This window comes from Rhinoderma darwinii, chromosome 4 (genome assembly GCF_050947455.1).
Source record: "Rhinoderma darwinii isolate aRhiDar2 chromosome 4, aRhiDar2.hap1, whole genome shotgun sequence".
Lineage (NCBI taxonomy): Eukaryota > Metazoa > Chordata > Amphibia > Anura > Rhinodermatidae > Rhinoderma > Rhinoderma darwinii.
The window spans coordinates 397,461,507-397,522,841 of record NC_134690.1 but is presented as its reverse complement, the minus strand read 5'-3'; the positions used below and the strand labels follow the sequence as shown (position 1 = coordinate 397,522,841).

The following is a 61,335-nucleotide window of genomic DNA, read 5'->3' as shown; positions in this document are numbered from 1 at the left end:
ACTGGTTTAGTTAAAGGTATAGTTTTTTTATTTTTTTTTTAACAATGAGAGCCTATTAATGACTTGTACGTGGGGAGACCCTCTTGATGTGGCTGGTCCTGAGCCTTACACAGCTTTGACTGTATTTCTCTTACATCCCCCATTTAGGCCCTGTTCACACTGAGATTTTTGCAGGCATTTTGAGGCAGATTTTGATCTGCCTGTACGCCGTTTGCCACGATTTTCTGTGTTTTTCGCTCGCGGCCATTAACGCAGCGAAATACGGTTTCTTTGCCTCCCATTGATGTTAATGGGAGGTCAGAGACGTAAACACCCGAAAATAGAGAATGTCGCTTCTTTTTCTCCGCTCGTGGGAAAAAAATGCCTCCACCTCCCATTGAAATCAATGGGAGGTATTTTCGGCCGTTTTTTTTTGCATGTTTTCTGACACTTCCAGTGTAAAAAAACTCTATGAACAGGGCCTTCGTCTGGTCTTCAGGTTGTAATACTTCATGTCACCTAGAAATGATCTGACTTTCTCTCTTGGTGACCTCCCTTATAGTCTATAGAGCTAAAAAAAATAAAATAATCAAGTACATATAAATTATTTTATTCACTAGTAGGCTATGCTCACACAGGGCGGATACGCTGCGTAAAATTACACAGCGTATCCGCCCTGGTTGCCGCCGGGAATTCCGGCCAAAAAAACGCACCAAATTGTGGTGCAGTTTTTTGGCCGGAATGCCCGCTGCGGAAAACTGCACGTAAAAAAAAAAGAAAAAAAAAAAGTCTATACTTACCCGCAGCCGTGGCGACTCGTCCCTCTGGCCTCCTGGGATGACGCTTCATCCCATGTGACTGCAGCAATCACATAGGATGATCCCAGGACGCCAGGCTGGATGAAGCAGCACAGAACTCTGGGTAAGTATAACATTTTTTTTTTTTGAGTGGCGATTTCCTCCGCAAAAATCGCAACATCTGCTGTTTGTTTTGGGTTTTACCTCCCCTTGAATTCAATGGGGAAAACCAACAAAAGAAAGCAGCGATTAACCTGCAGCATGTCAATTGCAAAGGTAAATTTCTGAGCGTTTTTTTCCGCTTATCCTTTACACAGCATGAATGAGATTTATCCAAACCTCATCCACTCTGCTGCTACTGTATTATGCTACCGATTTTCTACAACAAAACCCGTTGGAGAATCCGCCGTATTTACGCTACGTGCGACTTCGGCCATAAAGTCCTACATAAAACAATAACACGGAGCTAGAAGTACTGACGTTCTATCTGCTGTACTATAGGCGGTCCATGCGCACAAGCTTCATGAGGTAAATGTGCACTTTTAAAAATATATCCTAAATAATTTCTTAATATATATTTCTAATAGTTAGCACTCCATTTTTCTGATACAAAGCTCCAAATCATGTCTGCCTGCAGCCACCACTAGGGGGAGCTCACTGTTAGAGTTTAATGTACAGGGTGGGCCATTTATATGGATACACCTAAATAAAATGGGAATGGTTGGTGATATTAACTTCCTGTTTGTGGCACATTAGTATATGGGAGGGGGGAAACTTTTCAAGCTGGGTGTTGACCATGGCGGCCGTTTTGAAGTCGGCCATTTTGTATCCAACTTTAGTTTTTTCAATGGGAAGAGGGTCATGTGACACATCAAACTTATCGAGAATTTCACAAGAAAAACAATGGTGTGCTTGGTTTTAACGTTACTTTATTCTTTCATGAGTTATTTACAAGTTTCTGACCACTTATAAAATGTGTTCAAAGTGCTGCCCATTGTGTTGGATTGTCAATGCAACCCTCTTCTCCCACTCTTCACACACTGATAGCAACACCGCAGAAGAAATGCTAGCACAGGCTTCCAGTATCCGTAGTTTCAGTTGCTGCACAATTCGTATCTTCACAGCATAGACAATTGCCTTCAGATGACCCCAAAGATAAAAGTCTAAGGGGGTCAGATCGGGAGACCTAGGGGGCCATTCAACTGGCCCACGACGACCAATCCACTTTCCAGGAAACTGTTCATCTAGGAATGCTCGGACCTGACACCCATAATGACATAAATAACTCATGAAAGAATAAAGTAACGTTAAAACCAAGCACACCATTGTTTTTCTTGTGAAATTCTCGATAAGTTTGATGTGTCACATGACCCTCTTCCCATTGAAAAAACTAAAGTTGGATACAAAATGGCCGACTTCAAAATGGCCACCATGGTCAACACCCAGCTTGAAAAGTTTCCCCCCTCCCATATACTAATGTGCCACAAACAGGAAGTTAATATCACCAACCATTCCCATTTTATTTAGGTGTATCCATATAAATGGCCCACCCTGTATAATGGTATGAAGTGAGCTCCCCCTAGTGGTGGCTGCAGGCAGACAGAATTTTTAACTTATGACTAAGCAGGGGATTTGAAGCTCTGTGTGAGAAAAACATGAAGATATATTAAGAAATTAAATCAGATCAGAATTTTGGATCTATTTAGATTTAAAAAAAATAAAAAATGTTTCAGGCGAGAAAACGAGGTGAATATCTGCTGGTAAATGTGATAGATTTGTTAAGATTTTAGAGCATTGGTCACAGTTCCTTAACACTGCTGACTGGGACTCATTGTATTAATACATTTGTTGCATATTGTTCACAATACACATTGTAACTTATAGTCACACAGTTTGGTCGAATCCTGGATTATTGCTGCAGTCAAATATGACAGCAAAATGCAAATATACCCTAAGAAGAAAATCTGCGCTGCCCCCGGAGGCCGGGAAGTAACAGGCAGCGATCACATTGATAACAGGCTGAGATAGAGCAGGACAGATTTTTCTAATTAATTAGGTGGAGGAACTCTTTAAATGCAAACTCTATGCAGTTGCAGCGTTTTTAAACCGTTCCACAAAACACACGTATCTCCTATCCGCAGTGGATACATGTGTGATCATTGGGGGTCCGGGCAGGGAACCAAAAGTCCCCGAAATGCTCCACCAACTTGGGACTTCCGGGGTCTACGTCTGGCAGCTCCACAGAAATTAATGGAACGCCGGTCACGCATGCGCACAAGTGTGACCGGCGCTCTACTCATTCACTCTCCAGGCAAAGTTCATTGTCTGGGCGGGGCATGACACGAGAATTTCAGTGTCATGCCCCGCCCCCTCAGGCCGTGGACCAGGCATAAGTGTCTTAGGTTTGCCCAGGGTGTTTTTTTTTTTAGACGCAGTAGTAATGTGATCGCCTTCTGGACGCGGCGGTACCACAGAACAGGGCTCCAGTGACAGAACATGGGCTCCAGTGACAGAGCATGGGCTCCAGTGACAGAGCATGGGCTCCAGTGACAGAGCATGGGCTCCAGTGACAGAGCATGGGCTCCAGTGACAGAGCATGGGCTCCAGTGACAGCGCATGGGCTCCAGTGACAGAGCATGGGCTCCAGTGACAGAACATGGGCTCCAGTGACAGAACATGGGCTCCAGTGACACAGCATGGGCTCCAGTGACACAGCATGGGCTCCAGTGACACAGCATGGGCTCCAGTGACACAGCATGGGCTCCAGTGACACAGCATGGGCTCCAGTGACAGAGCATGGGCTCCAGTGACACAGCATGGGCTCCAGTGACACAACATGGGCTCCAGTGACACAGCATGGGCTCCAGTGACACAGCATGGGCTCCAGTGACACAGCATGGGCTCCAGTGACACAGCATGGGCTCCAGTGACACAGCATGGGCTCCAGTGACAGAGCATGGGCTCCAGTGACAGAGCATGGGCTCCAGTGACAGAGCATGGGCTCCAGTGACAGAACATGGGCTCCAGTGACAGAACATGGGCTCCAGTGACAGAACATGGGCTCCAGTGACAGAGCATGGGCTCCAGTGACAGAGCATGGGCTCCAGTGACAGAGCATGGGCTCCAGTGACAGAGCATGGGCTCCAGTGACAGAGCATGGGCTCCAGTGACAGAGCATGGGCTCCAGTGACAGAACATGGGCTCCAGTGACAGAACATGGGCTCCAGTGACACAGCATGGGCTCCAGTGACACAGCATGGGCTCCAGTGACAGAGCATGGGCTCCAGTGACAGAGCATGGGCTCCAGTGACAGAGCATGGGCTCCAGTGACAGAACATGGGCTCCAGTGACAGAACATGGGCTCCAGTGACAGAACATGGGCTCCAGTGACAGAGCATGGGCTCCAGTGACACAGCATGGGCTCCAGTGACACAGCATGGGCTCCAGTGACACAGCATGGGCTCCAGTGACACAGCATGGGCTCCAGTGACAGAGCATGGGCTCCAGTGACAGAGCATGGGCTCCAGTGACAGAGCATGGGCTCCAGTGACAGAACATGGGCTCCAGTGACAGAACATGGGCTCCAGTGACAGAACATGGGCTCCAGTGACAGAGCATGGGCTCCAGTGACAGAGCATGGGCTCCAGTGACAGAGCATGGGCTCCAGTGACAGAGCATGGGCTCCAGTGACAGAGCATGGGCTCCAGTGACAGAGCATGGGCTCCAGTGACAGAGCATGGGCTCCAGTGACAGAACATGGGCTCCAGTGACAGAACATGGGCTCCAGTGACACAGCATGGGCTCCAGTGACACAGCATGGGCTCCAGTGACAGAGCATGGGCTCCAGTGACAGAGCATGGGCTCCAGTGACAGAGCATGGGCTCCAGTGACAGAACATGGGCTCCAGTGACAGAACATGGGCTCCAGTGACAGAACATGGGCTCCAGTGACAGAGCATGGGCTCCAGTGACAGAGCATGGGCTCCAGTGACAGAGCATGGGCTCCAGTGACAGAGCATGGGCTCCAGTGACAGAGCATGGGCTCCAGTGACAGAGCATGGGCTCCAGTGACAGAACATGGGCTCCAGTGACAGAGCATGGGCTCCAGTGACAGAGCATGGGCTCCAGTGACAGAGCATGGGCTCCAGTGACAGAACGCTTCTTTTATTGGATATCATAATACAAAAGTGAACGTTGACGCTGAAGTCTTAAAACCCTGTAGTACACTGGACAGTATTATCTCCATACAAAACGCAAAACTTCTCACAGAGGAGCTCAACAGAACGGTGCAATGCAGACGGCCGTAACGCACACGCTGAACTGCGGCTGCGCCACGGCCGGCAGAACGGTGCCTTAAAGAGACACAACACATAAGAGACAAAGACGTACGCTGAAGTCTCTGCTCCAGGAAGAGAATAATAATAAATTAACTTAGGAATCTCCTCCATGTAAACAAAACTCTGGTCAGAGGGAAAGTCGCCCCGGAAATGAGTTATCCAGACATGTCAGCCGGCAGCCCCTCCGCATCAAAGGCCTCCTCGGGAATAGCACCTTGGCTCTGGAGAGGGAACACAAAAAATAATTAAAAAAATAAAATAAAAATACAAAAAAAGGTCACTATATAAAAAACTAGTTATACATTTTTATTTTTTTTAAAGAGACAGAGTCACTGACAGCCGGCGAGCCTGAAGAGAAGACGAGCAGTTTTTACGGTGGTCACATAGACAGCGATCAGTGATCTATGTATGAAATAGAGGAGGCGGCGGCGGCGGCAGTACCGCCGTCTCTACTGGTCCCAGTGATCACGTCATCGCCGGAATCCCAGTAGCAGCGAAAAAACGCATGCGTCTTTGCCACAATTTGCATTTCTGGTGCGTTCTTTGGAATGTGTGTGAACGCCTCCTAAGGGTAAGTTCACACACACGTAAAATACGGAGCGATTTTCAAGGGAAAACAACCTCTGATTTTCAGCCGTTTTTGAAACCACACTTTTTTTGCAGCCGTTTTTCGAGCGGTTTTTCTATTGACACAATGAGAAACGGCTCAAGAAATGACATGCACTTTTTTACAGGGCGTTTTATTGCGTGTTTTTTTCAAACGGCCGCGTAAAACACGCCCCGTCGGAACTAAATGCCGTTTTTTTCCATTAAAATCAACGGGGAGGCGTTCAGCTTCCGTGTTTACGGCCCAAAAACGGCTGAAAATAAGACGTGTGAACATAACCCAGGAGCGACAATTGTCACTATAACATGGAGGATTTTCCTTGTAACAGCCCCGGATACAGTGGTGTAAAAAAAAACAATATAGTAATAAAATTAATAAAGTCACACAATGGGACTTTTCTCATCTTTGAGGGTCATCATAATGCTTAAAAAAAAAATTAAAGTAGCGCTCCACCTGTCAGGAATTGCCGCCATAACGCTAGCCCTGACCTAATCAGCTTAGTTTTGATATATTACATGTCCAATTTAACGGTAGACAGTAATGAACTCCAGTAAAAATTCTACTTTAGGCCGAGTTCACGCGCAGCGTCTCCACCCTGTGCACCGCAGGGGATTCTGGGTGAAAAACCGCAAACTCTGGTGCAGTTTTTCGCCCGGAGTGTCCACTGCGGAAAACTGCAGCACTTAGCGATCTGCTAGCCTGTGATTGGCTGCAGCGGTCACATGGGATGAAACGTTATCCCAGGAGGCCAGCCTGGAGGAAGAAACACAGACTTCTGGGTAAGTATAAGATCTTTTTTCTTTCCGTGTTGCGTTTTTTGCGTTGGCATCGCTGCGAACCTGCCGCAAAAAAACGCAACAAATATCTGCTATTGGTTTTACCTCCCCATTGATTTTAACAGGGAAATCCTGGAACAAATAAGCAGTGATTACGCAAATACAATTGATTCGTGTGGAGGAGATTTGTCTCATCTCATCCACTTTGCGGCTACTGTATTTGCTGCGGATATTCTGTTGCGGAAAAACCGCATTTACGCAACGTGTAAACTGAGCCGTAATGTGCTTTGGTTCAGAGAGCGCCACTGATCAGAGGAACCCCTCCCCCACACATGGAAACGTTCATTGTTATCAGACCTTCAGACCCGCCGCAGGTTCCAGTAGTAAAGTCATTTACCTTCAGGAGAAGAAACGTTTCCTTGGCTTGCTGTACGTCCCAGTTGTTGTCCTGAAGACACCTGTGCAGAAAAGAGCGATCCTGGTGATCCCATGACAACACTTCCAGCTTTCTATCCAAACCACCAAACACATGATGTACAGCCGGCCTGAACCTCTGACCTTACATAGTTACTAACATATCCAGGGGCCACAAGAAACTGCTCTCGCCGGCTCTAAACTAGCCACACCCCCATGACATTTAGGCCACACCTCCAAAATTCATAGGGTTTGACTTTTTATTTTGTTAGTGTCTTAAAGGAGAAACATTTAAGGCATATCCGTAGGTGGAGGTGACTGTAATGACTGCTGCATATCCTACTGTCCCGCTTCTCCGGTATAGGGGGGACGCGGGACCCCAGGTTTCTTATTGATACTCCAAAAAAAGTGTATACTCCAATAAATGATCAAATTCAGCCTCCACTAGGGGGAGCTCCTTGCACAGCTATTTATACAGCTCCCATTGAACACAATAATAAATCTGTATGCAGTGAACTCCCCCTAGTGGCAGCTGTAGACAGCTAGAATTTTATCATTGACCTCTATGGCTGTACTTGTACTTTTATTAGACAACCCGCAGCCTGAACTAATGTATTATCTATATAAAAGAGTATCCGGCACACCAATTTTGAAACAAAAGGTATTTTTTATTTTATTTTTGTTTTTAATGCCAGTGGCAGAGTGCGACGTTTCGGTCTAGGTGACCTTCATCAGGCACTGAGCCGTGCTGGGAAACTGAATTGATGAGCGCTAGTGGTGCTGATAGCGGCTGTATTATCTATTACAATGTACGATGCTGCACTGGTTCTCATAGGAGCGAAACACGACCAAACCCTCAGCTGTGAGAAGTATTAGGTCTGTACAGGTTTTAAGCCTCCGACTATAAATTAGGAATGTTCCCATTTGCTGACAGCAAGCAGGGTTTTTTAACCCGTTAGTGACCGGCCCATAGACTTCTTACGTCGCGGCATCGGAATAAGTAAACAGAGCAGGGAGCTGTCAAATCTCCCTGCTCTCGGCTGCCAGAGGCAGCTGAGGGCTGGGAGCGTCCCTGCTCTGCCGGGTGATATCGATATTAGTATCGATCTCACATGTTTAACCCCTCAGATGCGGTGCACAATAGCGAGCGCCGCATCTGAGTGGTTTTGGAGAGAGGGACGGAGCTCCCTCTCATCTCACTGACACCCGGCGATACGATCGCCGAGTGTCTGTGTCTCCCATGGCAGCCGGGGGTCTAATAAAGGCCCCCAGGCTGCCTGGAGTGAATGCCTGCTAGATCATGCCAGAGGTCTAGCAGATGCCTGTCCGTGTTAAACGGACAGGCAGTAATACACTGCAATACAGAAGTATTGCAGTGTATTATAAATGCGATCGCAGAATCGCATATTAAAGTCCTCTAGTGGGACTAGTAAAAAAGTGAAAGAAAAGTTTAATAAAGTTAATTTAAAAAAAAAATGAAAAACCCAGCTTTTCCCCTTACAGACTCCTTTACTATTAAAAAAACTAAATAAAGTTAAAAAGTTACATATATTTGGTATCGCCGCGTCCGTAACGACCCCGACTATAAAGCTGTTACGTTATTTAACCCGCACGGTGAACGCCGTAAAAAATGTAATAAAAAACTATAGAAAAATTGCTGTTTTCTGTGAATCCTGACTTTAAAAAAATTTGATAAAAAAGTGATCAAAAAGTCGCATCTACTCAAAAATGGTACCAATAAAAACGACAAGTCTTCCCGCAAAAAAAAAAGCCCTCATACGACCGCATCGGCGGAAAAATAAAAACGTTACGGCTCTTCAAATATGGAGACACAAAAACAAATAATTTTGAAAAAAAAGTGTTTTCACTGTGTAAAAGAAGTAAAACATACAAAAACTATACAAATTTGGCATCGTTGCAATCGTAACAACCCGCTGAATAAAGTTATTGTGTTATTTATATCACACGGTAAACGGCATAGATTTAAGACGCGAAAAAGAGTGGCGAAATTTCAGGTTTTTTTTCTATTTCCCACCAAATAAAAGTTAATCAATAAATAATGTCCCCCAAAATGGTGCTATTAAAAAAATACAACTTGTCCCGCAAAAAACAAGACCTTATACAGCTGTGTCGACGCAAAAATAAAAACGTTATAGCTCTTGGAATGCGACGATGGAAAAACGTCAAAAATGGCCTGGTCATTAAGGTCCAAAATAGGCTGGTCATTAAGGGGTTAAAAAGATGAGGAATAGAAACAAAGTATATTAGAAAGTTGCAGGACTTTTGCTCAGCTTTATTTACATAGGACTGAACTAACAGCTGCAATCTTATATATGGGGCGGTCAGGCCGCGTGTCCCAACTACTGGGGTATAAAGAGAATAAGGATTAGTAAGACCCTCAATCACATATTTCTCTCTCTATTACGGACAAAGTAACCGTATTTTAGTAAGAGTTTATTTAGGTGGAGAATCCCTTTCAGCAACATCCTAAACTGGACAGCAGTGAAGCCATAAGATCAGGCTTAGGCTGGAGTTGTTCTTAAAGGGGACGTGCAGGATTTCACGTTAGTGGGATTGAGCTGTAATACCCCACACAACCTGTGGACAGGTGTGGCGCAGTTTCTGGAAGGCAGCCTTTTTTTTTTTTTCCTAATGCTGTACAGCTTGGATTTTGCGGAGACTCCAGACCTTTGCCCATTATCCATGGTGCCCAATGATACTCCTCCAGGGTGGATCATACAGGTGATCTGGTAACAGAATCCCCCACACTCACTTGAGAGCCCAGTTGAGTTTCATCCCTGAGTATTTCGAGAACGAACAGACGGCGTCACTCGCGGCAGGGGGAGGGGTTTGTTCACAGATCGCCAGGATTGGCTGAGGAGATACACGTGGGGACGTTTCTTGCCGGCCGATGTATGAATTGACGATTACCATCTGATCATTTAAGATCTGAGCGCTAAAAAAAATAAAAAATAAAATTTTCCTTACTATTTAAAAAATGTCTGCTTGCTGTCAGTGAATGTCAATATTCTCATTGATACCCAGAAGCTGGAGACCTGTACAGACTTGTATTTGTCAAAATTGTATCCAATCTAGATCATCCTCTGTGAGCTTAACAGCCTGGCCTCAAGGTTGATACATTTTACCTGCACTGATACATTGTAACAAACGATCAGGACAGCAGAGAAATTTGTGTTGCTGATATTAAAGAGGATTGTCTAGACTGGATACAATTGCAGCAAACCCTCAGCTGTGAGAAGTATTAGGTCTGTACAGATTTTCAGCCTCTGTATGCAAACAGGAATGTTTCTATTCACTGACAGCACACAGGGATCATGAAAATGGTACGGAATGGAAACAAAGTATATTAGAAAGTTATTTTAGGATTATAATTTCTTTAGCATGTTGTCAGTAAGCTCAACAGTTGCGCGTTGCATCAGAAAGCAATTTCCATACATCTCCCGTCTGCAGAAGCATTAAGACGCTGTTCACACCTCATTATTTTAATGCATTAGACGTACCCGCCGAGAATGCTCCACAGGGTCCGATGCCCCCAGCCTACACCAAGAGCGTTCCCTTTCGGCATGCTCCGGGCCGGTATGAGTCGGCACACGTTTTTTTTTTCTGTATGGAATAGCGGAGTCTGCTGCACCTTCTACACAGAGGGGTACGGGTAATACCAGTATATACCGGCCCAGCGTATGCCATCAGGACACTTGTGATGGGGCCTATGGAAACATTTGGTCTATGCATCGGGAGCTTTCCATGGGGATAAGCCGAACGTAGGGCTCTAACATAATGTGAACACAGCCTAAGCCATCGGGTGAGTACATGAGAAGTACAAGTATTCCTGACCACAATGCCCCCCCCCCCCCTGTATGATGCATTTTTAAAAGGGGTTGCCCACTTTCTCAAGAATTGATGACCTAGCCACCGAATAGGTCATCAGTATATGATCGGTGCGTGACCGACATCCGGACCCTGCACCGATCCGCAACTTTAGAGGTCGACGTGCACCGGATGTTTGGAACGGGTTGCAGTAGTTGGAGCCGGAAGCAGATGGCTCCGACCACAGCATAGTGGCCGTTCGGCGGAACTGCAGCTCTGCTCCTATTCACTTGAATATTGCAGTACTGCAGCTCGGCCGATATTTGTTGAAGGGAGCCCATCTGCTTCCGGCAACATCGTCCGGCGCCCGGAGTGGTGTGGAGTCCGGGTGTCGGACACGTACCGATCATATACTGATGACCTATCCGATGGCCAGAAAGTGGAAAACCCCTTTAAGTAGTTTTCCTCTTCCATAGGCTCCATCTCTAATTCTGGATTTCCTGAGCTCAGCTCCACAGGGTTCTCCCACGCTCAGGAGCACTGCACCCCCAGCCCACAATCCCGTGCCTGCTTCTAATGAACTAGCAGAGGGTCCTGATCAGTGTCCAGGTGAGAACCTCATGTTCTGGCAGTCTCCATACTGTGACCAATCACCTGCTCCCCCCCGTACCCCCAGCAGTGCTGCCCACAAGGCTCTGGTGCCACACAGTATAAAACTAGGAGTATATAGTATACATGTGTGTGCAGGCAGCCCCCCCCCCCCACTCCCTTATACAGTCTCTCTGCCTCCGCTCTGTGTAATATTATCCCTCAGTGACAAGTTCTGGTTCTCTTGGTTTTTCGGCGAGTGCAGAGATTCTGAACAGTTACAGACGGAGCAACATCCGGGTATAAAGGTGAGAGACGTCTGAGAAGTGGATGGAAAACCTATTTATTTCTTTAGACCGATATACAGCAGTTTATTATCTTTCCATGGACAGGGAGCGGAATGTAACTCTGAAGATGTATAAGCCGTGTGTATCCAGATCTTTCTGACCAACCGCTACATCAATGCCGCTACCCCGTACCAGACACTACACTGAACTACACCAACAACTCTACCCTGTGACCGCTACACCAACACCTCTACCCTGTGCCAGTCACTACACTGGACTGCTGCACCAACACCTCTACCCTGTGCCAGTCACTACACTGGACTGCTGCACCAACACCTCTACCCTGTGCCAGTCACTACACTGGACTGCTGCACCAACACCTCTACCCTGTGCCAGTCACTACACTGGACTGCTGCACCAACACCTCTACCCTGTGCCAGTCACTACACTGGACTGCTGCACCAACACCTCTACCCTGTGCCAGTCACTACACTGGACTGCTGCACCAACACCTCTACCCTGTGCCAGTCACTACACTGGACTGCTGCACCAACACCTCTACCCTGTGCCAGTCACTACACTGGACTGCTGCACCAACACCTCTACCCTGTGCCAGTCACTACACTGGACTGCTGCACCAACACCTCTACCCTGTGCCAGTCACTACACTGGACTGCTGCACCAACACCTCTACCCTGTGCCAGTCACTACACTGGACTGCTGCACCAACACCTCTACCCTGTGCCAGTCACTACACTGGACTGCTGCACCAACACCTCTACCCTGTGCCAGTCACTACCCTGGACTGCTGCACCAACACCTCTACCCTGTGCCAGTCACTACACTGGACTGCTGCACCAACACCTCTATCCTGTGCCAGTCACTACACTGGACTGCTGCACCAACACCTCTACCCTGTGCCAGTCACTACACTGGACTGCTGCACCAACACCTCTATCCTGTGCCAGTCACTACACTGGACTGCTGCACCAACACCTCTACCCTGTGCCAGTCACTACACTGGACTGCTGCACCAACACCTCTACCCTGTGCCAGTCACTACACTGGACTGCTGCACCAACACCTCTACCCTGTGCCAGTCACTACACTGGACTGCTGCACCAACACCTCTACCCTGTGCCAGTCACTACACTGGACTGCTGCACCAACACCTCTACCCTGTGCCAGTCACTACACTGGACTGCTGCACCAACACCTCTACCCTGTGCCAGTCACTACACTGGACTGCTGCACCAACACCTCTACCCTGTGCCAGTCACTACCCTGGACTGCTGCACCAACACCTCTACCCTGTGCCAGTCACTACACTGGACTGCTGCACCAACACCTCTACCCTGTGCCAGTCACTACACTGGACTGCTGCACCAACACCTCTACCCTGTGCCAGTCACTACACTGGACTGCTGCACCAACACCTCTACCCTGTGCCAGTCACTACACTGGACTGCTGCACCAACACCTCTACCCTGTGCCAGTCACTACACTGGACTGCTGCACCAACACCTCTACCCTGTGCCAGTCACTACACTGGACTGCTGCACCAACACCTCTACCCTGTGCCAGTCACTACACTGGACTGCTGCACCAACACCTCTACCCTGTGCCAGTCACTACACTGGACTGCTGCACCAACACCTCTATCCTGTGCCAGTCACTACACTGGACTGCTACACCAACACCTCTACCCTGTGCCAGTCACTACCCTGGACTGCTGCACCAACACCTCTACCCTGTGCCAGTCACTACACTGGACTGCTGCACCAACACCTCTATCCTGTGCCAGTCACTACACTGGACTGCTGCACCAACACCTCTATCCTGTGCCAGTCACTACACTGGACTGCTACACCAACACCTCTACCCTGTGCCAGTCACTACACTGGACTGCTGCACCAACACCTCTACCCTGTGCCAGTCACTACACTGGACTGCTACACCAACACCTCTACCCTGTGCCAGTCACTACACTGGACTGCTGCACCAACACCTCTATCCTGTGCCAGTCACTACACTGGACTGCTGCACCAACACCTCTACCCTGTGCCAGTCACTACACTGGACTGCTACACCAACACCTCTACCCTGTGCCAGTCACTACACTGGACTGCTGCACCAACACCTCTACCCTGTGCCAGTCACTACACTGGACTGCTACACCAACACCTCTACCCTGTGCCAGTCACTACACTGGACTGCTGCACCAACACCTCTATCCTGTGCCAGTCACTACACTGGACTGCTGCACCAACACCTCTACCCTGTGCCAGTCACTACACTGGACTGCTACACCAACACCTCTACCCTGTGCCAGTCACTACACTGGACTGCTACACCAACACCTCTACCCTGTGCCAGTCACTACCCTGGACTGCTGCACCAACACCTCTACCCTGTGCCAGTCACTACACTGGACAACTACACCAACACCTCTACCCTGTGACCGCTACACTAACACCTCTACCCTGTACCAGTCACTACACTGGACTGCTGCACCAACACCTCTACCCTGTGCCAGTCTCTACACTGGACTGCTGCACCAACACTTCTACCCTGTGCCAGTCACTACACTGGACTGCTGCACCAACACCTCTACCCTGTGCCAGTCTCTACACTGGACTGCTGCACCAACACTTCTACCCTGTGCCAGTCACTACACTGGACTGCTGCACCAACACCTCTATCCTGTGCCAGTCACTACACTGGACTGCTGCACCAACACCTCTACCCTGTGCCAGTCTCTACACTGGACTGCTGCACCAACACTTCTACCCTGTGCCAGTCACTACACTGGACTGCTGCACCAACACCTCTACCCTGTGCCAGTCACTACACTGGACTGCTGCACCAACACCTCTACCCTGTGCCAGTCTCTACACTGGACTGCTGCACCAACACTTCTACCCTGTGCCAGTCACTACACTGGACTGCTGCACCAACACCTCTATCCTGTGCCAGTCACTACACTGGACTGCTGCACCAACACCTCTACCCTGTGCCAGTCACTACACTGGACTGCTGCACCAACACCTCTATCCTGTGCCAGTCACTACACTGGACTGCTGCACCAACACCTCTACCCTGTGCCAGTCACTACACTGGACTGCTGCACCAACACCTCTACCCTGTGCCAGTCACTACACTGGACTGCTGCACCAACACCTCTACCCTGTGCCAGTCACTACACTGGACTGCTGCACCAACACCTCTACCCTGTGCCAGTCACTACACTGGACTGCTGCACCAACACCTCTACCCTGTGCCAGTCACTACACTGGACTGCTGCACCAACACCTCTACCCTGTGCCTGTCACTACACTGGACTGCTGCACCAACACCTCTACCCTGTGCCAGTCACTACCCTGGACTGCTGCACCAACACCTCTACCCTGTGCCAGTCACTACACTGGACTGCTGCACCAACACCTCTACCCTGTGCCAGTCACTACACTGGACTGCTGCACCAACACCTCTACCCTGTGCCAGTCACTACACTGGACTGCTGCACCAACACCTCTACCCTGTGCCAGTCACTACACTGGACTGCTGCACCAACACCTCTACCCTGTGCCAGTCACTACACTGGACTGCTGCACCAACACCTCTACCCTGTGCCAGTCACTACACTGGACTGCTGCACCAACACCTCTACCCTGTGCCAGTCACTACACTGGACTGCTACACCAACACCTCTACCCTGTGCCAGTCACTACCCTGGACTGCTGCACCAACACCTCTACCCTGTGCCAGTCACTACACTGGACTGCTGCACCAACACCTCTATCCTGTGCCAGTCACTACACTGGACTGCTCCACCAACACCTCTACCCTGTGCCAGTCACTACACTGGACTGCTGCACCAACACCTCTACCCTGTGCCAGTCACTACACTGGACTGCTGCACCAACACCTCTACCCTGTGCCAGTCACTACACTGGACTGCTGCACCAACACCTCTACCCTGTGCCAGTCACTACACTGGACTGCTGCACCAACACCTCTACCCTGTGCCAGTCACTACACTGGACTGCTGCACCAACACCTCTACCCTGTGCCAGTCACTACACTGGACTGCTGCACCAACACCTCTACCCTGTGCCAGTCACTACACTGGACTGCTGCACCAACACCTCTACCCTGTGCCAGTCACTACACTGGACTGCTGCACCAACACCTCTATCCTGTGCCAGTCACTACACTGGACTGCTACACCAACACCTCTACCCTGTGCCAGTCACTACCCTGGACTGCTGCACCAACACCTCTACCCTGTGCCAGTCACTACACTGGACTGCTGCACCAACACCTCTATCCTGTGCCAGTCACTACACTGGACTGCTACACCAACACCTCTACCCTGTGCCAGTCACTACACTGGACTGCTGCACCAACACCTCTACCCTGTGCCAGTCACTACACTGGACTGCTACACCAACACCTCTACCCTGTGCCAGTCACTACACTGGACTGCTGCACCAACACCTCTATCCTGTGCCAGTCACTACACTGGACTGCTGCACCAACACCTCTACCCTGTGCCAGTCACTACACTGGACTGCTACACCAACACCTCTACCCTGTGCCAGTCACTACCCTGGACTGCTGCACCAACACCTCTACCCTGTGCCAGTCACTACACTGGACTGCTACACCAACACCTCTACCCTGTGCCAGTCACTACACTGGACTGCTGCACCAACACCTCTACCCTGTGCCAGTCACTACACTGGACTGCTACACCAACACCTCTACCCTGTGCCAGTCACTACACTGGACTGCTGCACCAACACCTCTATCCTGTGCCAGTCACTACACTGGACTGCTGCACCAACACCTCTACCCTGTGCCAGTCACTACACTGGACTGCTACACCAACACCTCTACCCTGTGCCAGTCACTACCCTGGACTGCTGCACCAACACCTCTACCCTGTGCCAGTCACTACACTGGACAACTACACCAACACCTCTACCCTGTGACCGCTACACTAACACCTCTACCCTGTACCAGTCACTACACTGGACTGCTGCACCAACACCTCTACCCTGTGCCAGTCTCTACACTGGACTGCTGCACCAACACTTCTACCCTGTGCCAGTCACTACACTGGACTGCTGCACCAACACCTCTACCCTGTGCCAGTCACTACACTGGACTGCTGCACCAACACCTCTACCCTGTGCCAGTCTCTACACTGGACTGCTGCACCAACACTTCTACCCTGTGCCAGTCACTACACTGGACCACTACACCAACACCTCTACCCTGTGACCGCTACACCAACACCTCTACCCTGTGCCAGTCACTACACTGGACCACTACACCAACACCTCTACCCTGTGACCGCTGCACCAACACCTCTACCCTGTGCCAGTCACTACACCGGACCACTACACCAACACCTCTACCCTGTGCCAGACACTGCACTGCTACACCAACGCCTCTACCCTGTGCCAGTCACTACACTGGACCGCTACACCAACACCTCTACCCTGTGCCAGACACTACACAACTACACCAACGCCTCTACCCTGTGCCAGTCACTGCACTGGTTGCCCATCCTCTTCAGAATAAAATTCAAACTTATTCCTCTCACCCACGACGCTCTCCCCAGTGCTGCACCTCCTTCCATCTCCTCCCTCATCTCTGTCTACCACCCTACCCGCGCTCTACGTTCTGCCAACGACCTTAGATTAGAATCCTACCCCAGACAATCAGATTAATTCCCAATATCCACAGTTTTAAATGTTAACATTCGCTAATCGGACTCCTCTCCCAGGCCCCACTATTATTAATCATTAGAACTTGACCCCCTCATTCAGCAGTGCCCCCCACACTCCTTGCACCGCACTGCACTTCATGTCCGCCATACACTGACACCGGCAGGTGACGGCTCCTGCAGCTTTATGTTACCACCGCATGTGTATAAAGAGGTCAGGACCATTGCACTCAACAAGCACTTTCTACATCTTTTGTCTCCCGGATTTCCTCATAGATTGTAAGCTCTTGTGATCAGGGTCCTCACTCTTGTTTGAATTATTAGTTTTGTCAATATGAAATGTCTGGTATGGTCTGCACAACGTACCCCCTGAATTGTAAAGTGCTGCAGAATATATTGGCGCCATATAAAGATTATTATTACGCCATTTAGAGTTAGCGGAAAGTCGAGCCCTACGGACAACGTAACGGCGGCTCTTAGGGGTTGTCACCCAACACTAGAGAAATGTGAAATATAAAAGTGCGAGTCCGAGGTCACATTTGCGGGTCTGATCTCGTACCTGTCTTCTGAGGCCGGGACAATGATGAAGGTTCTTCTGAAGGGGATGTACGGCGTCGGGCGGCAGCTCCGGTCCACTGTCAGGAGAAAGTCCGTCAGTCAACCCCTGTCCAGACACATTCCCCTTATCAATTGTATCAGGAACATTTCGGGGACTTTCTAATATCATTTCACGCGGGTATTGCAGCTCCGCTCCATGGAAGTCGATACCACACACACAAAACCTGTGGACGGGGGTTTTTGGATGGGAGCAGCCATGTTTTCCGTATTTCTGTACAACCCCTTTAAATCGCTGAATAGTCGGAGCGAGTGAAGGAAATAACTCACCTTCCTTGAATTTTCCTTCAACGGTGAAACACACGAGCGATGTCTGAGGAGAGAAGACGTTTATATATGAGACGGGTTAGAAATGGAGGATGATAATCTGAAGGGGCCGTGATGGCGGCCATATTGCTGGCCACTCCGGTCTCCTCCAGACACCACTAAAGTGCATCACATTTTTTAATAATTGCCGGCTATATTTGTCTCTTAGGCCTGATCCACATCACGTTTCTGCCCTACCTTTATCGGGAACGCTCCCAACGTACATGACAAACGTGTCCATGCGGCTCCATCATGGCGTGCTTTTGCCTCCGTCAGGCTGATAGACATCGGCATACATATTTTTTGCAGGATGGAACAACAATATATACTACACTACTCCATCCTGAGGAGTCCAGCTAAAAAAAAACGTATACCGTGCGGTCTACATTTCTCTTAACATGAGAGTCTAGATGTGATGGACGCCACTGTATGGAATCTGTCAGTAGCAACATCCCGAGGGTCAGAGTTCACGGGAAAAGCATCAGGTAGCGCTTGGCCCAGGGACTCCCAGACTGGAGACGCCCCTGATGTCACAATCCATATATGGATAATGATGTCAGGGACTCTCAAGTATAGAGTCCCCTAACCAGAATGTCGGTAGCGCTCTGGCCAGGGACTCTGGGAGTGGAGAATCCTCTGACGTTATGGCCTGTATATAGAAAGTGACGTCAGGGACTCCTACAGAAAACGGAATCACTGGCCACAGCATTGCCGACACTCTGGTTGCAGCATCTTGTCTCATGTGACCGCTACAGCCCATTACAGGCGGCTCCTGTCACATAGAACAAAATGTCATCCCAGGAGGCCGCCTGCACAGAGCAGACGTTGAGCAAGGACGTGTCGCTACAGTAACGCCAGGTGAGGCGAGTATAGGCTTTTATTTTTTCTCCCGCCCTGTCCGCTGTTCTCCGCAGTGGTCGAGCCGACCAAAAATCTGCACCAGATTAAACACGATTTGGTGCGGATTTCCACCCGTAATTCCCTGCGGATCCGGGTCGGATTTGTTGCAAAATATTCTGCAGCAAATCCGAACCCTTGTGAACATTCGCGTCGCTCTTCTCGCACGGTTTTTACCACATTTTCCACAAAATCACGGCATAAAAAAAACGCAAATTGACTGCGAGGTGTGAACACACCCAAACTCAGGCGCCTCTTAGAGTAGTCGGAGAAGTCATCTCTTGTGGAAATTTCCAAAATGGCCTGAACGATCGCAGGGTGAGAATCGTAAATCATTCCAGCCGCCCGAACATGAGACTTACCGTCTGGAAGCTGACATCCAGGGTCATGGACGGCAGGTCGTGCTCCGTTTTCGGGAGATTGCAGAGAAAGCCGACCACCTGCAACCGGTTATACTTTATCAGCTGATGTCTCACGTCTACAAATATAATAGTAATAGTTAGACTTCAAGACCGTTTCATTATTGCAGCCCCTGTACCCCTCCCCCACACCCTCCAATAATTTACCGTAAATAGGAAAATTATAAATCAGACTGTAAAATAGGAAGATATTAAACATAAAGTATCAAATATACCACCGGCCCGAATACTAAATGACGGGGGAGTGGAGAGCGGATAACAGGACAGGCATCTGTATACACATACGTGGTCGTTTGACTCGGAGGAGGTTCCGGTTCTCTTTCCAATATTCTTTAATCTGATCAAAGCTGCAGAAACACACAGAGCTCCGTTACAATGCGGATCCACATACACCACACGGGAGGAGATCATAGCAGCAGAATCCATCTCCAAAGACTCACTGGCGCCCCCCTGTGACTGTGCCTGGAACTGCAGCTTATGCAGGAGCCAGGCGCAGCCATACGTACGGAAGCGCCGCGGTGTCTGGTAAAATGGCCATCGACTTAAATTCCTGCTAAACACATTTAACCCCTTCCCGCCGCAGCCATTCTTTAGTTTTGCATTTTATTTTTTCCCTCTCCACCTTCCAAAAAGCTATAAAAAAAAAAATCTTTCCTTCAATGCAGCGGTACGAGGGCTCCGTTAAAAAAAATTGTTTTGTGCCGCTATAGTCTGAGAGACATAACTTCTTTATTTTTTCGTCGAATGAGCGGCCATGACAGCCATTGGGCAGGTGGAGGGGGTCGCCACCCTCTTTGTAACGGCGTAGATGCCACAGTTACTATTGATCAATGCATCTAAGTAGTTAAACGGCCGGGATCCGAGTTCTCTCAAATCCCGGGAATTTCAGTGAAAAGTCGGCTGTAATATACAGACACCCCCCCTGAGTACGGAGCACGTGAGCCCGCTGTATACTTTCCTTCGCCGGCTATGACGTAACATTATGTCAAATGTCAGGAAGGGCTCAGTCAAAATATAATATTCTGCAACTTTCTAATATACTTTGCGGTTTCATTTTCAAGATCAGCGCTTGCTGTCGGTGAATGGAAACATATTTTCTTACTTCTAGAGTCTAAAAAAAAACCTGTATAGAATGTGTCCAACTAATACTGGTGCACAGTCCGTTACAGTGTATCAGAGCTCGCTGAAAGTAAACAAGAATCTTTTCATTCACTGATTGCAAGCAGAGATCTTACAAATGCTGAGGAATTGTAATACAATGTTTACTAGAAAGTTGCAGAAATTATTATTATACAATGAATAAGCCTGATTGACATAAAACAGGAAAATCCATTTAACTAGTAGCCACCTATGTAAGCGGAGGTCATGTCCCGACCATAGAGGTCTTTGGTCTAGTGACCCCGGTCTGAATGTCTTCCTGCCAGGGATACAGCAATGTGCTCAGGATATTCTGCTCTGACAACATTAACAATACTCTTTAAAAATGTAACACAAAAATAAATGTGACATAATAGTCACCCAAAAAGTTACCCAGAACACCCACCTGATTTTTGGATAGAAGACGTTGGGTAAACTGAAGGAGCAGCAGGAGTTCTCGTGATACAGAGGCAGCAGGGCTTTGCGTTCCCCAGAATCGTACAGTGTGAAGAACCTGGAAGGAGAGGGAATACAGCAATAACGTCAATAAGCTGCAGCGTAAGCCCCTGGAAACATGTAGAATCCGAGCAATCAGAGAGTACGGAAGACTCGTCCACTGGAAATACACAACACCAAACTAAGACCCCCTCTTCTGTTTAGATGTAGGGGTTGTCATATGTAAGGACTCCATCAAGAGTCCCGGACATAGAGGCATGGCACATTAGCCAGTCACATGACAGGTAAGCTTCATTGTAGTAGGCCTGACACTAAGCGGCCTCGAAGACTCCTGGTGGAGTGACGTACATAACAACGCACCTTTAGGCATCATTTACACGAGCGTAATATACGCGCGTGCGACGCGCATGCTTTCCACGCGGGTCGCACGGACCTATACAAGTCTATGGGGGCATGCAGACAGTCAGTGAGTTTTGCGCAGCGTGAGTGCGCTGCGTAAAACTCACGACATGTCCTATATTTCAGCGTTTTTCGCGCATCACGCACCCATTGAAGTCAATGGGTGCGTGAAAACCACGCAGGTCGCACGGAAGCACTTCGGTGCGAACTGCGTGATTCGCGCAACAGCTGTCAAACTCTGAATGTAAACAGAAAAGCACCACGTGCTTTTCTGTTTACAAACATCCAAACGGAGTGTCATAATGATGGCGGCTGCGAGAAAATCTCGCAGCCGCGCATCATACACTGATGACACACGCAGCTGTTAAGTGCATTTTGGGCACGCAAAACGGCGCGTTTTTTGCGTGCGCAAAAACGCACACGCTCGTGTAAATCAGGCCTTAGAAAGGGTTAGGCTCTGGTCACATCTGTGTCGCGGCTTCTGATCACAAAGAAAGCCACAAATGCTGTGACGCTCTCACCTTCATGTACAGGACAGCCATACATTGTACAGAAAGGGTGTCCCCCGCTGCGGCCGGGTCACATACTGTCGGCACAGCGTTCGCGTATTCGCTAATTTGTACAAAAAGTGAGAGCAGGGGGCGGAGCCTGTGTGCGGACCGGAGAGCCATGGCAAGGTTTACATGTAGCGCCGCTCAGGTCAGCGGCAGTGAGGGGAAGGGCGGAGTTTAAAGAAAAATCAAAAAACAAGTAAGGGCCTGTTCACACCTGCATTGGAGGCTTAGTTAGGAGCTCCCGTCACAGATCCATCCGAAAAAAACCGGACACAATAGCGTTATTGTTTCCGGTAGAACCACAGATATCCTGACAGAAACCCGACAGAACCCATTAAAGTCAGAGGGTTCCGTCAGGCGCCGATATCGTCCATCATACAATGGAAATGGCGCTTCCGGTATTTACATTGTTCTGTTCCTCTGTTGGAGAACAACAACGGAAAGACTAACGCGGGTGTGAACCCCGTCTTACTGAAATCCCTCTTATTCATGAAGAAATTCAAGAGAACCCTTTTAAGGAAGACCGATTAACCCCTTAATGACCAGCCTATTTTACCCCTTAATGACCAGGCTATTTTTTACGTTTTTCCATCGTCGCATTCCAAGAGCTATAACGTTTTTATTTTTGCGTCGACACAGCTGTAGAAGGTCTTGTTTTTTGCGGGACAACTTGTATTTTTTAATAGCACCATTTTGAGGTACATAGAATTTATTGATTAACTTTTTTTGGGGGGGGGGGGGATAGAAAAAAATCTGAAATTTCGCCACTCTTTTTCGCGTCTTAAATCTACGCCGTTCACCGTGTGATATAAATAACACAATAACTTTATTCAGCGGGTTGTTACGATTGCAACGACACCAAATTTGTATAGTTTTTGTATGTTTTACTTCTTTTACACAGTAAAACGCTTTTTTTTCAAAATTATTTGTTTTTGTGTCTCCATATTTGAAGAGCCGTAACTTTTTTATTTTTTCGCCGATGCGGTTGTAGGAGGGCTTTTTTTTTTGCGGGACGACTTGTAGTTTTTATCGGAACCATTTTGGAGTAGATGCGACTTTCTGATCACTTTTTAATCAATATTTTTAAAGTCAAGATTCACAGAAAACAGCAATTTTTCCGTCGTTTTTTATTTCATTTTTTACGGCGTTCACCGTGCGGGTTAAATAATGTAACAGCTTTATAGTCGGGGTCGTTACGGACGCGGCGATACCAAATATGTGTAACTTTTTTACTTTATTTTGGTTTTTTAATAGTAAAGCATTTTGTAAGGGGAAAAGCTGGGTTTTTCATTTTTTTCACATTTATTTTTTATTAACTTTATTCAACTTTTTTTTCCACTTTTTTACTAGTCCCACTAGGGGACTTCACTATGCGATGGTCCGATCGCATTTATAATACACTGCAATACTTCTGTATTGCAGTGTATTACTGCCTGTCCGTTTAACACGGACAGGCATCTGCTAGGTCATGCCTGCGGCATGATCTAGCAGGCATTCATGACAGGCAGACCTGGGGGCCTTTATTAGACCCCCGGCTGCCATGGGAGACACAGACACTCGGCGATCGTATCGCCGGGTGTCGGTGGGGGAGAGAGGGAGCTCCCTCCCTCTCTCTAAAACAACTCTGATGCGGTGCTCGCTATTGAGCACCGCATCTGAGGGGTTAAACGGGTGAGATCGATACTAATATCGATCTCACTCGGCGGAGCAGGGACGCCCCCAGCCCTCAGCTGCCTCTAGCAGGGAGATTTGACAGCTCCCTGCTCTGTTTACTTATTCCGATGCTGCGACGTAAGAAGTCTATGGCATCGGAATAAGGCCCGTTAGTGACCGACGTAAAAAGACTATGGGCCGGTCACTAACGGGTTAATAATGGAGTTCAATGGGAGCTGTATAAATTCGTATGCAGTGAGCTCCCCCTAGTGGTGGCTGTCAACAGCCAGAATTGTATGATTTAAAGGGTAACTAAACATTCAACAAACTTCTGACATGTCGTAGTGACATGTCAGAAGTTTTGATCGGTGGTGGTCAGAGCACTGAGACCCCCACCGATCGCTAAAACGAAGCGGCAGAAGAGCTCGTGTGAGTGCCGAACCGCTTGGTTTCTGAACGGCTTTTCTCGGAAAGCCGAGGTAACGTGTGCACGAACTCAATAGAAAGTCTATGAGCCCGTACACCAACCGCTCGGCTTTCCAAAAAAATATGATCAGAAACAAAGCGGCTCAGCGCTCACCCGAGTGCTTCTTCCGCTTCGTTTTAGCGATTGGTGGGGGTCTCAATGCTCGGACCCCCACCGATCAAAACTTCTGACATGTCACTATGACATGTCTGAAGGTTTCTGAAAGTTTTGTTACCCTTTACCTCCTTGGCCAGGGGATGAAGGATTTGGAGCTCTGTATCAGAATCAGCTCCGACCCCTAAGAAAATATATTGAGAAATTAATATTCACAGAAACTTGAACATAAAAATAAAACCTTAATTCTGACACTTTCTGCCCGTTTATTAATATCATCATCCGATGCTCCACTGATGATTATGATGTACAGACACTTTACTTACTGGTGCAGAAACTTTGCGAGGAAAGTTTTGATTTCTTCGCTAACTAAAAAGCTTCCCTAGGAAAAAATGGACATGAAGGGATTAGACTAAGCCGAGCTCCTGTCATAAAGGATATTGAAAAAATTAGCAAATACTCAGCTTTACATACAATACACTAGTTTTGAGTTGCACTATGTCCTATACTCTAATCACAACCAAAGCAGCATCGAGAAATCTGCTGGTTTTCTAACTGCTCCAAGACCTCATCACTCCCTGCTGGTTCAGTGTCTCTATAAAACATGCTCAGTCGTCCATGGTGCAGTGTAAGGTGTGTAGTATTTACAACGGGCACTGTAGTGTAGTCACTGAATCACCAGTGGAGGGTGACGACGGCCTGGTCTTGAGTATGACCCCCCCCCCCGTCATTTCATACCGAATATATTATAAATATAAAACTACAGTAAGTGGAAGAAGGAAGTAAATACCTTTGCTTGCAGGAGAGGTTTTGGTTCTTCTTGTTCAAAAAAAAAATCCTCTTTGAAAAACAGTCCATCCTACAATAGAGAAGACGACGGCCGTGATATACGATACGGGGGATTATAAATCCGAGGAGATGTGTGTAGGGGGGGGGGGGTTATTAGGGTCTATCCACATTGCGTTTGCAGCGTAGGTTGGACGTATCTACCAGGAAAGCTCCCGACGCATGCGCTGACCGTATTCATAGGGACCCGTTCACCTGGCGCATGCGCTGACTGTATTCATAGGGACCCGTTCACCTGGCGCATGCGCTGACCGTATTCATAGGGACCCGTTCACCCGGCGGATGCCAGTGTCTCCTTTTGGCATCCATAGGGCGGGTAGTCAACTACTCTATTGAGTACAAGGGCATCCAGCAAAAAACGTACGATGTATGCCTATACAGTGACATATGTCAGAGGTATGTCAGAAAATCCTCCCGATGTATATACCTCTGACGGAAGGCTGTGAATAGACCCTTATACCTGCGATTGATATTCTGGAATCCACAGCCTAGAAGGAGAGATCTATAAAACCTAAAAAAATAAATTAAAACATTCAAGATCTCTGCTTGCTGCCAGTGAATGGAAACCCTGTTTAGCTCCAGAGCATGAAGACGCATACAAACGTAATATTTCTCACAGCTGTGATTTTGCGACAGTTGCATCCAGTTTAGACAATTCTAAATACATCAACAGCACAAATCTTTCTCCTGTCCTAATAGTTTGTTACAATGTATCAGTGCAGGTAAAATGTCAGCCTGGAGTCCAGTCTAGCTAACAGAGGATTGGTTGAATTGGATACAATTGTAACAAACCCTCATCTGTAGGAAGTGTTGGGTCTTCACAGGTTTTCAGCCTTTAAATAACGTTTTAATTTACGGACAGCAAGCAGAGATCTTGAAAATGAAATTGAAACACAAAGTATATTAGAAAGTTGCAGAACTTTTCGTAATACGATTAAGCTTTACGTACATAAAACAGGAAAACCCCTTTAAGCCGGCCTAATCCCACAGACAATCTAATGTCTATTGGGAGTAAAGCAAGGTTGGAGTTTTGCCTTTCGGGCCGAGATCAGCAGCGCCATAGGTGACAGGAATCAACTTATCTCTCCTACGCTATTGAAATTGTTTTGGCCGAGCTGAACCTGCATATTAGTGGGGGTCGCCGTAGGGTCTATGGACGACTTTTATATACACACCAGTTTTTCAACAGCAGGAAAGTGATAGGTTATCAATCTGTAAAAAATAAAAAAAATAATAAAATCAGTAATTTGTATTTATTTATTAATCTAAATGATAAGAGAAAAGTAATAAAAGAAAACCGTGACATCATAGACCCCCCCCCCCCCTGTAACCTGTAATAGGCAGAGTAGCTCTCCACAGCCCCGTGCAGAGGGTTCCCCTCCAGCCACAGCTCTCGCAGCTCCAGGTTGTGGATGAGATCCAGGTCTTGAACTTTGCAAAGCTAGAAGAGAATAAGTAGCGGTAATTTATTACTGAGGCGCCAAAATAGAACGAGGAACTGGTAATTTATCAAACACGAGCAGCCAAAAGAGCGAGAAGAGACATCTGCACCCCTTCCAGGAAAGCCCCGTAAAAGCTGCACAAGGGCAGAACTCAAAGCAGGTGCATAAATTACATTCCATCCCACAGGGGCAGCACCGGCTCCTGCGTTCTGTCTACCATTACAGAAAATAATCCCAATCCCTTAATCTCCGTGCCAGTTGTCAATTTATTCATAAATTTCCAAGAGGAATAACGGAGGAATGGCACAATGCAGTTGTAAAAAAATAAATTTCCAGAATTGTCAGACAATCTGTGTCTACGCGGTGTAAATCCGGCACGAATATCATGTATGGAGCTAAACATGTAGGGCACACTGTGGTAAATGTCATATATGGGGCTATATGTCGGGCACAGTGTGGTACATGACATGTATGGGGCTATATGTGGGGCACAGTGTGGTACATGACATGTATGGGGCTATATGTGGGGCACAGTGTGGTACATGACATGTATGGGGCTGTGTGTCGGGCACACTGTGGTAAATGTCATATATGGGGCTATATGTCGGGCACAGTGTGGTACATGACATGTATGGGGCTATATGTCGGGCACAGTGTGGTACATGACAGGTATGGGGCTATATGTGGGGAAGTGGTACATGACATGTATGGGGCTGTGTGTCGGGCACAGTGTGGTACATGACCTGTATGGGGCTATATGTGGGGCACAGTGTGGTACATGACCTGTATGGGGCTATATGTGGGGCACATGACATGTATGGGGCTATATGTGGGGCACAGTGTGGTACATGACATGTATGGGGCTATATGTGGGGCACAGTGTGGTACATGACATGTATGGGGCTATATGTCGGGCACAGTGTGGTACATGACATGTATGGGGCTATATGTGGGGCACAGTGTGGTACATGACATGTATGGGGCGATATGTGGGGCACAGTGTGGTACATGACATGTATGGGGCTATATGTGGGGCACAGTGTGGTACATGACATGTATGGGGCTATATGTGGGGCACAGTGTGGTACATGACATGTATGGGGCTATATGTGGGGCACAGTGTGGTACATGACATGTATGGGGCTATATGTGGGGCACAGTGTGGTACATGACATGTATGGGGCTATATGTGGGGCACAGTGTGGCACATGACATGTGTGGGGCACAGTGTGGTACATGACATGTATGGGGCTATATGTCGGGCACAATGTGGTACATGACATGTATGGGGCTATATGTGGGGCACAGTGTGGTACATGACATGTATGGGGCTATATGTGGGGCACAGTGTGGTACATGACATGTATGGGGCTATATGTGGGGCACAGTGTGGCACATGACATGTGTGGGGCACAGTGTGGTACATGACATGTGTGGGGCTATATGTGGGGCACAGTGTGATACATGACATGTATGGGGCTATATGTGGGGCACAGTGTGGTACATGACAGGTATGGGGCTATATGTGGGGCACAGTGTGGTACATGACATGTATGGGGCTATATGTGGGGCACAGTGTGGTACATGACATGTATGGGGCTATATGTGGGGCACAGTGTGGCACATGACATGTATGGGGCTATATGTGGGGCACAGTGTGGCACATGACATGTGTGGGGCACAGTGTGGTACATGACATGTGTGGGGCTATATGTGGGGCACAGTGTGATACATGACATGTGTGGGGCTATATGTGGGGCACAGTGTGATACATGACATGTATGGGGCTATATGTGGGGCACAGTGTGGTACATGACATGTATGGGGCTATATGTGGGGCACAGTGTGGTACATGACATGTATGGGGCTATATGTGGGGCACAGTGTGGTACATGACATGTATGGGGCTATATGTGGGGCACAGTGTGGTACATGACATGTATGGGGCTATATGTGGGGCACAGTGTGATACATGACATGTATGGGGCTATATGTGGGGCACAGTGTGGTACATGACATGTATGGGGCTATATGTGGGGCACAGTGTGGTACATGACATGTATGGGGCTATATGTGGGGCACAGTGTGGTACATGACATGTATGCGGCTATATGTGGGGCACAGTGTGGTACATGACATGTATGGGGCTATATGTGGGGCACAGTGTGGTACATGACATGTATGGGGCTATATGTGGGGCACAGTGTGGTACATGACATGTATGGGGCTATATGTCGGGCACAGTGTGATACATGACATGTATGGGGCTATATGTGGTGCACAGTGTGGTACATGACATGTATGGGGCTATATGTGGGGCACAGTGTGGTACATGACATGTATGGGGCTATATGTGGGGCACAGTGTGGTACATGACATGTATGGGGCTATATGTGGGGCACAGTGTGGTACATGACATGTATGGGGCTATATGTGGGGCACAGTGTGGTACATGACATGTATGGGGCTATATGTGGGGCACAGTGTGGTACATGACATGTATGGGGCTATATGTGGGGCACAGTGTGGTACATGACATGTATGGGGCTGTGTGTCGGGCACAGTGTGATACATGACATGTATGGGGCTATATGTGGGGCACAGTGTGGTACATGACATGTATGGGGCTATATGTCGGGCACAGTGTGGTACATGACATGTATGGGGCTATATGTGGGGCACAGTGTGGTACATGACATGTATGGGGCTATATGTGGGGCACAGTGTGGTACATGACATGTATGGGGCTATATGTGGGGCACAGTGTGGTACATGACATGTATGGGGCTATATGTGGGGCACAGTGTGGTACATGACATGTATGGGGCTATATGTGGGGCACAGTGTGGTACATGACATGTATGGGGCTATATGTGGGGCACAGTGTGGTACATGACATGTATGGGGCTATATGTCGGGCACAGTGTGGTACATGACATGTATGGGGCTATATGTGGGGCACAGTGTGGTACATGACATGTATGGGGCTATATGTGGGGCACAGTGTGGTACATGACATGTATGGGGCTATATGTGGGGCACAGTGTGGTACATGACATGTATGGGGCTATATGTGGGGCACAGTGTGGTACATGACATGTATGGGGCTATATGTGGGGCACAGTGTGGTACATGACATGTATGGGGCTATATGTGGGGCACAGTGTGGTACATGACATGTATGGGGCTATATGTGGGGCACAGTGTGGTACATGACATGTATGGGGCTGTGTGTCGGGCACAGTGTGATACATGACATGTATGGGGCTATATGTGGGGCACAGTGTGGTACATGACATGTATGGGGCTATATGTCGGGCACAGTGTGGTACATGACATGTATGGGGCTATATGTGGGGCACAGTGTGGTACATGACATGTATGGGGCTATATGTGGGGCACAGTGTGGTACATGACATGTATGGGGCTATATGTGGGGCACAGTGTGGTACATGACATGTATGGGGCTATATGTGGGGCACAGTGTGGTACATGACATGTATGGGGCTATATGTGGGGCACAGTGTGGTACATGACATGTATGGGGCTATATGTGGGGCACAGTGTGGTACATGACATGTATGGGGCTATATGTCGGGCACAGTGTGGTACATGACATGTATGGGGCTATATGTGGGGCACAGTGTGGTACATGACATGTATGGGGCTATATGTGGGGCACAGTGTGGTACATGACATGTATGGGGCTATATGTGGGGCACAGTGTGGTACATGACATGTATGGGGCTATATGTGGGGCACAGTGTGGTACATGACATGTATGGGGCTATATGTGGGGCACAGTGTGGTACATGACATGTATGGGGCTATATGTCGGGCACAGTGTGGTACATGACATGTATGGGGCTATATGTGGGGCACAGTGTGGTACATGACATGTATGGGGGTTATTTGCAAAGTTGCTTCAAATTAGCTTACGTTGTACGATAAATAACGAAAAATAAAAAACTTGATTCTGAAGGTGGAGAAGCTTTTTACGTCCCCTTGTTTGTAAGAGCTTTTATAAAGCCCTCATTTACTGCTCAAACTTGCTCCTCTAAGAAAACATATTCCAGAACTGCTGTGCGTAATATCCAGAACATTCATATCCTGCGTAACAGAAAATGTCACAAACACGGCAGCAGTAAATCCCAGGCAGGGAAGCCACGCACCTTATTATAGGAGAGGTTCAGACTGTGCAGCTGAGGGGTCAGGTAAAAGAGATGCACAAATCCCGTCAGTTTGGAGAGTTTGTTGTGACTCAGATTCAAGGACGTCAGCTGCAAAAACAAGGAGCAAATATCCAAGAGGATTCTGGGGGCTAAAAAGCAGATGAGCAGCAAAACAGCAATAATCAGCGGTACGGACGCCGCTGGAGAGAAGCGGTGTATGGCGGGGGCTGGACATAGATGTTACACAGTTAACATGAACCTTCAGCTCAGCAGAAGCCAAACAGGCGGACCGGTGGCACCGCTTATCTCCAGAGAAAACAAAGGATGGGAAAGGTGAAATCCAGTCCTTATTATCGTTACCTGTGGGTAATTCTCCGAAATGATCTGTAAGACAATCTCTGTCGCTGAAGCGCTGTTCACGGAAAAGAAAATGTTGGCGGAAAGCAAATCTGTGGAGAGAAGAGCGAATGACTGAGACACGATAATCTGACATCCAGTATAGACCCCAGCACATGAGCGACGGGCAAGGATGACCGGATGATTGACAGCCCCTCCTGTATGTGATTGTATACCTGTAGACCAGGCGGGGGAGGGGGAACAGGAACCCCAAACTAGGGCTGGGCAATGAATCGGGGAAAAAACAACAAAAAACCGCAATTCATCACAATTAATCGACATCTTGTGCGTTTTGTTTAGTTTTTTTCCCAGTTTAAACTACATCTTCAGGACGCAGATACAGCTGAATCCAATGGTGGAGCAGGGAGCCGTAAGGTCCCTGCTCCAGCATTCACTATGTATCGCTGGACAAGAGGCAGTGATGTCATCGCGCCTGTCTGCGCCGAGCTGCAGAGACCGGAGGAGCGGAGGGATCTCCTCCACTCGTCGTTGGAACGGGGTTAGGGGAGTATGTGTATTATTATTATTATTATCAGGCACTACAGGGGGCAGATGTGTGGGGAGCACTATGGGGGCATTATACTGTGAGGGGGTAGATTACATATAGTATACAGATAAATATTAATTCAGTGGAGTAGAATGCAAATAGGGGGCGTGGTCTAAATAATCGTTCATTAATCATGATTTTGATTGAGGTCATAATTGCCTGACCCTTACCCAAACTCTCTCTAGGGGTCCTGCAGGACCGGTTTTAAAGAGAATTGGGGCCCTGGCCCCCATTATTACTCACTTTTTCTTGTAATTTCAAGAGCTGTATAAAGATATGCAATATAGTGCCCACACAATATTACTATACAATACACCCATAATCCCGTCATATAGTGCCCACACAATATTACTATACATACTCCCATAATCCCGTCATATAGTGCCCACACAATATTACTATACATACTCCCATAATCCCATCATATAGCGCCCACACAATATTACTATACATACTCCCATAATCCCGTCATATAGTGCCCACACAATATTACTATACATACTCCCATAATCCCGTCATATAGTGCCCACACAATATTACTATACATACTCCCATAATCCCGTCATATAGCGCCCACACAATATTACTATACATACACCCATAATCCCATCATATAGCGCCCACACAATATTACTATACATACTCCCATAATCCCGTCATATAGTGCCCACACAATATTACTATACAATACACCCATAATCCCGTCATATAGTGCCCACACAATATTACTATACATACTCCCATAATCCCGTCATATAGTGCCCACACAATATTACTATACATACTCCCATAATCCCATCATATAGCGCCCACACAATATTACTATACATACTCCCATAATCCCGTCATATAGTGCCCACACAATATTACTATACATACTCCCATAATCCCGTCATATAGTGCCCACACAATATTACTATACATACTCCCATAATCCCGTCATATAGCGCCCACACAATATTACTATACATACACCCATAATCCCATCATATAGCGCCCACACAATATTACTATACATACTCCCATAATCCCGTCATATAGTGCCCACACAATATTACTATACAATACACCCATAATCCCGTCATATAGTGCCCACACAATATTACTATACATACTCCCATAATCCCGTCATATAGTGCCCACACAATATTACTATACATACTCCCATAATCCCGTCATATAGCGCCCACACAATATTACTATACATACTCCCATAATCCCGTTATATAGCGCCCACACAATATTACTATACATACTCCCATAATCCCATCATATAGCGCCCACACAATATTACTATACATACACCCATAATCCCATCATATAGCGCCCACACAATATTACTATACATACTCCCATAATCCTGTCATATAGTGCCCACACAATATTACTATACATACTCCCATAATCCCATCATATAGTGCCCACACAATATTACTATACATACTCCCATAATCCCGTCATATAGCGCCCACACAATATTACTATACATACTCCCATAATCCCGTCATATAGTGCCCACACAATATTACTATACATACTCCCATAATCCCGTCATATAGTGCCCACACAATATTACTATACATACTCCCATAATCCCGTCATATAGTGCCCACACAATATTACTATACATACTCCCATAATCCCGTCATATAGTGCCCACACAATGTTACTATACATACTCCCATAATCCCGTCATATAGCGCCCACACAATGTTACTATACATACTCCCATAATCCCGTCATATAGCGCCCACACAATATTACTATACATACTCCCATAATCCCATCATATAGCGCCCACACAATATTACTATACATACTCCCATAATCCCGTCATATAGCGCCCACACAATATTACTATACATACTCCCATAATCCCGTCATATAGTGCCCACACAATATTACTATACAATACACCCATAATCCCGTCATATAATGCCCACACAATATTACTATACATACTCCCATAATCCCATCATATAGCGCCCACACAATATTACTATACATACTCCCATAATCCCGTCATATAGCGCCCACACAATATTACTATACATACTCCCATAATCCCATCATATAGCGCCCACACAATATTACTATACATACTCCCATAATCCCATCATATAGCGCCCACACAATATTACTATACATACACCCATAATCCCATCATATAGTGCCCACACAATATTACTATACATACTCCCATAATCCCGTCATATAGTGCCCACACAATATTACTATACATACTCCCATAATCCCGTCATATAGCGCCCACACAATATTACTATACATACTCCCATAATCCCGTCATATAGCGCCCACACAATATTACTATACATACTCCCATAATCCCGTCATATAGCGCCCACACAATATTACTATACATACTCCCATAATCCCGTCATATAGTGCCCACACAATATTACTATACATACTCCCATAATCCCGTCATATAGTGCCCACACAATGTTACTATACATACTCCCATAATCCCGTCATATAGCGCCCACACAATGTTACTATACATACTCCCATAATCCCGTCATATAGCGCCCACACAATATTACTATACATACTCCCATAATCCCGTCATATAGCGCCCACACAATATTACTATACATACTCCCATAATCCCGTCATATAGCGCCCACACAATATTACTATACATACTCCCATAATCCCGTCATATAGCGCCCACACAATATTACTATACATACTCCCATAATCCCGTCATATAGCGCCCACACAATATTACTATACATACTCCCATAATCCCGTCATATAGCGCCCACACAATGTTACTATACATACTCCCATAATCCCGTCATATAGCGCCCACACAATGTTATTATACATACTCCCATAATCCCGTCATATAGCGCCCACACAATGTTACTATACATACTCCCATAATCCCGTCATATAGCGCCCACACAATATTACTATACATACTCCCATAATCCCATCATATAGCGCCCACACAATATTACTATACATACTCCCATAATCCCGTCATATAGTGCCCACACAATGTTACTATACATATTCCCATAATCCCGTCATATAGTGCCCACACAATATTACTATACATACTCCCATAATCCCATCATATAGTGCCCACACAATATTACTATACATACTCCCATAATCCCATCATATAGCGCCCACACAATATTACTATACATACTCCCATAATCCCGTCATATAGCGCCCACACAATATTACCATACATACTCCCATAATCCCGTCATATAGTGCCCACACAATATTACTATACATACTCCCATAATCCCGTCATATAGTGCCCACACAATATTACTATACATACTCCCATAATCCCGTCATATAGCGCCCACACAATATTACTATACATACTCCCATAATCCCGTCATATAGCGCCCACACAATATTACTATACATACTCCCATAATCCCGTCATATAGCGCCCACACAATATTACTATACATACTCCCATAATCCCGTCATATAGCGCCCACACAATATTACTATACATACTCCCATAATCCCGTCATATAGCGGCCACACAATATTACTATACATACTCCCATAATCCCGTCATATAGCGCCCACACAATATTACTATACATACTCCCATAATCCCGTCATATAGCGCCCACACAATATTACTATACATACTCCCATAATCCCGTCATATAGTGCCCACACAATATTACTATACATACTCCCATAATCCCGTCATATAGTGCCCACACAATATTACTATACATACTCCCATAATCCCATCGTATAGCGCCCACACAATAATACTATACATACTCCCATAATCCCGTCATATAGCGCCCACACAATGTTACTATACATACTCCCATAATCCCGTCATATAGCGCCCACACAATATTACTATACATACTCCCATAATCCCGTCATATAGCGCCCACACAATATTACTATACATACTCCCATAATCCCGTCATATAGCGCCCACACAATATTACTATACATACTCCCATAATCCCGTCATATAGCGCCCACACAATATTACTATACATACTCCCATAATCCCGTCATATAGCGCCCACACAATATTACTATACATACTCCCATAATCCCGTCATATAGCGCCCACACAATGTTACTATACATACTCCCATAATCCCGTCATATAGCGCCCACACAATGTTACTATACATACTCCCATAATCCCGTCATATAGCGCCCACACAATGTTACTATACATACTCCCATAATCCCGTCATATAGCGCCCACACAATATTACTATACATACTCCCATAATCCCATCATATAGCGCCCACACAATATTACTATACATACTCCCATAATCCCGTCATATAGTGCCCACACAATGTTACTATACATATTCCCATAATCCCGTCATATAGTGCCCACACAATATTACTATACATACTCCCATAATCCCATCATATAGTGCCCACACAATATTACTATACATACTCCCATAATCCCATCATATAGCGCCCACACAATATTACTATACATACTCCCATAATCCCGTCATATAGTGCCCACACAATATTACCATACATACTCCCATAATCCCGTCATATAGCGCCCACACAATATTACTATACATACTCCCATAATCCCGTCATATAGCGCCCACACAATATTACTATACATACTCCCATAATCCCGTCATATAGCGCCCACACAATATTACTATACATACTCCCATAATCCCGTCATATAGCGCCCACACAATATTACTATACATACTCCCATAATCCCGTCATATAGCGCCCACACAATATTACTATACATACTCCCATAATCCCGTCATATAGCGCCCACACAATATTACTATACATACTCCCATAATCCCGTCATATAGCGGCCACACAATATTACTATACATACTCCCATAATCCCGTCATATAGCGCCCACACAATATTACTATACATACTCCCATAATCCCGTCATATAGCGCCCACACAATATTACTATACATACTCCCATAATCCCGTCATATAGCGCCCACACAATATTACTATACATACTCCCATAATCCCATCGTATAGCGCCCACACAATAATACTATACATACTCCCATAATCCCGTCATATAGCGCCCACACAATATTACTATACATACTCCCATAATCCCGTCATATAGTGCCCACACAATATTACTATACATACTCCCATAATCCCGTCATATAGTGCCCACACAATATTACTATACATACTCCCATAATCCCATCGTATAGCGCCCACACAATAATACTATACATACTCCCATAATCCCGTCATATAGCGCCCACACAATGTTACTATACATACTCCCATAATCCCGTCATATAGCGCCCACACAATATTACTATACATACTCCCATAATCCCGTCATATAGCGCCCACACAATATTACTATACATACTCCCATAATCCCGTCATATAGCGCCCACACAATATTACTATACATACTCCCATAATCCCGTCATATAGCGCCCACACAATATTACTATACATACTCCCATAATCCCGTCATATAGCGCCCACACAATATTACTATACATACTCCCATAATCCCGTCATATAGCGCCCACACAATGTTACTATACATACTCCCATAATCCCGTCATATAGCGCCCACACAATGTTACTATACATACTCCCATAATCCCGTCATATAGCGCCCACACAATGTTACTATACATACTCCCATAATCCCGTCATATAGCGCCCACACAATATTACTATACATACTCCCATAATCCCATCATATAGCGCCCACACAATATTACTATACATACTCCCATAATCCCGTCATATAGTGCCCACACAATGTTACTATACATATTCCCATAATCCCGTCATATAGTGCCCACACAATATTACTATACATACTCCCATAATCCCATCATATAGTGCCCACACAATATTACTATACATACTCCCATAATCCCATCATATAGCGCCCACACAATATTACTATACATACTCCCATAATCCCGTCATATAGTGCCCACACAATATTACCATACATACTCCCATAATCCCGTCATATAGTGCCCACACAATATTACTATACATACTCCCATAATCCCGTCATATAGCGCCCACACAATATTACTATACATACTCCCATAATCCCGTCATATAGCGCCCACACAATATTACTATACATACTCCCATAATCCCGTCATATAGCGCCCACACAATATTACTATACATACTCCCATAATCCCGTCATATAGCGCCCACACAATATTACTATACATACTCCCATAATCCCGTCATATAGCGCCCACACAATATTACTATACATACTCCCATAATCCCGTCATATAGCGCCCACACAATATTACTATACATACTCCCATAATCCCGTCATATAGCGCCCACACAATATTACTATACATACTCCCATAATCCCGTCATATAGCGCCCACACAATATTACTATACATACTCCCATAATCCCGTCATATAGCGCCCACACAATATTACTATACATACTCCCATAATCCCGTCATATAGCGGCCACACAATATTACTATACATACTCCCATAATCCCGTCATATAGCGCCCACACAATATTACTATACATACTCCCATAATCCCGTCATATAGCGCCCACACAATATTACTATACATACTCCCATAATCCCGTCATATAGTGCCCACACAATATTACTATACATACTCCCATAATCCCATCGTATAGCGCCCACACAATAATACTATACATACTCCCATAATCCCGTCATATAGCGCCCACACAATATTACTATACATACTCCCATAATCCCGTCATATAGCGCCCACACAATATTACTATACATACTCCCATAATCCCGTCATATAGCGCCCACACAATATTACTATACATACTCCCATAATCCCGTCATATAGCGCCCACACAATATTACTATACATACTCCCATAATCCCATCATATAGCGCCCACACAATATTACTATACATACTCCCATAATCCCGTCATATAGCGCCCACACAATATTACTATACATACTCCCATAATCCCGTCATATAGCGCCCACACAATATTACTATACATACTCCCATAATCCCATCATATAGCGCCCACACAATATTACTATACATACTCCCATAATCCCATCATATAGCGCCCACACAATATTACTATACATACTCCCATAATCCCGTCATCTAGTGCCCACACAATATTACTATACATACTCCCATAATCCCGTCATATAGCGCCCACACAATATTACTATACATACTCCCATAATCCCATCATATAGTGCCCACACAATATTACTATACATACTCCCATAATCCCATCATATAGTGCCCACACAATATTACTATACATACTCCCATAATCCCATCATATAGCGCCCACACAATATTACTATACATACTCCCATAATCCCGTCATCTAGTGCCCACACAATATTACTATACATACTCCCATAATCCCGTCATATAGCGCCCACACAATATTACTATACATACTCCCATAATCCCATCATATAGTGCCCACACAATATTACTATACATACTCCCATAATCCCATCATATAGCGCCCACACAATATTACTATACATACTCCCATAATCCCGTCGTATAATAAAGGTTGACACATTACATGTAATACACTTTTTCTGTGCATATTGCCGAGTAAATCTCCCCCAAAGTATTTGCAAAGTTGCTGAACTTTCTCTGTAGATTGGTTATTAGATTATTCTGTACGAGTGCGAGGTCATGATTTCACTTTTTAGCAATCAGACGAGAAACAGGACTCCGGTGTAGTACGGGCAGTGTGGCCACAAGAGGGCGCCAGCATCCACCTTTCTGTACAGATAACCTGATATCGTGGCACGGTAGCCGCATTGTCTTGGGTTCATTTAATTTTTTTACGCAAAAGGAGCAAATCCTGGACGCACGCGGCATTTATTTACGGATACGCTCGAGACATAAAATGTAACCAATGGCTGCAACACACGACACAGACTGCTGCGTGCTAAAAGCAATTACACGCAGGGAGCGCTGCCAGGAAACAATGGAACAAACCGGAACGTCACAATGAGCATCTTGGTGTGCTTGACATTGAGCCGCCGCTGCCGCAGGGTCTGGGGGGGCTAATTGTATTATCCTCACTGCACCGACATTCATTACCAAGAATTCTGCCTTTAACCCCCTCCTGCTCAGACAAGGTTTACAATCCTCAAAAACAGAACAAAATAGTGATGACTGGAGCTGGCCGCATGCCTGGTGACACCAGGAAGTCTGGTGGGGGTTACAGGTAGAGACAATACGGGGCAATGGCAGCGAGAAGGTAGGACACGTGACAGGCAGAGGAGATCACAGAGAGTATAGGGGGATTTAAAGGGGTTTGGACAATCTCTACTTTTTAGACGGTTCCCTTTACAATAATTTGATCACAATAAATCCCCCTGCTGTGACCTCCAGCGATCAGCGGTAATCTGTGGGGAAACCTGACAGTAAGTGTTCAGTTTCTCTGCAGCGCCGCCACAGGAGAAAGGAAGCATTACACAGCATCCATTTATATCAATGTGTTGTGTATGTAATACAGGACAGGTCCTCCAGAGACGCTGTGTAAATGTAGGAAAAGTGTCAAATCCTTCTGCAACATTCTAATGTACTCTATGTTTCCATTAACATGATCCCTGCTTACCGTCAGTGAATAGAAACATTCCCGTTTTTAATCCAGAGACTGAAAATCAGTATAGACCAAATATTTACAGCTGAGGGTTTGTTACAATTGTGTCCAGTCTAGACAATCCTCTGTAAGCTAAACAGCCTGGACTCTATAGACTTCTTTTTTTTTTTCTCCCTTGACTGATACACTGCAGCAAACTAAAAGGAGACAGAGAGAGATCTGTACTGCTGATGTTTCAAGCTCACAGAGGATTGTCTATTCTGGATACGATTGTGGTAAACTATCAGCCATACAGACAAGATTGTTACTATTCACTGACAAAAAGCAGAGATCTTGAAAATGACAAGAAAAAGCAAAGTATATTAGAAAGTCGCCACATTTTTTTATTAAGCATTGATTTAGCTTTTCTAACATCCAATTGGAAAACTCCATTAATAGGTTGGATCTTTCCTATCCTGTTCTATTTTGTTCCCTCGTCCGGACAAGCAGCAATGGCGGCGTCCGTCACCCAATCATGTTCTTACACAGAATTAGGATTGAGATTTAGACGGGTTACGCAACATGAAGATCACAACGCCACCTCGCAAGTAACGATGGTGAATGCGGTCGCATTATGACGCGAGACTAAACGGGACTGCGACACGAATGTTGTAAAAAATCCCATCTTACTGGATTTTTGGTCGCACGCGTCTTTCCCTGCATAGACTTTAACGTACGTCGCGTGAGACCGACTCATTTTTGAGAGGTTAGCCATTTTTGGATGTCGCACAGCCTAAATAGCAACCAAATCGCACCCCAAAATAATTGCTGCTGACCGGTCACAGATGAGTCGCAGAATTACATTTTTCGGAACGGTCGTGTTGCATCATGTGGCATGTAGTAATGCGACTACATTCACACATACTTCACAATGAGACTTTTCTTACCTGGATCATTCGCGAGATCGCTCAGGTCAAGGCTTTCATGTGACTGGTCGTATCTTTTCCACAGACACGTCTACAAGAATGGAACAGAAAAAATGTAATAAAACACGATATTTACATAAGACGACAAATCTAACCCTGAAAAATGCTACATCAAGACACATCAGTCAATGCGTTTAATCATGTGATTAAATATAACCGGCGTCACCCTGGTGACTCAAGAAGGCAGCAGGGTGACGTTGGTTATGTTTAATCGCATGTGTGTGTCCCTAAGATTCCCCAGTTAATTCCTGTGAATGTTGGTCTCACTAGTTCCTTAGATTGGTCATCAATATCAAATTGGTGGGGGGTCCGACTCCCAACACCCCCCACTCCCGATCAGCTGACTAAAGGGGCTGCGGCACTCTAGTGAAGGTCACATCTCCTTACATTACTGAACAACTGATGACCTGTCCACCGGATAGGTCATCAGTATATCATAGGTGCGGGGACACCCGGACCTTTAAGCCGCTCCGGCCGCCTCCTGGCAGGGATGTTATGGCCCATTATGCGATGTACGGAGCAGGAAGCAGTTGGCTCCGTACGTAGCATAACAGCCGTGGTGCCGAACTGCAGCTCCGCTTCTATTCACTTGGACAGCACTGCAGCTCGGCCGCTATTCAGAGGCCGGAGCCAACTACTACCGGCATGTACGTCCGATGCTCGCAGGCAGCCGTAGCGGCTTAACGTTGCGCGGTCCGGGTGTCGGACCCCCACAGATCATGTTCTGATGACCTATCCACCGTTGGATATCACCAAGGGAACTAACCAAACAAGTGTATTACATGGTGCCCATTCATATATGAAATACATGGTCCTGCCAAGTTCTCCAGAGTGAGATTTGCATCAGATCGATACCCTGGCTTATAGACGGGGATTCTCTACAATATCCATAAGCCGTAGTGTTGTCCCAGTTGTGCCGGGTGGGCAGTGTAACCCCTATGGACAGAAAGGGTAACGTCAGACGTCTATGACAGCGGGTATCCCTAGTTAGCGGACAGTGGTGTATATAGGAACGCAGGTAGAGGTGACGGCGATGTAACGGCTGCATGATTTGTAGTATCAGTAGGCGTAATTAATATTATATCCGTTGGAGGTTAGTGGTAAAACTTCAGATTGACAGACAAAAGAGGAAAAGCAACGGGACTCGAAAACTCAGGAAATGTGCGACGTGCAGCAGGTCTCACGCCACAGAAATTATTGCGTCTCCAACAGGTGTATCATGTAATAACATATGTAAAGCTGAAAAAAGTGCAAGGAAATCTAGAAAAGATAAAAAAAAAAAAAACAGAAGCGGTGAGCCATAATATGCAACATGCAACACACTGTATATATACACACACACACACACACTGTATATATACACACACACACACACACACACTGTATATATACACACACACACACTGTATATACACACACACACACACACACACACACACACACTGTATATATACACACACACACACTGTATATATACACACACACACACTGTATATACACACACACACACACACACACACTGTATATATATATATACACACACACACACACGCAACCACTGTATATATACATACACACACTGTATATATACATATATACACACACACTGTATATACACACACACACTGTATATACACACACACACACTGTATATATACATACACACACTGTATATATATATATACACACACACACACACACACACACACACGCAACCACTGTATATATACATACACACACACACACCGTATATATACACACACACCGTATATATACACACACACACCGTATATATACATACACACAAACACACACACTGTATATATACATACACACACACACACACACTGTATATATACATACACACACACACACTGTATATATACATACACACACTGTATATATACATACACACACACACACACACACACACACACTGTATATATACATACACACACACACACTGTATATATACATACACACACACACTGTATATATACATACACACACACACTGTATATATACATACACACACTGTATATATACATACACACACTGTATATATACATACACACACACACACTGTATATATACATACACACACACACTGTATATATACATACACACACACACACTGTATATATACATACACACACACACACACTGTATATATACATACACACACACACACTGTATATATACATACACACACACACACTGTATATATACATACACACACACACACTGTATATATACATACACACACACTGTATATATACATACACACACACACACACTGTATATATACATACACACACACACACTGTATATATACATACACACACACACTGTATATATACATACACACACACACTGTATATATACATACACACACACACACTGTATATATACATACACACACACTCACACACACACACACACACACACAGTATATATACATACACACACACACACACAGTATATACATACACACACACAGTATATATACACACACACACACACACACACACACACACAGTATATATACACACACACACACAGTATATATACACACACACACACAGTATATATACACACACACACACACACACACACACACACACAGTATATATACACACACACACACACAGTATATATACACACACACACACACACGGCAGATGGTGGGTACTCAGCTGATGTAAACAATATATCAGCTGGCACCGTGGTCACTGCCACCTGCTGATCCGTTTTCCTGGGATAGAGATGGTATCACAGCGTGCAGGCGGACCTGGTCTATATTACCAGAAAAAGATAATCTCGGCTTCCTGCATGTTCCCGGTAATACACACTGAAGGGTTTACACATCTACTGTGCGCTGTCACATGGCGGTATACAAGGCCAAAATATAATGTGAAACTTAAAAGGGGTCTCCAGCTAGAACATTATCATCTGGATGGGTCATAAGTCCTGGGCTGAACTGCAGCGCAGGTTATGGATTTCAACTAGCGGACTACACGGAGTTGTATGCGATCTTGTGGACTGCAGCGGTCACTCAATAGTGAAAGGCAATGTACAGCTTTAAAATCTTTATTTTTATTTTTTAAAATAAAAATGTCTATCAGTGTTTTGTGAAACTTTCTAAATACTTTTTATTAAAAAATTTAACTTTTTGAGATACAGCTGCTTTGTATCCTGTATATAGAGCAGCTGTATCTTGTGCCGAGACCTGAATCCGTCAGGTCAGCGGGACTGACGGGTTCAGTGACAGCGGGTCCTGCATGTCTGACAGTTCATAATTTCGATGTGATCGATAACAGGTGGATCACGCAGGACCCGCTGACACTGAACCCATCAGTCCCGTTGACCTGACTGATAGAGGTCTTAGCGCTAAGTACAGCTGCTCCGTATACAGGATACAAAGCAGCTGTATCTCAAAAAGTAAAAATTATTTTTAATAAAAAGTATTTCTCCTTTCTGGAGGATTTGTCCTGTATTGCGCAGACAACAAATTTATATGAATGGACACTGTGTAATGCTTAATTTCTCCTGTGGTGGCGCTGCAGAGAAACTGAACACTTACTGCCAGTTTTCCCCACAGATCACAGCTGATCGCTGGAGGTCACAGCAAGGGCACACAATGTGATCAGCTTATAATCAAGTGAGAATTGTCCAAAGTGGAGAATCTCTTTAAAATCAACCATTAGCGCTAGAAAAATTCTCTGTGTAGCCCGGGCCTTAATGTTAGAATGATGAGGGTCCAACTACTAGAACAGCAGTCGGCGATGAGGAGTTTGTAACAAGCGGCAGTCGAGAATGCACCTGGCGATAAGGATGGAGTCACTTGCTTATTAAAGGAAGACTCCGGGGAAATGTTGGGGCTGAGGAAATGACACCGGGATCCAAAAGAACATTCAAGAGAGAATCCCTGTGTCATGCTCCGCCCACTCAGGGCCTGCACCAGGAATAACAGTGTATCGGAGTGCCATATTAGCCGCATCTAAGGACAAAGATATGTAAATTAGAATAATTTTGTCCCTGCAGCATTGAAATGCTTGATGTTACCTGGATGTGTTCAGCCCTGTGGTCCAGGTAATTTACTGTATCCAAAGGGCTAATAACACTCATATCTATCTGCTCATACGGCGTGTAGAATGGCGCTGCTTTAATAATGATCTGCAAAATAAAAATCATACTATTGGTCTTGTCAATATACAGACATATCATCTATAGGGCCCATGGTAACCACATCAGGAGGGCCCCGTGAACAATCTCAGATGGTGCAGAGCCAAAAAAGAAGCACGATGTCAAAAAAAATAAAAAATAAAAAAAATTAAAAAAAAATATTATATATATATATGAAATAGTAATAAGATTACACATGTAATAAATATATATATGTAGAGTGGGCAACTTTTGGGTTTCTATAGGGGCCTCTTAAAATTGCAACAAAGAGAACAAAGTAGAAAAAGCTATAAGATAGAGCATAAAAGCAGCAGATACCTTGTGGTAGTGTTCACCTTGTATCTTCTTTGACACTTGAACGAGAGACCTGGCAGTGGAGAAATTGTCCACGAAGAAAGCAGCCACGTGGTTTACATAGTGGTACTGGGGAAATATAATTATTGTATTAAATAGAAGACGTTATTCTTTGATATTTTCCATCTGCGTTCACCTTAACGTACAAGACGAAATTCGAAAGAAAGGGGTTGTATGAGATTAGAAGGGAAGGTCTGCCTGCCCAAAAACAGCGCAGCTCTTGTCCACGGACTGCGTCTGGTAATCAAGTATATGGGGCAGAACTGCAATACCAGACATAACCCATGGACAGGAGTGGCGCTGTTTAAGAAATTTTTTTTTAATCTCATACAATCTTGAAAAAGCATTTAACCATAAATAAAATAGATAAATCATCAGTAGATATTACACCCTCTGCTGTTAAAAGGGTTGTCCGGCTTCAGAAAATGTATGTTATTTTTTATATAAATTAAAAGTTATACAATTTTCTAATATACTGTATTAATTTCCCACTGGTTTCAATATCTCTGCTTGCTGGCATCCAGTAGGATCATTCATAGTTTACTTCCAGCGGATACAATTCTGTCCATAGCAATGAGCCGGGCACCTGTGTGTGGATCGCATGACCATGGACAGAATTTTATCCACAGGAAGTAAACAATGAATGATCCTACTGAAATACAGCAAGCAGAGATCTTGAAAACCAAAACAAATGAATACAGAAAGCGAATTGGTAAATTGAATAACTTATTTATTCAAAAATATTGCTGAAATGAAGCAGAGACAAGTAGAATAGCGTATGGGCTCATAAGAAAGACTGTGGCCATACATCGGAGATCATACGGAGGGGGAGGGAGAGGGTATTATTTAAGAAACTAGGAAAGCGGTGTGACATAATGGCAGCCATATTGCTTGTCATCCTGCTTTCCTAGACACAGATCTTTGTCAAATATATATTTTATACGTGATAGAGAAATAGTGAATAATGGCCGTCCATGTAATACATGGACCACTGGAGTCCGCTAGGGTGAGAGTGAACCCCCTCAATGACGTCCATATGTCCTTCCGGAGCACATGGACAGGGGAAGTCTGGATGAGACAACCCCTTTAAACCCTTGTGGAACTAGATCAGGTGAATGTGACGGGTTCTTTACTAAAGATATTTCTGTGGAAAGATTTTTGCACTAATAGAACAGCAGGAATATGGGACAGACACACCTGAATAGCTCGGAAGTGAAAGCCGCATTCATTTTCAATGGAATTCAATAACCACATCTTATCATAGTGCCGTCCATAAGGAATCTACCGACAGGGAGACAAGAGTTCTGTTACAGCAGAAGGTCCAATATTCATCAACTGACGGGACGGAAAATAACAGGTTTGAGATTTAACCCCTTAGTGACCACTAATACGCCTTTTTACGTGATTCACTAATGGGCTTTAGGCTAGGCTGACGCCTTTTCACGTCAGCCTAGTCTAAGTCCTGCACGGGTCTCCCGTGCAGGCAGGAGCCGGGGCTCTGCTGTCTGATGACAGCTGAGCTCCTGCTCCAACGCCCGCGATCGAAGTTTACTTCGATCGTGGCCGTTTAACCCGTTAAATGCCGCAGTCAATAGCGACCGCGGCATTTAACTTTGTTTACAGAGGGAGTGCGCTCCCTCTGTCACCCATCGGCGGCCCGCGAATGCAATCGCGGGTCTCCGATGGGGTGTCATGGCAGCCGGGGGACTGATAAAAGCCCCCAGGTCTGCCCTGGACATATGCCTGTTAGGACGCGCCGGAGGCACGTCCTAACAGATTGCCTGTCAGATTTACACTGACAGGCAATAATGCTCTGGTATACGAAGTATACCAGAGCATTATAGCAGCGATCGGAATATCGCACAGTAAAGTCCCCTAGTGGGACTAATAAAATCAGTCATCAAAGTGAAATAAAGATTATTAATAAAAAGTACAGTAAAAAAATAAATAAAACCATTTTTTTCCGTAAAAAGTGGTTTTATTTAGTAAAAGTGTAAAAAAAAAAAAAAAAAAGTACACATATGTGGTATCGCCGCGACCGTAATGACTCCATTAATAAAGTTAATATGTAATTTAAACCGCAAAGTGAACACCGTAAAAAAAAACGCAAAAAACTATGGCGAAATTGCAATTTTTTTCCATTGCCCCCCAAAAAAGTCATAATAAAAATGAATCAATAAGTCCCATGCACCCCAAAATAGTACTAATCAAAAGTATGTCTCGTCCCGCAGAAAACAAGCCCAAAAAATCACTACATTGATGGAAAAATAAAAAAATTACGGCTCTTGGAAAGCGACGATGCAAAAGCAAATAATTTTAGTTCAAAAGTGTTTTTATTGTGCAAAAGTCGTAAAACATAAAAAAACCTCTACATATGTGGTATCGCCGTAATCGTACCGACCCATAGAATAAAGGTAACATGTTATTTATGCCGCACAGTGAACGGCGTCAATTTAAAAACGCATAGAACAATGGCGGAATTTCAGGTTTTTTTTATAATCCCCCCCAAAAAGGTTAATAAAAGTTAATATAAAAATTATATGTACCCAAAAATGGTGCTATTAAAAAGCACAACTAATCCCGCAAAAAACAAGTCCTCATACAGCTATGTAGACGAAAAAATAAAAACGTTATAGCTCTTTGAATGCGACTATAGAAAAACGAATAAAATAGCTTGGTCATTAAGGCCTAAAATGGGCTGGTCACTAAGGGGTTAATGTAAAAGATAAAAAAACAAAACAAATAAAAACAGAACACACAGAAAATGACAAAAGGAATAATACCAAGCTGCATAACCATCTAATAATATACCAGATATAAACAAAAAATGGTGGAAGCACAATGGGTTCCTATAATATATATAAAACTGTGTACATACATTATATTACTTATCCTGTACTGATCCTGAGTTACATCCTGTATTATACTCCAGAGCTGCACTCACTATTCTGCTGGTGGAGTCACTGTGTACATACATTACATTACTTATCCTGTACTGATCCGGAGTTACATCCTGTATTATACTCCAGAGCTGCACTCACTATTCTGCTGGTGGAGTCACTGTGTACATACATTACATTACTTATCCTGTACTGATCCGGAGTTACATCCTGTATTATACTCCAGAGCTGCACTCACTATTCTGCTGGTGGAGTCACTGTGTACATACATTACATTACTTATCCTGTACTGATCCGGAGTTACATCCTGTATTATACTCCAGAGCTGCACTCACTATTCTGCTGGTGGAGTCACTGTGTACATACATTACATTACTTATCCTGTACTGATCCTGAGTTACATCCTGTATTATACTCCAGAGCTGCACTCACTATTCTGCTGGTGGAGTCACTGTGTACATACATTACATTACTTATCCTGTACTGATCCTGAGTTACATCCTGTATTATACTCCAGAGCTGCACTCACTATTCTGCTGGTGGGGTCACTGTGTACATACATTACATTACTTATCCTGTACTGATCCTGAGTTACATCCTGTATTATACACCAGAGCTGCACTCACTATTCTGCTGGTGGAGTCACTGTGTACATATATTACATTACTTATCCTGTACTGATCCCTAGTTACATCCTGTATTATACTCCAGAGCTGCACTCACTATTCTGCTGGTGGAGTTACTGTGTTGAAACATTACTTATCCTGTACTGATCCGGAGTTACATCCTGTATTATATATACTCCAGAGCTGTATTCACAATTCTGTTGGTTGTCACTGGAAACAGTTGACAAACTTGTTAGTGGTAAACAGCTTAGAGGCCCACCATATGCTTTATTAGGGCAGATGGACCTCGGGTTCCCTACTCAGGACCCTGCTCTATGTGCTGCTCTGATGGATTAGAGCGTCCATACATTAGATACACTGCCATTCATTTGACTACATGTATAGTGTACCTAGAGTCCTCGATGATCACAGCTGATCGCCACACTGACCTTTTTTTTAAAAATGTGACGTCTTCAGAAGCCAAACGCTTTAACCCCATAATACAATGGGACAGCTATTAATTCAGACTTCTGTGCAGCGCCTGGTATAAAGATCACACTTCATAGAATGAAAATGACCAGTGAAGGTTCAAAGCAGACACTGAACAAGCAGGGAATGCTGGGAGATTTCAGCACTGAAGCCTGCAAAATAGTGACTGCAGCTCTGGAGGATAATACAGGCTGTAACTCAGTATTAGTATTTAGTCTCAAATGTAAATACATGACATGAAAAAAAAAATATTGTGCCATTTGTCTAATAACCATTCATTAAGAATACACCACACACGGTTATGTCCGCCATATTCCTGAGGCGTCTCTCCCGTCCTCCTTACATCCAGAGGCTGGAGTCAAGGCTGTTTAGCTCTCAGGGGATTATTTAAACTTGATACAATTGTTGCAAAACTCTCAGCTGTGAGAAATTAAAAGGTCTGTACGAGGTTTCCAGCCTCTGGATACAGCAAGCAGAGATCTTGAAAATGCTGAGAATATGAAAATGCGCCAATGTGACATTTTCAGTGGCCCAGCAGCAATTATTTCCATAGACGTGGATATAAAACAGTCCAGATGGGCAGCAGACAGGTTTCTAGGTGCGTTGTACATCTGGGTTCAGTCCCGTCCTGCGGTTTACAGTCGTAGCAGAACATCGTATTAATGAAAACCGAAACTTCATCATTAAAATAGTTTTTTTATTGGTTGAATAGGTGGAAGACTGTAAACTTTTATTATCTGGCATGATCCCGATCTTATGCTGCCCATAGTAGCCCCGCAATAATGGTAATTAGGGACAGTGGGAATAATCCTCATCATGGTGACAATGATGGGGGCTGTCAGGTGGACGGCCAGCAACGGAGTAAGAACCAAGTGAGACTGACGGCGGATTTGGGCCTCCAAGGACTTATAATTCCTAATAAAACATTTTAATTGTGAGCATTTCTTTCTCTCCTAAATATCTACCAGTCAGATCCCCGCCACCGCCGCCTCCCAAACTACTAGATGTTGGGGGATGGTTCCCTGGTTACCACAAACTGGAGTGGGATCTGCCAAAAAAATATCAATTCTTTTTAAAAAAAACATGGCTATTTTGTACCAAACACAGTGCCACACTTGTGCCTGGAATTGTAGCTTAGCTCTATCAAAGACAATGGGTCTGACCTGCAATACCACACACAACCTGTGGATGGGTGCGGCGCTGTTTTTGTAAAAAAGTAGACATGTTTTTTTAATTATGGACAACCCTTTTAATGCCTCAGTAGATCAGTGATGAAGAACTACAATAAGTCCCCTGCAGCGCCATTCTACAGCGCCAAAGGAACTCCAGGTGCTTTCATATGGCGTAGCAGTGCGTCTACGGGAGAATACCTCTGTGATACAGCGTCTAATGGAACACGGCTCAGAACCCCCAAAAAAAACACTATATATGGCTTTGTATGCAATTAGAGGCATAAAGTAGGGCTCCATGGAAGTCTATGGCTGCCCTATTACGGCGATAAGCACCGAGTAGGGAAGGGGCACAGAAATCAAATTCCAGGCAGCCCCCCTCCAGCCCAATAACAGGCTACACACAGCTTTATTACAGGACGTAGCCTGCACAAAACAGTCTGTAGATGATTAACCCTTTCCAACTGCAACTGTGGAAAGAAGATTCTCCCAAAGCTGCCCAAGGCCGTGTTCACACAGTGCAGATTTGAAGCAGATTTTGCATGTATTTTTATTTTTTTTTTAACCAAAACCCGGAACGGAATCTAAAATATATAAAGAAAGGCCTCATCGTTCTCCTCTCCTAAATAAAATTCTGATTTTGGCTTCAAAAATGTAAACAAAACCTGCATGGAATCTGCACTGTGTGAACAAGGCCTTACTTCAGATCACTTTGCCAGCAGCTGCAATTAGAGGGGGCCATTTCTCCCAAATGGTCCTCATCTGCAGCAATGGGAACCGTTTTGTCAGGTATCATTGCTCATTAGGAATACTTCGCGTCTACTCACACAGTGCGGGGAGATTTATGGCTGTGATGATCGCGCCATTTTGTACCAATATTGCTGTAATCGCAGGCAATAAACCCCAATTTGATCGCAGCCATTGAATAGATCTGAAGAAGAGCGAACTTGTGTAAGATCATACACAACTCTCAGTCGAGATCGCACAATAGGTGGAGGGAGATAAGCAACGGCCCGAAACATGCCGCCGCTTATCTCCACGGAAAAAAAGGATCAGACTGGTTAAAATTCAAACTGCCCGATCCCCGATTTCCTCTGATAGGTCAGGAGACAGCAGCCAGGATCTTCCTATAGATTGGCTGTGTCCTGATGGAATGTGTTGGGTCAACGATGGGGCAGCGGCACAGCAAATATACAGCGAAACGCGTGGTGGATGAACGTTTTACAGATTGTGTGGGCTAAAACACACCGTTATCTTAAACCACAAGTTTTTCAATTTCTGATACTTCTGGTTGCTGCAATTCTCCATCTTTTCAGCATATTTATGAGCCCTGGATCCATAAGGATTCCTACAAGAGAAGAAAAAGCAAATGTTAAAGACACGACAGACGTCCAATATCATCTCATGCCCCTGGAGGAGCCAATACGGGAAGGACATACCGGACGGGATCAGAATAATGCCCCCTCACCACGCGCTTCCCCTTGGCTGATAGTTGCACTCTGTTAGGAGGAAAAGGGACAACAAGTTAAAGGAAAGCTTCATCTTAAAGGGGAACTCCCACTAAAGTGCTTTATGACATGTCGATATGGACCCCCAGCAGTCCCGAGAAGGTGCTGGTTTCAGTCCTAGTCCTAAATGGGAAACATGGAGAGCCCAATAACATTGACCGCCCAGGACTGGAAGCAGCCAGTCTTGGGATTTATGGGGTTAACCAGTGACCAGACCTTCAAAGATCAGTGTTTTCTATTAACATCTCGTACAGCACTTTGGTGAAAAATCCCTTTAAATAAATAACTGGGTATATCAATAACAGGGTCTGGTTAACAAAAGTCATTTAAAAATACCCCATCAATAGAGGAGAGTCCCCCCAAACCAGGATCCTCATCAATCAGCTAGTGAAGAACAACTACAACCAGCATCTCACTCTGGAGGACCCGACACGTCCATGCATTACATGGACAGCACATAGATTTAAATGGGACCTGTGTAATACTTAAATTTCCCCTGTGGTGGTGCTGCAGTGGAATGGAACACTTGCTGCCAGGTTCCCTCGCAGATTACCGCTGATCTCTCTGGCTCGCAGTATCGGGACACCCTGTGATCAGCTTATTATTAGGGATTGTTTAAAGTGGACACCCCCTTTAAGTAACACGGCAGATATTTCGCTTTGGATGTTTTTTTTTATGGCCGTAATATGGGTGCTACTGAACTGAATATAGATCACCATCTAAATTCGGTTCATAAGAATTATGGGACCTTGCAGCCATATTTCGGTTGTCTGATAATGGCCTGTCAACCAACTACCAACTCCCACAATGCATTGCTCCCTGGTAACAGGAAACCAGTAGAACTCTAGATGTAGTTTGAGGGTATGTTCACACGCTGTGTTTTCAGGCCTATTTCGGGGAGTAAACGCCTCAAAATACGCCGGAAAAAAAACCAGTAGCTGAACGCCTACAAACATCTGCCCATTGAATTTAATGGGAAAAACAGCGTTTCGTTCTAACGGGGCTTTTTTTGACACCGCCGTTTTGAAAACGGCGCGTAAAAAAAACGCCCCGTAAAAACAAGAAGCGTGTCAGTCACTTCTTGAGCCGTTTTTGGAGCTGGTTTTCATAGTGTCAATAGAAAAACAGCTCCAAAAACGTCTAGAAAAACCGCCTCAAAAAAACGTTTCAGCTTAAAAAACGGCTGAAAGTCAGAGGCTGCGTTCCCTGAAAACAGCTCCGTCATTTGCTGCCGTTTTTTACTTTGCGTGTGAACATACCCTTAGACATAAATGATGGAGAAAACACTCAAAATGGTACAAAATAAGTAAATCAAACGTTTTACATCCTGTGAAATGTTAGACGCAGTGGCCGGGACCGGGCGTGAATGGGGAAACCTCTCCAATCGTCTACCCCCCGCTCCTGCCAGATCACTCACGTGTGACCCCCACAATCAAACATTTATCCCACATCCTATAGACCTGGGATAAATGTTTGCGGGAGGAAGACTCCATTGAGTGGAGTGTTCGGTCCTGCAGGGATTCTTTCTTACGCCACCGATTATACTACACGTCCTTACCGCAACTGGTAGCAGCTTTCTTGCATGGTCAGCGTTTAGGCTTTTGTAGTAAAATAGGAGACACAGCTGAAAGTACAAAAAAAAACAACATTAAAGATGTGAAGTCTGTTTTTTGGGCTGCTGCACGCAGAGGCAGTGTGTGAACAGAGGCTTACAGCAGCGGGAGGAGACCAGCTCCATATTAACATCCATAGCTTTGCATATGGAGCAGATGTTCGGGTGTCCACGTTCTTTTGGCCATGTTGTTTATGTAACGTCAAAACCCAAATGCCAGTGCAGAGTTCTTTAAAGGGGTTCTCTCATCTCAAGAAATACTTTGACAATTGAAACGGTCACGGCCTCAGAAACCCTCAGCGATTATCACCCGTGGAAGCTGCCACATGACGTGCCGCCCGTTTCTATGGATGGCGGACCTTGTAATGCAGGAACGGGCCATTGGGGGGGGGATCGGGAGCTGGAAGCATGGCCATATAACGGAACGGGCCCCTTTACATTTATGAATTCTCTAATATTCCATAATAAATAGTGCAACGACCCCACAAACCTGCACGATCCTGAGGACAGACTCTCAGTAAAGGGGGGGGGGGGTCTCATAAAAAAACCCCTGTCCATATGCTTTATTTGTACATCATACAGGGTGGTCCCCTGCTCACAGTCCCCCACTATGAGCCAGAACGGAGAGTTGTTCGGTAAGAGCAGGTCTTCTTCTGGCGGACTCGGTCTGTCTACATGTGGATGGGCAATAATCTGAAAGGCCGCCGTGTAATACCGGTCAGCTGCCGTTTCCGCTGCAGGGTAAATGTCTGGCTGGATGAGGCTTCCTTCAAAATCAGCAGTTTGCTCGGAGAGATGGCAGCGAGACCCGTTCAGAGCGTGATGAGGCCGGGGCTCCACAGCTACATGAAGTCGTGAGCAAACACTGGTAAAATGGCGCTTGTGACTTTAATTGTTCCCTATAAAGAGAGTGGTTGGCAGCAATCAACACAGTCGGAATTTTTGCAATAGTCACAAATGTTTTTCCCCTCCCCCCATAATTGAAGTTGCGACACAACCCAACCGTGATTGTACTGCGATTCGTGCACGACTTCATGTTACCATGGAGCTAAAACCTAAAGTGCCCCCGCACTGCGCGTTTCTGCACGCTGCCTTATTGCCATGTCCGTCTATTTTAGGAAAACTCCAGACAATATAGATCAATAATGACAAGACGACAACGCTGCTGGGTCCATTAGCGGGAGCTCTCACTGACGTTTCCTACAGATCACAGCCGCTCCGTCCGCTCCCATTTCTGTTACAATCATACCTATCCAACAGGTGCAATATATATGCCGAAACCTAAAAGGGGCTCCGTACAAGGCCCTACTGTACCTCTGTACGCCACCGATTGTACTCGGATATCTCCGTCAGTCCCATCGAGTTGAACAGAGCGGCAGCACACATGCCCAACCGCCGCTCCACTCAAACAAGGGACATGGAACCCTCGTGATTGGTGGGGGTCCCAGCGATTAGATACATATCACCGATACTGTGGATAGGTAATAAGTCTTGTTTGTGGCAAAAACCCCTTTAGAGGACGCAGCTTATTTGGGCCTTGAGGCGACAGCGATTTTTTTCCATTGTTTTTAGACTTTTTTGAGGGGGGGGGGGGTTGAAAAAAAAACAGCAATTCTGCAATTTTCTAGTTTTTTTTTTTTTTTACGGCATTCACCGCAAGGGATAAATAATGCGTTAGTTCTGTAGTGCGGGGGTGGATAACAATTATGTCGTTTATTTGGAATAAAATCAAAACATAAGGGACTTGTAAGAGAAAAAAAAAGGCGATTTTGGAGATTCTTTTCACAATACTTTGACTTTTTTTATTCACTTTTTTTTTTTTTAACGTAAACCGTACGATCCTCTTCTATAGTGCAATGTATTATTGGCCTGTGAGTGTGAAACCGACACACAGTCTATCAGGGCTTAATAGGTGTAGTAAAACGGCAGACCTGACGGCCATTGTTAGGCCTCCTGGCTGCCATAGCAACCCATAAGCACCTCGTGATCACCATGCACGTGTAGGGTGACAGAGGCAGCAACCATCACCCTTTGTCTGACAGCTTAGATGCCGCAGCAGTCACTATTTACAGCAATATATACGGGGTTACATAACGGTTGCCGCTGGGTGTCAGCGGGATATTACAGCCGACACCTGCTGCTGATGGCGCGGACTCAGCTCCTGAGCCCGTGCAATTACTGGGCAGTAAATATATGGCAGATTGCGCCTGCCCGGTGGTGGCAGTGTCACTTATATACGCTTCATGTCACCAAGGGGTTAATAAGAATGTTATTCCCCAATATAAGAGCTTCACTGTCAATATCAGCACCGCGCCTCAGTCATGGAGGTTGATAAATCCAGGGCATCATGTAAACCTGCGGCGGGTACACAACTAAAACCGGGCCGGACACATCCCAGTTGCCAGTGCGGCTATATAGTCGTCCCGGTTTTGCTCCCAGGTCTATATACTTTCGGCGATCACTGACAGGATCGAGCTTCATACAATGAGGGTATGTTCACACAGGGCGGGTACGCTGCGTAAAAGCGCACAGCATATCCGCCCTGGACGCCGCAGGGAATTCTGTCACTGCACCGAAATGTCCACTGCGGAAAACGGCAAGTAAAAAAAGTCAATACTTACCCGTAGCTATGGTAACATATCCCTCTGACGTACTGCAGCCCGGCCTCCCGGGATGACGTTTCATCCCATGTGATCGCTGCAGCCTCTGATTGGCTGCAGCAGTCACATGGGATGAAACGTCACCCTTGGAGGCCGGGCTGGACACAAGAGCAGAGAATGCTGGGTAGGTATAGATTTTTTTTTCTGAGTTGCGATTTTTACGGCTGAATCGCAGCTATTCCGCAGCAAAATTGTTGCAGATTTTACCTCCCCATTAAATGCAATGGAGAAAACCTGCAACACAAAATCAGCGATTTCACAGCATAAATTGACATGTTGCGGATTAATACGCTGCAGATTTTCCACAATGAAATCCATTGTGGGAAAACCCACAGTATTTACGCTACGTGTGAACCCAGTCTGATAGTGCTGCGTGCTCCTCCGGAAATCAGTCTTTTATAGGTTTCCATACAGCAAGCAGAGATCTTAAAAATGGTGCAGAATTAAAAAACAAAAAGGGAGAGATTTATCAATAGTGCAAAGGAAAATTGGTGCAGTAGTCCATAGCAAGCAACCAACCAGATTTCAGCTTTCAATTTCCCAAGTGCCTTTGGCAAATGAGAGATGGATTCTGATTGGTTGCTATGGACAACTGCTCCCCAAAAGGGAACTTTTCATTATTGAAGGATTTTGCTTTAATTACATAAATCCGGAAAATACTATCAGGCCGAGTTCAGACAGGGCAGTTTGGTGAGGCTTTTATGCATATTTCACGGGTTTATACACACGGCCGTATTATAGACTTGTGCAGTACGGATCCGTAAAACATGATTAATAAAAATCTATGGCACCTCCACGCGCCCCCTGACCCTCCACGCGCCCCCTGACGTTACATCGGATGCCGTATCATGGAGGGACTCTACACAGCGCTTCTAGGGGAGAATATCGGACAATATAGCGGCACGCGGGGACCTACAGGCCTGTTCACACTGAGTTTTTTGGCACTGGGAAATCACATCGGAATCAGTGCCAGAAGACAGCCGAAATCACCTCCCATTGATTTCAATAGGAGGCAGAGGCGTTTTTGTTTCAAAGGCGGCTTTTAGAAGTCAACGGGAGGTAGAAAAAAATAATTTTGCCCGCGGTCCTGCAGCAAAAAAATGCAGGCAGGTCAAAATCTGTCTCAAATGATTTTTTCTGCCTGCAAAATACTATGTGTGAACAGGGCCCAATACAGAACATTAGGGATTCCGTGTGCTGCCCATACAGACACGCATGAGGAATCGGCCCCGGGGCGTTGCGACCGCCCTGTGAATATCAGTCAATCATCTATCAGCAGAAAGCAGTCACACATTTCCCCTACAGCGACCATTCAAATGAATAAGCGACCACCATGTAATACACGGCCATGCCAAGACCTACGTAGGGGGCACTGTTCTCTGCAGGGACTCCACTGTCACTAATAAAGGAGGTCTATATGCGCGCGAGCGCGCGCGCACGCACGCACGCACGCACGCACGCACGCACACACAGTAGATCTATCTAGTCAAAATCTACAGCCCCAGCGTTTAAAAAAAAAAAAACTTGACGCTTTTTATTTGGTCTATCTTCATGAAGCCTATAGATTGCATACACTTTTCTATGCCCGTCCGATAATCCAGAACATCTGGTAATCCGACCCATGTCAGGTTCTGTTGATGCCGGATCAAAGGAAATGTGCGGCCATGACACATTTATAGGACATTTGCATCTTTACTACATGCACATCATTAGGGCCGCCATTACTCATGACACCAAGCCGATGCACCCTCCCCACACCCGCCATCCTGCCCGGCACTCACTACTACAGCACGTCCTCTCCGATTACCTCCTACGTCATCACCACTCCCGTCAGCAGCCGCGCACGGCGCCTCCCGATGACGTCACCACCGTCCACGCCCCTGAACAAGAGACTCAGAGGTAGATGTGCTGCGCTGCTGGGTGTTAATAAAGTTTTTTTTTGAAAGTATACTCAAGTCATTATATACATTTGGCCCATATAAAGAAGTGAATGTGATGATAATAATAATAAACAAGAACCAGAGGGACATGGCAGCAAAGAGAAGGAAGGGTTTCCCTGTTATTATTTCTATCCTTTCTTATTTAAAGTCATTTCATACAATTTCCACCAGGAGGCGCCAGTTGTGTAGTTTGTTGAGGTCTGAGGTATGGAGTGTTTTCAGCCGTAAAAGTCCCAAAAAACAGCTGAAAAATTGGAAAAGTCAAGTAAGAAAACGGCCGCAAAAAATAAGTGCATGTCACTTCTTCAGATGTTTTTGAAGCCGTTTTTCATTGACTCCAAAAACATCCGTAAAAAAACGCTGCGAAAAACGCGAGTGGCTTAAAAAAACTTCTGAAAATCATGAGCTGTTTTCCCTTGAAAACAGCTCCGTATTTTCAGACGTTTTTGGTTAAGTGTGTGAACATAGCCTTAGGCCCAATTCAGACAGCCGCAATTTTAGCGTCCGTATTACTGCCGCAAGACATGGACTATAAGCGGATGAAGTGATTCATAGGCTTTGGGGTTTTGCGGTGTGGTATGGACGCTTTCTGAATAGGATCTAACTGCAAAAATAAGTGCTACAATTTCCATTCATTTCTGTAGCCCGTTGTTTTTAAGATGTACGCAGCTCCCCTGCCAGGCCGTCTCAGCCACTTGACAATTGAGGTTTGTTTTCTGTGGTACAAGGTGCTGTATTTTTATATTAGTGTGTTTGGTTTTTTTTAAATTATTGTTATAAAAAAATGAAGCATTTCATTTTTCCATTTTTTTTTTCCATTTTTATTTTAATAGCACAAAGTGCCTCTAAATTAAAATCTTAAATGACATCCCCCTTTCCGTTACGGTCCATTTTATATAGGGGGTGTACAGCATACTTGCCATCTTTTAAGAATCGACATCAGGGAGATTCCAAAGAAGGGAACAAAAAGCAAAATGTTATCCTAATGCCCCCTATCCCATTTATATAGGACACGACCCCAACCTATCCCATTTGAAGAACAAATAGTACATATGACCCCCTTCAACACAACCCAAAATGAATAGAGACCACACACCAAACCCAAAAAATGCAGATTTAGACCCCAGCCCAGCCTGTTTGTACAGACACCAGATACACAAACCCAAGACAAGAAGTCGCCTGTTTACAGACCCCAAACTTCCCCTTTGCAGACCTCAGACCAGACGTTTATCTTCTTTCATCTCCCCGATCCTGCACTTCCCTCTGCTCCCAGACGTTGCGTGCAGGAGCACCCCGGAGCGGAAGGAAGCGCAGGAACGGGGAGAGGTAAGTATGCGGGGCGCTTGGTAGATTCGTCGGCTCTTTAAGGACGTCTCCTAGACATTCTAGAAGAGTTGTCACGTATGATGTACAGCTGTGGGTTGGGCTTCCGCTGGGGTCTTTGGGACTTTTTGGGGTTTCTTTTACACATTGTGTCCCCATAAGGTCATAAGAGACCTTTGGGGGACATTTTAACATTACAGAATTTTTTTACATTTCTGATTTCCCCTGTAACTGGGGTCGACATATTTGCCCCAGTTTCAGGGAGAAATACACGGACTGAAGAGGTGATCTGGGTTTGATCAGCTACCGGACATCATGTGATTGCGGGACTGGATCACTAAGCGGTATCGCCGCTCCCTGAACTGTATACACAGTAATGCTATGTTCACACGCAAACCAAAAACGCCTGTAAAATACGGAGCTGTTTTCAAGCAAAAACAGCCCCTGATTTTCAGCAACTTGCATTTTTTGCGGCCATTTTTGGAGCGGTTTGTCTATTGAGTCAATGAAAAACGGCTCCAAAAACGGCTCAAGGAGGGACATGCACTTCTTTTTACGAGGCGTTTTTTTAGGCAGCCATTTTTAAAAACGCCGTGTAAAAAACGACCCGTGGGAATGGAACGCCGTTTTTCCCATTGAAATCAATGGGCAGATGTTTGGAGGCGTTCAGCCCCCGCATTTTAAGCTTTTTTTCGGGGCATTTACGGCCGGAAAAACGGCTTAAAATAGGTCATGTGAACCTACCCTCATCATTGAGTGCCGCGTATTTAGTGATTAGGGGAGGCAGAGATGGTAATAAAACAGCTGTGTCTTCTCTACGGGGAGTTTGGTTGTCTCCGACCGCCGTCTCTGCTCTCCTGCATGATTTCCACGCAGTTATATGCGAACCTTCTGACTTCTATAGACGTTGGGTGGTCCGCAAGCAATTAAATATGCCGCTTTACCAGACCTTTATTTTCTTAAAGAAGCGGAACTAGAAAACGTAAAACTGCATCGTGTAACCACATGTACAAAACCGTGATTGAACCAAGTTTTACAAGCACTTTTCCCCAAATCACTAGGTAAGAACTGACAGAAACGTTTTTTTTTTAGCGGTTTGTGAGCTGAACGCTGCAGTAAAGTACCCGAAGAAATACTCCCTCTACTGGACAGTGTAGAATATGCGGAGAATATCGCCAATGAAGCTGGACAGTAGCACAGGCCTCAGAAACTGCGGCCTTATGTTAGG

The 61,335-nt window shown here is 45.4% G+C and overlaps 1 protein-coding gene across 2 annotated transcripts; it reads right to left on the bottom strand.

The window, feature by feature from the left end:
* Nucleotides 1-4,923: 4,923 nt before the first annotated feature.
* Nucleotides 4,924-54,186, bottom strand: LOC142760295 (nuclear RNA export factor 1-like). Of its 2 annotated transcripts, XM_075863414.1 has the most exons (21): nucleotides 54,131-54,186; nucleotides 52,504-52,563; nucleotides 52,313-52,412; nucleotides 47,099-47,182; nucleotides 45,866-45,970; nucleotides 45,428-45,538; nucleotides 41,324-41,393; nucleotides 31,186-31,274; nucleotides 30,826-30,933; nucleotides 26,543-26,652; nucleotides 26,387-26,423; nucleotides 25,156-25,224; nucleotides 24,692-24,747; nucleotides 21,130-21,237; nucleotides 19,872-19,933; nucleotides 19,530-19,645; nucleotides 18,235-18,277; nucleotides 17,909-17,984; nucleotides 9,683-9,865; nucleotides 6,893-6,953; nucleotides 4,924-5,333 (listed from the first exon to the last, which is right to left on the bottom strand). In XM_075863414.1, the coding sequence occupies exons 1-21, from the start codon at nucleotides 54,154-54,156 to the stop codon at nucleotides 5,268-5,270; spliced, it is 1,740 nt and encodes a 579-aa protein (XP_075719529.1). In that variant the 5' UTR covers nucleotides 54,157-54,186; the 3' UTR covers nucleotides 4,924-5,267. The 2 variants fall into 2 exon arrangements, with proteins under 2 accessions (XP_075719529.1, XP_075719530.1); XM_075863415.1 differs by lacking the exon at nucleotides 9,683-9,865.
* Between the last annotated feature and the right edge of the window lie 7,149 nt (nucleotides 54,187-61,335).

Bases quoted from the DNA above. Each gene is read 5' to 3' on its own strand.
- LOC142760295 (XM_075863414.1), bottom strand. From the start codon at position 54,156: ATGCAAGAAAGCTGCTACCAGTTGCG. The intron at 26,653-30,825 runs GTGCGTGGCTTC...ATTCTCTTCTAG, and splicing joins TGAACCTCTCCTATAATAAG to CTTTGCAAAGTTCAAGACCT. The intron at 26,424-26,542 runs GTTACAGGGGGG...TATTTTTTACAG, and splicing joins AGCTACTCTGCCTATTACAG to ATTGATAACCTATCACTTTC.